The sequence below is a fragment of the Prunus persica genome, chromosome G6 (genome assembly GCF_000346465.2).
Source record: "Prunus persica cultivar Lovell chromosome G6, Prunus_persica_NCBIv2, whole genome shotgun sequence".
NCBI lineage: Eukaryota > Viridiplantae > Streptophyta > Magnoliopsida > Rosales > Rosaceae > Prunus > Prunus persica.
Genome location: NC_034014.1, coordinates 20,960,166 through 21,030,349, shown reverse-complemented (window position 1 = coordinate 21,030,349; position 70,184 = coordinate 20,960,166). Strand labels below are relative to the sequence as shown.

The window sequence follows — 70,184 nt, the reverse complement described above, 5'->3', positions numbered from 1 at the left end:
GAATTTATAATTTCCAGTAAAATGAAAAAATCAAAAGACAAAATAATAAGGTAAAATAAAAACAATTAACAATAAGATAACTTTGTTATAAAATTTAAAAATATAAAAAAAGAAAAAGAAAAAAAAGCAGCCTTGCAGGCCCACCCTTCGTCCACCCACCGAGAAATGTGGATGCTATACATGTTCTATCAGTAACCATATCCACAATCTAAAAAGAGTATTATAAAGCAGAAGTTGATTTGTAAGTGATGATAAGGGGGTCAGAGAGTCAGACTAGTCTTGAAAGAAATAGAAAAAACATATGAAAATTGCCAGCACCCTTACGTACAAAAAATCCTTACCATTTGTTGGCAAATTTGGAGTCAACGAAACAAGTTACCTTTTCAACAAACACAACATGATACCTGTGCTTTTTGTTAAAATTTATCTCTATGATTTTGGAATTTGCATGGAAAAATGAGGAAGAAAAAGAGGAGACCTTTATTCAGTTATATAAAATGGCAACCTCCGGATGAAGATGTGTGGAAATTAAACTTAGATGGTACTGTTAAAAATACTGGTTAAGCAACAACTGGTTTTGTCATACGTGAGTGGCATGTTTCTGTCAAAGTAGCAGGTTCTTTTCCCGTAGGTTTTACTTTAGTTCTCCAAGATGAATCCATGGCTTTAAAATATGGTTTGACTTGGGCAAGACGTTTAGGACTTTCCTCAATCAGTCTGACATTGTTTGAATTCGGAATCCCATGATTCCAATTCGATTCATTCGAAAATTAGGCCTACTTATACACACATTCTATGGCAATCACATGTTGGCTTCTTTACGGTAATACTTAGGTCAGTTTTAGACGTTTTGAGTGTTGCGATACAAAATGCCAGTCCAAAATATGGTCTGATTAGAACATCTTAAAGGGGGTATGTAAAAGAATATCTTTCTATAATAGAGTAGGCATTCATTTTTTATTTTTTTTTGGGTCCAAAGGAATGAAATTTCATTGCCAAAACAAAGATACAACTTATAAGAGCACTTGCACCCATTGTGCCATGGCAAAGGGTAAGGGCAAGTAAGGGCAGATATTTTTCATGTGAATAATGACTGCCCTAACAATTTTTTTGATGCATTCCCACCTATTGCCATGACAACCCAAAGGCAACTACTATTTACATGCAGGGCCGTACTTGAGATTTTGAGGGCCCTGTGCGAAACTTAAATTTGGGCCTCACATAATCTAATACGAAAATATTATAAATAAAAATTTGCCATAACTTAATGTCATAAATAATTTTTTTATAACTAAAAGTCACCATCAATAAACATGTAATGACAATCCGAAAAACACTCTTAGAGCCTTTTCCACCTTGAGGGGGGAAGAAGCCATTGTTCTTCCCCCCTCTCCTCTCTTCTCTTCCTTTCTTCCTCCTTTCACCTCTTCCCCCATTTTCAAAGACAAAGGGTTTTCCCTATTTGTCTTAGTTTTATTATGATTTGCATCCAACCATTATTGGCGGCTGCGGCTCAGCGTCGGATCTTCACCTGCATTTCGGCGTCAGATCTCCACCACCATCTTTTTTGCAATTTCTTTATGTTTGGAATAAGTTGCAGAGACTCTTTGGGTTCTCTGTGTAGTTTTCACCTCTCCTTTTGTGAGAGTTTTTCATCTCTCCTTTGTGAGAGCTTTTCATCTCTCCTTGGTGAGAGTTTTATTTGTATTGTTATGGCTTGGTTTTTTCAAGCTTTATCTCTTTTTTATTATTCTAAGTTTGCAATCTTAATTGGGATGCCTATACCAGAGTTTCTTCGATCTTGCCTGATCGTTGGTGGAGACATACCTGATTTTCTTAATTTTGATATTAGACCGCTCCGTTATTGTAATGGCCCTTTTGTGGCTAGTTTGTATTGGCCCTTTGTGGCTAGTGGCTTTTTTGGCTGAATTATGAATGCAATCATAGAATTTCTCAAAAAAAAAAAAAAAAAATGACAATCCGAAATCAAATTCATAAAAATTTAAATGTTTCCATTTGATAAAGTTAAATATTAGTATGTTTGGTACCAAAAAAAAAAAAAGCTCCTTGTGCCCCTATAAAATCCCTTACTGCCTCCAATAATCAATTTGTGTTTAATAGGAAAAAAAAAATTGGCAATCACAAATTAAAGAGTAGTTGCACACAAATGTCATTAACAATGAAAAATTCCAAAACCCTATAACCTAGAAGAAAACCCTAGCAAGAAATAGATAAATATTTCTAAAAACTATATTCCCATAACCAATCATAAACATGATAATAATTTAATAAAATAAGTCATGTAATATATATATAATAGATTGAAATTTAGATACATACCTGAATTTGAATTGAGATTTGAGACTGACTATTTGATTTTGAGTGGTCTTTATGAATTTACGAATTAGGGTTTTCTTTTGTTGGTGTTGAAATTTGGTGTTGAAATTCCTAAAATTGAAAGAATAACAAACATTGTCAAAGGATTGAAAAAAGAACCAAAGAGAGATTGTTGAATGATGATGATTACTTACTAGAGAATAAGAAGAAACTACGAAGTTTTTTTTGTTTTGTTTTGAATGAAGAGAGTACTTTTCTTGGAGGAGAAAACATTTTTTTTATTTTAAAGAAAAAAAGGGGAGGAGTAGAAAGTGTTTGGGGGATATATATATACTACTTCTGTGGTTAGCTAAGCTTCGATGTTCCTTTTTTTTTAAAAGGCTTTTTGTTTTTATTTATTTATAATTATGTAAAGTTTGTTGTTATAATGCAAAAATAGTATAAAAAAGGGCAAATAGATGGACTCGAAGTCAGGCACTTTTGTTAAGTGAATATGCGTTCGAGCCAACTCCACCAAGCACACTCTTGTGCAAATGTCCAGCACAATATAATATATATATACAATTTCTATAATATTAATATATGTATAATATAAATAAATTTTTTTTTTGGGGGCCCTCAAGAATCTAGGGCCCTGTGCAGTGGGGCCACTTGCAACACCCCAGGACCGCCCCTGTGCGGTGGCTCCACTTGCACCACCCCAGGGCCGCCCCTGTTTACATGAGATATGATGAGAGGAATTTGTATAAATTTTGAAATAGGAAGTGAAGAACATAGCTAGGTATTTATAGGAAAAAAAAAATCTGAATTTTTTCCCTTTTTTTTTTCAATTTTTTTTTGGTATTTAAATTAGTCGCTGACTTTAGCATGACGTCACTTTGCCCAGGCAAGTCTTGCCTTTGAGCTTGCCTAGTTTCATGGGCTCACTTTTTACCATGGCAAAAGGTGATGGGTGGAAGTTGTTTTTGGAGCCTAAGCCCTCTTTTGTCATGGTAAAAAGTGATGGGTGGAAAGTGCTCTAAGGGAGCCCAAATACCCAAAAATAAAAAAATAAAAAAATAAAAGGAAAAAGAAAAATAAGGGCTCAAACATAGCAAAACAAAACCCAACCTAAAATACCAAAATAGGAGGCCCAAAACAACAAAAGCCCACAACATACAAAAACCCCAACATCTAACTCTAAACAAAACAAGCTGTCGTCGCCACCACCAGAAAAGTTGCCGTTGCCATAAGAAGAGCAAGGTCCATGTGAATCAAGAGAGAGGAGATGTGAAGAGTGTGGATTTTGGGGAGCAAGCCACTATGCATCATACTCAAGCAATCTATCAAGTAGTGATAAAAAATGACCATAGATAAACAGAGCCCACAAGTGCAGATCCAAGTCTTAGATATTAGACAAGGTTGATGGAGTAAAACAACTGCACCAATCCAGTGGCAAACCAAGTAAATTTTAGGGATAGAGGGCATTTGGGTTTGAGATTTGGTGGGAGGAGAGACATAGGTAGATGGAGTCGTGGAAGGGTGAGAGGAAAGAGAGATGGGGGAGAAGTGATGGAGCAAAGGGAGAGGAATTTCAGGTGGGGAAGTAAAGGATTTATGGACCAACATGAGAAAATACAAGAGAGGAAGGGCTTTCAAAGGGAAAAACTGAGAGGAAAGGAAAGGAAAGAGCCACATAAAAAGCAGGCAGAGTAGCCATACCAAAGGTGGCGGGGGAGCCGCCCCGAAGGGCGAAAGGTGAGGCACCAGGAGAGGACTTTGGAGATGAGAGAAATTTTAGTGAAAAAGAGATTTAACAGAGTACGCATTCAAGTAGGTAAAATTGACCTATCCCATCCAATAAGGCAAAGTTTTTTTAAAATGTGGATAAGGCAATGTTGGCAACTTAAAAAACAATAGGTATATTGGATCTTGTTATAAAACTAGAGGGAGAAAATGTAGAGAGAAGTGATATGCTAAAGATAAAGTTTCACCATGTATATTCCTTCATTAATCTTTGGTAGAACCACTTATTTATAGGCTTACAAGATAGAAGATTGAATACCATCATTTACAATATACCTATAGGTTACAAGTACTAATTACAAATACTTAGTGCATAGGTTACATAAAATCCAACGGTGGAATATTAAGAGGTATGGTGGTCATCCACCAACTCATGCATTTACAACACTCCCCCTTGGATGTCCACCATACAATAACATTGTTTCCTCATTAAAAACCTTGCTTGGAAAACCCAATGGGACAAAACCAAAGCGAAGGGAAAAAGAGTGAAACTTTCTTCTGAATCATTGATATGGTGTTGGATGAGCTTATATTGCCTCGTTAAAACCTTGCTAGGAAAAACCCAGTGGGACAAAAACCTAGTCGAAGGGAAAAAGAGTACAACGCGCATCTGCCTTGAATGTAGTAGAATTGGGATGCTCCCCCTGATTGATATCTCCCCCTGATTAATATCTCTCCTTCTCTGATTTGAGCAATACAAGCAACATTGTCTTCATACATGATCATCTATCACACTATTCAACCTGCTTTTCACTTTTCAAATGATTGAAATCTTTAGGAGTATCAACAACTAATTTAGTAGTTAGAATATGTTACAACAATATCAAATTTGAATTCAAAATACTCAAACTCTTAATGTTAACTCTTAATTAAGAATATTGTGGTACTTTATATCCTTCAAGAGGTTGCTTCATCCGATATATCTCAAATATTTCATGAGCTTTGAGGATTTCCATGTACCATATAGTCTTAATAAATATGCATTTAACACATACTATAAGTTTTGCGTTAAAGTAACAACCGCACTTATAGAAATGTGGATGCATTTACGATGAGATTGGAGACTAAAACCACATGTCTCTCCCAGGAAACCTTATGTCATATTAGTGATCTTATTTCACTTCACAAACACCAATTCATAACCTTCATACTGAACATTTGTAATTTGGTGTTTGAGTTATAGGTTCAATATCCAACTCTTCTTATTTAGTGATAAATGGAATTGCCTATTTCCATTTTTGGCCAATCACTTAACTTGTCGACATTCATGAAACGTGATTTAATATAATCATAGCCCTTGATGATTGTAGTAGCTACTAATAAACCAAATGTATCATCAATTTGTGATCCCACAATTCTTATGTGCATGCACATGCATAATTTATAATCATCTCATTGCTTTGGGGTACCAATGCCTCTTCAGGGGCTTATGTTGTCACTTATGGGACAAACATCTCTTTTACAATGAATTATTTAGAATATGTGGATCATAACCTCCTATAGAGCGTTATTTTTTATAGGGCTTGAATTTTTCAAATAATCTCCATTTCTGAGGAGTTAAGTCTTTAGAACCTATATTCCTGACATGCTTCAGGCATGCATTATATATATAGTCACCATGTTAATGGATTGTGATACGAGAATATCAATCCATGTTAGCATATGTACAACTTATATATGCATTATCTTGATGAGACAAAAGCGGATTGATTCAACACTATTTCACGACGTTCTGATGAGACAAAAGCGGATTGATTCAACACTATTTCACGACGTTCTTTAGGAATTGTCATTTCTCCCCCTAACGGCGGGAAAATTGTCTCAAAATGTAGGAAAATAAACTCACAGTCGTTATCAAATATGTGACCATTTTAGTAGGTACATTCAGTAAAACTGGTGAAGTGATCCATAATTAGATGTTGTATAGGCTCACAAATATCCCCTTGAATTATTTCAGGAAAGATGACTCAAAGTCAATTTTTTGACTGAGATGATCTTATGACAGCTTTTATTTGTGAGCGTTCTTTGTAATGATATTGTTGGACAAGAAAATAATTTGAGTCTTTAAACGATGTCCTTACAAATTTATAAAAAACTTATGCATCATTGTGGGACATGGATTGCCAAGATAGTCATGTCACAACATAAAACTTATTCGGTCAATGAACTTCTAGTTCATGACATCATAATCTTCAACTATAATAGTTGTGTAATATTGGGGCCTCAAGAACTTTTGGTTCATAACATCATAAACTTCCTACCCACAAAAGAAAGTAGGAAGTTTCTCCAATAGACGCCTCTAGCTATCAATATTGGGAATACAAAACATTACCATTGTAAAACGAAATTAATTAATAACCTAACATAAATAAAATAAAATATAATAAAATAAGTAAAGTGGTCTAAACAAGGAATAAAATAAATCAATTAAAGATTATGAAATTCCAAGATAATCCAATATTAATGTGGATTCAATATGTAGATAAAACTACAAGTTTAAGAATTGGATTTCCAACCAATTCAGGTTCATATAGGCACAAATAAATAATGAACTTCAAGTTCATATATAGTATTAAGATCCATGAAAAACTATGAACTTCAGGTTCATATCAATATATATTCGAAACTTCAGGTACGAATACGTAGATCTAAATAAATTGAATTAATAGTTGTGCTCTGAACTTCATACTCAAATCGATGTATATGCACTCGAAACTTCTGGTTCAAGTTCTTGACATATGTAGGCCTCATGAAATTCTGATTTTGATTAATACAAAATCGAGGAGTTTTATGTCCTTATGTGCTCTTTAAATTCGCGGAACTTCACGCCCTCAATTATTTGGAATCAAAGAACTTCAGATTCTGATTCAATCAAAAGGACTCTATATCCTAATCTAGTTATATGATGAGGATCACGGAACTTCGGGCCCCTGATCTTTTGTATAATTCAAACTCATCATAATAATTAAGATCATACTTAAAATTAAATAAACAAACAAATAAAAACAAAAACATGGCATTATATTCATGTGTAATAAGAATAAGAATTTTTTTCTTAAACAAGCATGATGAAGTCTGATGGTGAGTACAAAGAAACTCTATACCATGTGATGACTCTAGCTCATATAAGAAGAAAGAAAATTCAGAGAAAGAAAACATACCAAGAGCAATGTCGTGCTGATAACGTGTTATAAAACTAGAGGGAGAAAATGTAGAGAGAAGTGATATGCTAAAGATAAAGTTTCACCATGTATATTCCTTCATTAATCTTTGGTAGAACCACCTATTTATAGGCTTACAAGATAGAAGATTGAATACCATCATTTACAATATATCTATAGGTTACAAGTACTAATTACAAATACTTAGTGCATATGTTACATAAAATCCAACGGTGGAATATTAAGAGGTATGGTGGTCATCCACCAACTCATGCATTTACAACAGATCTCTCATTTACATTTTATAATAAAATGGCATCTTCTCTCGCACCTATTTTTTTTTTATAAAAATATTTAAAAAAAAGTCAATGAAAAATATAAAAATAAATAATATAATAATGGTTTCTACGATTGCATGGTCTATTCCATTAAAATGACTTCTTTTTTTTTTTGCAAGACAAATAGATAAGTAAAATGTCATCTTAAAATGACCTTTTTTGGTAGACAAATAGATATGTAAAATGTCACCTTAAAATGACCTTTTTTTGGTCGACAAATAGATGGGTAAAATGTCACCTTAAAATGACTTTTTTTTGGCAGATAAATAGATGGGTAAAATGTCACCTTAAAATGATCCTTTTTTGACAAACACATAGATAGGTAAAATGTCACTTAGATTGTTATAGCATACATTTAATATTTACTCCCCTTGAGATGTTATGTTTGTGTTGTACTGCGTCCACTAGTCCTACCTACTTTAAGATGGTCCCTACACTAATACATATAGAACGATGCACCTACATAGTAGACTAAATAAATAATGATAACCATAAATAGCTAGGAAATTTTTTAGAGTATATATTATTGGAAAAGAAAGTAATTAAAAAAAACCTTATTGATAATTTCAAAAAATAAAAGAAAATAAACCCAAAAATAAAGAAGAAAATAGGATTTATAGAGTTCATATCTAGTTTTGGACACAAAAAAGATCCAACGGTCACAATTAATTATGAAATACAATTTTTTTAATCAAAGAATTATGAAATACAATTTTTTTTAATCAAAGAATTATGAAATACAATTAGTATACTACTATAACCAGAATGTATAATCCCACATATATATATATAAATATAAAGCAACTGTGTATATCCTCCATTGGAAGTCAACTCATCATCAACATTATAGTAAGTGTCATTCTAATTAATCTTTCTTCTTGTTGAACCTCCAGTTTGACATCAAAATTTCAAATGGGTAGCCTCAAGTTCGATCATCCACATGAAAACAACAGTAATTCTTCACTAGGCCACTTCCAGTTGAGCCCTTCAAGATGCTACGCGCAAACGAGGTATGAAGGTATTTTGATTTGAGGTTGAGGGGGCATGTTAGAAATGCAAATCAATCAATGCATGGATTGGTTGGTGAAATTGGACTGTTCTTCACCAATATTCATTAATTTATCAAACTAACATGTTATTTTTTTAATAGGGTAGCTGCTGTCTTTAATTTTCTTCACATAGCTTTAAAAGCTATCGCTATATAGTAAGTAGTAAAGTCCCTCTTAAACAAAGATCTTGTTCCTTCCTTTACTTGTTTGAAAGATTAGTTTGTTCATCCTTCAGTTTCACATCCAATATTCCAAATGGGTAGCCTCAAGCTCGACCATCCACAAGAAGACAACAGCAATTCTTCCCCCATGGAAATGACTAGCGCTCTGGATCCTGTGGAATTCAGGAGGCAAGGCCACATGATGGTAGACTTCATAGCAGATTATTACCAAAACATAGACAAGTACCCAGTCCTGAGCCAAGTTGATCCGGGTTATCTCCGAAAGCGCTTGCCGGAGTCTGCCCCAGATAACCCAGAGCCAATTGAAACCATCCTCCAAGATGTGCAGGAACATATTGTTCCTGGCCTAACACATTGGCAAAGTCCTAGCTTCTTTGCATACTTTGCTTCAAATGTTAGCATAGCAGGGTTTCTTGGTGAAATGCTTAGTACCGGGTTCAATGTGGTGGGCTTCAATTGGGTGTCATCTCCAGCCGCAACTGAGCTAGAAAGCATAGTCATGGATTGGCTTGGAAACCTGCTTAGTCTTCCCAAGTCTTTCCTTTTCTCTGGCAATGGTGGTGGTGTAATACATGGGAGCACTTGTGAGGCCATTGTTTGCACCATGGCAGCTTCCAGGGATCAAATGCTGAGCCGAATTGGTGGAGACAACATAGGGAAGCTAGTTGTGTATGGATCAGACCAAACACATAGTGCACTTCAAAAGGCTTCCCAAATTGTTGGAATCAACCCCAAGAATTTCCGGGCCATCGAGGCTACAAGGTCAACAACATTTGCACTATCACCCGAATCTTTAAAATTGGCAATATCTTCAGACATAGAAGCTGGGCTGGTGCCATTGTTTCTATGTGCCACCGTTGGAACAACCGCGACCACCGCAGTTGATCCATTGGGCCCACTATGCGATGTTGCGAAACACCATGGCATGTGGGTTCACGTGGATGCAGCATATGCAGGGAGTGCATGCATTTGCCCCGAGTTTCGCCATTTCATTGATGGCATTGAGGGTGTGGATTCATTTAGCTTCAATGCACACAAATGGTTCTTTACTGGACTCGATTGTTGCTGTCTCTGGGTTAAGAATCCAGGCGCGTTGATAAGTTCACTCTCAGCCAATCCCGAGTTTTTGAGGAACAAGCCGACAGATTCAAAGCAGGTGGTGGACTACAAGGACTGGCAAATAGCCCTAAGCCGGAGGTTCCGGGCCATGAAACTATGGCTTGTGCTTAGAAGCTATGGCGTGGTTAACCTTAGAAACTTTCTTAGGAGCCATGTCAAAATGGCCAAGCTTTTTGAAGGACTTGTAGCCATGGACCAAAGGTTTGAGATTGTGGTGCCTAGAAATTTCTCCATGGTTTGCTTTAGGGTTTCACCATGGGCTGCAACAAGCAAGGTCCCTCCAACAACTCCAACTTCAAACAGTTTTCATCAAAATGGCATTGAGATTAATGTTGAAAAATGTACAAATGAAGTCAATTGCAAGTTGCTGGAGGCCATCAATGCGTCGGGTCGTGTATTCATGACTCATGCCATGGTTGGAGGTATGTACGTGATACGGTGCGCAGTGGGTGTAACCCAAACAGAGGAAAAACACATAGCCATGGCCTGGAAAGTGGTGCAAGAGCATGCAGATGTCATCCTCAAGAACAATGGTGATGATGGTGATGCAAATTTGAAGCTTCCATTGTTGGACAAGATTGCATGATAATTAGAATATCTCAGTGCAGAGAATGTATGAATAATTAAACCATAGAAATTTGTAATGTCCAATGTCCATGTTTTCCTTTTTAATTTGGTCTGTCTGTATTAATTTCTACGTTAATATTGGTAGTTTTTTTTTTTGGTTACTTCGACAAAATAAAAAAATGTAAACATATTATGTGTTGATTAAATAAAATATATTATGAATTGCATAATTATGTTTTTTTTCTTCAAGAGATTTCGTTTTGAAAGAGGCAATAACATATTAAACTCACACATATTATACAGATGCTAGAAGATTCGAATTTAGGACCTTTCTTGCGAGATTAATTGCTCCAAATCATTACACTAATAAGTTCTTTGCGATTGCATAATTATGTTTCGATTGGTAATGTGTGATCAAATATTTGTTAAAGTTAATACTTCATTGACAATACAAAAAAAAAAAGGTTAATTGATTGTAATGTTTTATGTTTTGAAATATTTTGGATTGCATGGCAACTAGAAGGCCACGTTTGTGGTACGTTGGTTGTTGGCCATCATAAAGCCTACTGCTCTATTGAAGTGGAGATGGTGAGTGTGATTATTTGTACAAACAGTGAGAGAGACGTATGGTATTGTTTTGCGTGAGAAGAACAAGATTTCTTTATAAATAAATAAATTAAAAAAAAAAAAAAGGGTCAGGTGTGATGTATTGAACCACATATCTTATGAGATCAATTATGTGTCTATGTTTCTAAAGTAGCAACTCAAAATTCTAAGCATAATTATGCTAAAATAATTTTGTCACGAGGTTTCCGTTTCTATTAATTAATTAGTTATTTATTACATAACCTTGAACACACATAATAAAAAATTGGGTACATATTGAGATCAATGCCTAACGAAAGCCACCGAGATCCTGTCTTGAATATGAATTATGAATTACTTATGACTAAAATAACAATGAAACAAAAGAAGACTGCATGCAGCTATAATTAAACAACCCCCACCGTCCCTTGTCATTTTGAATTAGACAGATCACCTCCTAGTCGAGTCACAAGTTCACAACACAAGCACAGTCGATGCATTGAGTTTACAATGCAGCCCATGAGGAGGCCCTCCTGTTGAGATTACTGAAATTATCTGTAGGATGATTAAGAATACCTAAAGGGAGGTGAATAGGCTAATTTAAAATTATAATAAATAAATAAAAAATAAATTTCGGTAGCAGGATTGATATGACTTATCAATCCTGAAACGTACTGATTATAAAATAAAGGAACACGCAGAGAATTATTTAAGTGGTAAAACTTCACATTTGGGGAAAATTCATGGGACTCCTCAGTCCAACACAAATCCACTATAGAACGATGATTACAAGAAGTACTCACATACTTATCTTAGACGTACATTCTAGATAATGTTTACTGACTTCTTTGTAATTCAACTTCTGTCATGGGATGATCCTTCGACACTCTTTATGTTGAACGTAATACTGGTCACGAATGGTTCAAACTTGCCAGAGGAAAATACCCACTACGGTCTTGGTGATCTCAATCGTATGAGTCATTGAACATGCAAATGAATGCAATATGAATGATAAATTTTTTTGATAAATCACCAAGTAAACATGGAACATTTGATAATTTATTTCAAAAATATGCGCAACAACTTTTGTTTGAAAATTTAGACGTTCAACCAAAATATCTAAAAGTTGTGTCTCAAACAGAGCTTCACGTCATCTTTGTATATGGACATGTTGTCCTCTTTGCAAGTAAAGAGCATAAAGCCATATGACAAATATATGGTCATTAATCACCTTTAATTCAAATACGTCAGCTTAGCACAATATGAGAAGGTAAGGATGGCTTTCAATACAAGCAATTGCTATAGTTGGAAACAATCTAAAATTTAACAGAGATAACATAAATGATTTTATTCTACTTCATTTGTTGACCTAAAATTGTTTTTATAACTTAAGTAATGTGTATAACTATGATTCTTTTGGTCCTATAAGATGACAAAGGTTTATATTTCCTACTTCACGCGATACATTCCATCGCAATTCCTCTACAAACAACTTGTAGGCTGAACTATACCTGCAGCTGTTCCATCTGCATGGCTACATGAAGCTTCAGATGGTTGGTTCTGGTAAGTCAGCTTCACATCCTCCAATCTAATCCCCGTACAAGGATTCTTGGAACTACAATCGAAATTCACTGCAACTTCAGTTGCTGATGTACCCTGGATGTCTTGGTACGTCACGTCGGTAATTTCGATTCCAGAAACCTGTTCAAACAAAGTGTTATCAAAGATGAACACAAAATAAGCACTTCAAGTAACCAAGTATGTGGTGCAAAATGTAGCAAGTTTGACCAACGGAAAAGATGAAGCCCAATCACTTTTTTTTGGTCGAAAACCCATGAAGCTTTTGATACATTTCCAAATTAGACATTATATTTTGGGGGATGCCAATATTTTGAAAAATTCAACTAGCTATATGTGATTGTCTGGGAAAACAAAAAGCTCGTAATTGAATTTACAAAAGAACTCTTATGATATCTTTACCTGACGAGGGCAGTCTTTGTTGTTAGGGCAGTAGTTTTGATCAATAATGATGGGATTTTTGACATCGACCATTACGGCGTGTTGGAAGAGAATGTGCCTAGCAAATCCAGTGCTAGGCCTACTCCAAGACTTAATCCTGACACCATTCAAGGTATTCTTAAATGTAGCAGTTTTAACTGTTACATTTTGCACACCAGGCTCTTGCATCTCCCACCCTAGACTTCCAACGCTGCAACACCAATCAAATCGATTCAAAATTTAGAAGTAAATCAAAAAACACAAAAGGTTCTTTAAAGTATACTAAAACATGTACTTGTATACTAGTTTGATTAGCTTGATTAAAAATGCATGCCCTTTTTAATTTTGACGTACCTAATTCCATGGCCGGGTCCACAAGTAACCTTTTCGATCCACAAGTTAACGGTGCCAGGGCCAATTGAGACACAATCATCACCGGTTGAAAAATCAGAGTTCAAAATGGTGATGTCTGATGACATTTGAATGTGGATGCCATCGGTGTTGGGGCTTTTTTCAGAGGCAGAAACCCTAATTCCATGCATATTCACATTGTGACAACCTCTGATGATTATGTGGACCAATTGGCTGTTTCGGGATAGCAATCCACTCACCACAATGTTGCTCGAGTTGACGAAACCCAGTGACTGCACATAACCCACGCAAACACACACTTCATATGTACATGCTCTATATATATGTAACTTCCCTAAGCTTAGGTACTTAAAGTAGTTAATAACTTAATCTAAACTCACAAGGTTTCTATATGCATTTTTTATGTTTTAGTTGTGTCGGGTTCATGGGAAAGGAGACTTGGGAATGGAAATTCAATTGTTTTCCCATATTTGGTAAGTCCAAGCATGAGAAATGGTTGCCTGGTACATGGGAAAGTAGGGGGAAAGTGAAGCCCTCCTCTCAACTTGGGTTTTGTTTTCCCTCATCATGTGAAAGTTTGGGAAAATGAGCCAACATTCAATGCCCAATTTTCATGACTATTTTGTCCCTATGAATAATTTAGAATTACAATGTATCATTAAATGCATTCTTTTTTTATTTGATTTAATATGGGTATAATTGAAAAATTATAGAAAATTTGTTTTCCTATGTTTGGTAAGTGCACTATTGGGAATGCAATTCTGGACTCATGGGTATGGACTTCCTATGTAGGGGGAATTTCATACCCTTGGTTGACCTTGGGAAACTATTTCCCCCCACTTAGAAAAGCAATTAATGCAATGTTTTTTCTACTTACTTACCCATGTTATTATTTCTAAATACCACTACTTTTGACCCTTAAAAAACTGTTCATATTAATAACTTTTAATGATAAAATATTTAGGTTATTGTTGAAAAACTGAATAACTTTTCATTCCTAATACTGCACTAACCAAACATGGAAATGAGAGAAAATAGTGTTCCCAAACATAAGAATGAACATCTTCTATTCTCATATCGTGAGATTAGACATGAGAAGTTTATTCCCAATAAGTTCAATATGCAAACTAAACGAGTCCTAAATAGTATTAAATCCGAAAATCAAAATGCTTTAACCTCTAAACGAGAGTGGGTTAATAGGTTAGAAATACAATAAGTCAAAAGGCTGATTCCCTCCCAAGAAAACAAACGAAAATGATATCGTTTGGAACCACTTAAGCACAAAAAGATATAACTAGAGAATATTTCAGTTAAGAGTAAAATGAAGAGTGACCACAAACTGACCAATCAACAATATCCACTAGTAGCTTCCTCCGAACACCAAGTTTGTACGTACTTGATGCATGCCATGGACGGTGCATATTATTTTAATAAAATTCTATATCTTGTATATGAATGGAAGGTAATTTATTAGCCACCGCCCATCAACTAAAAGTCTAAAAGGGTACTTAAATTATGGAAAATAATTTGGTGATCTGAATTAGTAATTAAAGTTACGTACGATTGCTCCGGTAGGGCAATTACTCTTGCCTGGTGAGGCCTTGCAATCCCACAAACCAGTGCCTTGGCCATCAAGAATTCCGTTCGAGCTAGATATGTTGAGGCCGTGCACATCCTGAAACGAAAGCCAGTTACCAGCATTTCCAAGGACCCGGTAATCGGATGGGGCAACGAGGGTGCCTTCGGAGATGCGAAAGGTGGTGGCCTTGTTGTTGCATGGCCCTCTGAAGATGGCATTGCCTAGCAAGAACGTCCCGCGCGGGACGTGAACGACAGCTGGCTTCACGGAGGCACAAGCTTTGTCCCATGCAGAAAGGAAGGCTTTGGTTGAGTCAGTCTTGCCATCTGGTTTGGCTCCTAAGTTGACCACACGGTAATTATTAATACCACTGGACGCTACGGCTGATGAGTTGTTCATGAAGGCAAACACAAGTACACATGAGAGAATAAGAATGAGGCTGCATGATGACTTTGCCATTGATCTGGAAGCTACAACGTAATTGGGGGAGTTTTAATTTGTCTTAGCAAGCGAGAGAGAGAGAGAGAGAGAGAGAGAGAGAGAGAGAGAGAGAGAGAGAGAGATGAGCTGGGGTGGTGAGGAAGTTGAAACTGTTTAAGGTGTGTTTATAGATTTAAACTATTTACTAAGGGTACGTCCGGCACCAAGAACAGTTTTGTGCCAAGAAGGGTTTTGTGCCTTGGTGACATACAAAACCAAACTATTTATGCAAACGATTACTCATTGTCGGCGGAGCCAATTAAGGCCCACAAGGGTCACTTGACCCTTCTCAACATTTTGAAAATATTATATTTATTTATGTTATTCAAGTTGTTTTATAGGTATATTTACCATATTGATCATTCTCACAAATGTAAATTGTCTATAATGAACGTGAATATGATCTATATTTGTTTTCATGTCTTCATATGTCATTTATATGTGTGTCATGGTTTTATTTGATTTTCTCATTCTATCTAAAATCAACTTTTAATACTCTTTCATTATTTTTAGGTTGCTAGAATTTGAGTTATACTTACTAAGATATTAAATTTGTGATATTGAAATTTAATCATTGTAATGAATTCTTATATATGTTTTCCTATAAAAACTAAGTCCCTTGTAATTATAAAGCTATTTAAAGTTGACCATCTTTGATAGAATTTCTGACCCCGCTTGTCGGCAAAACCTTTTCCACCCATTGTGCCTTAAATCATTAAAAAGCAAAAACAAAACATACTAATATTCTAGCTACCCCAAATGGTTGAAGGATGCTAGCTATAGCTATATCTTCCATTGGTATACTTTTGCCCTAGAGGCCTCTTTGATATTTTTTATTTAAAATTTTTAGAATGTTTGTTCCGTCCTTGTTTGGGCTCCATATAACATCTTTTGAGCCCATGAGAGAGATATATATGGATTTTGATGTGAGAAATCATTTTGTACACATAATGATCAAATGGTACAAGGAAAACATAACCAATATAAGGCTAGAGTGGCAAACCTTATCCTGATGGATTCTGGTGTGCGGGAGTTGGGAAAACCGCAGGATTCTAAACCTTATCATCTTGGAGTGATTTATGCTTAACGAAACGAAAATAAAACCAAACCACAGGTACACAAAGGATGCTCTCTATGCCTTACTTAGATTCTGTACCGTACGTACATGTACTTGTGGTCCACATATGACTGAGACGAGAGCCGTTTGTCTATATTTTATTTTAAAAGAAAAGTTGATATAGCCAAAACCAACCCAAACCCAGCAACGCTAGAGGAGGACGTTCATCTTATAGGCAGACCAGACAGACTGTACTATTCACGGAATTAATAATGGAATTGGACGGATCAATCTGAATAAGACATCACTCGATGAGGACAGGTTAATAAGTGTGTGTTTACATGCTATTCACATTTTGTTCATTAGAACAGAAAATGACAGTTTTTTTTCAATATTTAGTTAGGCAATATTGTAATTTGAAAGGTGGAGGGCCAGTTATATATAATTCACATATAAAGGAAGGGGAAGCATACGGTGTGGGGTGTAGGATACTAGGATACGATATGATAGGCCTGAGCACGGTTCGGCTTGGTTCAGTTTCGAGTCTATTGACAAGGTTACTCTATTGACTCATAAAGACAAGAGCCCCAAACAACATTATCTAGTTTTTGAAATGCCCTGGTAGAATGATCAACATGTCAGCTTTCCACTTAAGCAAGCAGAACAAACATGGAAATGCAAATCAGATGAAAAAGAAATATTCGATGCCAAGGAGAAAATCTAACAGCTTGTCCAAGATAAGCAACTGAAGGTAGAGAATGGAGAGAATGCTTCAAGGGTATAAATTTCATTTTACCAATGGTTTGATCATGTGATCGTCAATTTCACCTCTTATTTCAGATTCAGAGTTCGTATGGTATTCTGATTGTGAAACTTTTAAATGGTTGGAATCAAGGGCGGATTAACGTATAGGCTAGAGTGGACTTTGTGCTTTCAGGTTGTATTTATAGTAATTCTTCCACTAATGCAAGAGTCAGTTCCAATAAACTTTTATTTGGAATGAATAACTATTTGATGGATTTACATATTACAAAGAGCTAAATTGTAGCCCTTATAAAACTGTTTTCAGTCATTGTACAATTGGAATCACAATGGTTGCAAACTATTCTCTAACATAACATTTCCAATTCGGTGTAGGAAGCTATTGCTATGTGTCTATATCGTGTGATTATCATTTCTCTTCACTCCAGCTTTACTATATCCACTCTTCAGTGCCCCAAAAATCTACCAAGTGCCTTTGCATTTTCACATTACTATAAAACATCACACCCCTAGATGTTTTTCCCGGCAAAGACATCTGCAAAGTTTTCTTGGCAAGGAATAATCTTCCAGCAAAGATGGATCGGTTGAGATGTCTTCTGGACGTGACCATATATAAACCCCTCGCTCCTGCCGGCTGCCTGGAACACTGTTTTCTAGTACAAATGCTATCAGAAACGTCACCACCATGTTCAAAGACAGTAGTCCATTTATAAAGAAGTCAAGCTGCCAGGCATTGAAACAACAATTTAGCTCATATCTAACTTAAGAGGACCTAAAACAGAACTTGAAACTGTACATGGAAGAGGCTAGGACAGTAAACATGCGTGTCTGTACATGTTAAAACGTGGGCCCTAGACTCCTAGAATGTCATATTTTGATCATATTTATCAGTCCCCAAATATGATTTTAACCATCTTCAGAAACCAGTTCATCAGAAAGACTGTTCTTTTTGTAACTTACAGTATCTGGGCTCACTACCTTGGAGGTTCCTTGATTATCAAGTTAGCAGGAAATTTTCAACGTGATGGTACTTCAAAATAGCATGTTGTCATTTGATTCATCACTATTCCGGTAGAAGTTCCTCTCTTTTTTTTTTTTTTCCCTTTTTTTTTTCTTTCGATAGTTCTTAGGAAGGGGGAAGTGAAGCTCTGATTTTTCACGTATTTGTGCATTTAGAATCCGTAAGGAAAACAAGGATAAAATAGCTTTCTTACTTGTTTAATGCCCGTATGGAGTGGTCCATTAGATGCTGCTCCATAGGGAACAAAATAGCTAGGCAGTATGAGGCTGGATTCGGGTTGATACTGTTGAAAATACGCTGGGATAGATAAACCGAGGAACAATGAAACACCAACGATCATTATGTTTCTAAAACTTGCTGCTTGACTACTATACTGCAAAGTTGAGAGACCCAATGCCACAACAAGGGCCCACGTGAAGCACAGTACTGAAGCAGCCAAGGCCAATGGTATAGAGGCAAGAATGGCACCCACTTTTCCTACAAAACAATGAGTGACAAAATACATTTTTTAAAAAGAAAAATTCCTGAAGTATCCAACAGGGGTCATCAATAAACTAATTATACCTGCCAATGACAACCAAATATGCGTTGCAAACTGCTTATGGTGATTAGGATACATGCAGTATATTGTCAATTATGACAGCATCCAATACAAAGCATAATTTAACACAACAATAAAACATTACTTTGTGCTTTTGACAGCAATTCAAACTTATGGGGTTTTGAAGTACTTTACCTATAAGCGAGAAGAAGATTAAGAAAACTGCTCCAAGTTGCACGGCCCTGCGATTTGCCACCTTCGTTATGTTAATTGTATGTACATTTTCTGTCAAGGTTGTTGACCCAGTACCCGAACCCCAAATTCCAGCCAATATACTGCAGAAACCCTCCAGTGCAATTCCTCTGCTGACGATTCCTGGCGTTGGAGGCTGCAAATTAATACGCACAGATGCAGTGTGGTATGTTCCAACCTGGATAAGTTTTTACACCCTGTGCATCAGTGTCATGCTGGTAATTTCATATTTACATTCATTCACTGCCCTAGAATACAGATATAAGTTTTTAACATTAGTAAGAAGGGGAAAAAAAGGACTTCCAACCAAAAAAATATCATAGGACAGGGATGAGTGCTATTGTGCAATCACAAAGCCTTCACCATAGCCCAAAGTCATAGCACTATTGAAGGGTGTCTAAATAATCCCACTATTCAAAGGTCGAGGCATTAGCAGCTTAGATGCTTCTCTCACCAATGACATGACATAAGCAGCGCTGGTGTGTGCGAGAACACAAGCATGTGACATCATACTTATAACTTATTTTCTGTTGCATTTGAATTATAAGCTACCCACCGAATCAACTGATGCTACGAGCGACACAAAAATCATGATAATGGAAGTCCTGAAATGGAAGATAGGGAGACCCCACTGTAAAGGGTATGGAATTCTGACCCATGCAGCAGTTCTCCATGCATTTGAAACATCGGTCCTGCAATGTGTCATAGTATATGCATGCTTTCTGCAAGCATCTATTAGGATATTTGAACTAGGTATATCAGGGCTGCAGCCTTTGTAATCGTATGCTCCACCGGCTGTCAAAAAGAATGCATAAGTCCATATGATCATAACACTTAAGGGAACCTGCAATAAGAAAAATGTCAGCAAGATCAATTAAGTTACAATATCGACATGTACCATAAAGTATTAGAAAAACAGTTTGAGTGCTACCAACAGAAAATGAGAACATTAATTTTAATGCTAATTTTTTTATTTTATTTTTTTGTAATTTCATTTTAGAATTTGGCACGCCAGACAGTCATTCGCAAGACACTCACGTCTAACCGAGTCCAATAATTTATGATGGCCATGACCCATGAATATATATTACAACAAGATTATCCAGCCAGGATGGTGATTACTGATGTCACTGTGTAAACTAAATGTTTGAACCTGGCAGTTTTATCTTGTCCCAAAATGCCGAATCTTATATAACATTTGGGGCCATCTCTGGAAAGATGTTGGGAACTCAACTTGCCATGAAAGCACAACACGTGGATAGTAGGGGTTCTTTAACCCACCATAAGACTAAGGAAAGTATAGGACAGGGTTCAGTTACACTTAGGAAACATTGAAATCTTCCAGGTCAAAAGACTCCAAACAAAACCAATATCTAATTTAAAAAATAATATAGCTTTCAATGAACCAAGATGTTGAAAGGTATGATACCTACCGCATAAATCTGAAAAAAGCGATGCCCAAAGATGGATACGCCTCGAAGGTACTATAAACATAGCAACAAAAAAGTAAAGTCATTAATATTTGTTAACACTTAGCCAAAGCATTTAAGAATTAAGAAGATTAAATGTGGAAGACTTCTTAAAGACAGCTATATAGAACAGGCTGCATAGGCATATTTAGTACCACGCACTCACTTACCAGAGTGAATATGAGAATCAAAAGTATCTGCGGAACACTAATTTCCACACAACTCCCAGCTTGTGGAAAGCCATAGCTAAAAAACGATAAACCTACTGCAGCAACTGTTGGTGCAACAATAATGGGGTGTATCAATCTGCAATGTGTTATCATATAGATCAGAAAGAGAAATGGCATAGTTTATACAAGTACTAGCAAAAACCAGAATACAAATCATGATAGCTGCTGGCAATGATTATTCAGTTTTAAAATTACTAGCCATATCAAATTCACTAAGACTTTTGATGCAACTAAATGAGCAACCACGATTTGATTTATCAACAACAAACATTAGGCCCCCTATTATGTTTACATGTAGAAAAAATATATATTATTTCCAGTAGTGCCAGCGAAATCCTCTTTGCCCCAGCTCCAAGAGATGGTTATGCAAGCCAAAAATGCAAATATGCTTCCCTAAGTTAGTGTTATATTGCATTGTCATAAATAAACAAAATGAATGACACGATATGTGTGTGTGTATATATACACACACACACACACACATTAGAGAGAGAGAGAGAGAGAGACAGAGACAGAGACAGAGAGAGGATTAGGAGCAGAACCAATGTACCCAAGAAACCCATTTTTATTCCAGAAAATAAATATTATTTTTCTTTTTAATAAACATCAAAATATCGGCATAATGAAAATTTTACAAGAAATCTCTTGAATTACCTCAGCAATAAAGACATTAAACCACTAAATCCCAGAAGGCTCTGAAATATTGAACCAATAATTATAGCTCCTTGCAGTTCTCTCATTATATGCCTAAATTTCTGCAATGAAATTAATAGACAATGAAACTATGAGGTCCGTGATACATTTGACATGAAATTAAAGGAAGTCGCTCCATTTCAAAAGGGTATAATTTCCAAATCCTCAAATATGTGGCAAAACATACTGATTTCAAGTAGGAAATTGTACCTGGATGTTAGAACATTCCAGGTAACAGTGAAAATCTCAAGGATATTACAGTTGATAGAATCTTAGCCCTTAGTTACGGAACTTACATGCTCCGTAAGATTTCGATATTCCTGAGCATTCATGATAACTAGTGCCGGTGCCAAGTATACAAATGAACTTCCTTGAACTAATGGAAGTCGAGTTCCAAAGTAAGAGTGCAGTATTGTTGTCATTCCAGAAACCAGCAGCATTGTTGAAATCACCGTGGAGGTATCCTTCTATGATCATTTATGCAAATTATATAAACAGTGAGTTTTCCCGCTTAAGTTATAAGACAAAAAGAATGCAGGAGAATACATGCTTACATCTGTTCCACCCATGGCAGGTACAATGATCAGGGGGATGAATATAAGGGAACCAGCCAGTGATAAATAGTGCTGCAGACCGTAATACATTAGTGGAACTGCCATGAAAAACAATCAGATGAGAGTAAGGAAAGAAAACTAATTTTTTGTGAAGCCAGATTCAAGAGTGGATATTCACTCTTGCTAAGATATTATTTGTGTAATAGGAATGCCTTTTGGTTACTGATCACTAACCACAGCCAGTCTGAATCAATCAATTTATTTTAAGAGAACACCACAACATTTGTTCTAGTTTTGAAACCTTCGTCTAAACAACATAAGCTGAAGCAAACTTGCACTAACCCATCAAACTTGCACTAAAGTTCAGGGTCAGGAGATATCAATGTTGAAAGGAACGTTTTCAGCTATTCTTCTCTGGAAAAGGAAGAAAAAGAATAGTAGATTGCATTACAAGCTTGTGTTCTTTCTCAATGCTATTTCCCCCTTACAGTGTTCATCTTTGCCTGCCACCTAAGTGCTAGCCCATATCTGTTGCACTGGTAGCGTTTGTTCCAGGGAATGGGATTTCAAGAACACCATACCCATTCCCATTCCAAGGGTTTTTAGAAACCAATGGAATGTAGCATTTGTATTCAAATGGGAAAAGTTGTCATTACCATGTATCATAAAGCTAGAACTAGAACACGGGAATGAGAAACCCACCCTTCCTTTCTCATGTTTGCACCTACCAAACCTAAGAAAGGAATCTCAGACCCATTCCTAACCCCTATTCCAGCAAACAAATGCTATGAGAAATGGGAGGTGTTGCTTAAGGAAATCATGCCTCCCCTATCACAAGATTCAGCCTATTTTTTATTTACCTGGCCTTACCCATATTGAAGAATGAAACATTGAAAGTTTAGCTTCCTCGTACCTACTTTTCTTTTCCGGAGCTTTAAAGTACTGAAAACATAAACTTAACAAATCACCGGCTTTGTTTCATCAGCATCAAATTTTTACTGGCTTTTAAACTTTCTGAAGACAAAATTTTGAATGACTACTTTTTATTAAGATGCTAAATTTCGCTATTTTTGCCAGAAACCCTTTCTTTCCTAAACAATAGTATTTTAACTCATTCTGTCCCATCGTACCATATTGAAAATCTCTTGCCTAGAAATAAAGACTACAAATATCACAAACAAAAAATAGCAATTGCCTAATCAACAAATTAATCCGATTTAAAGATTGATCAACACATTAAAACAAAAGGAATGTAAGTAAACTAACCAAAACCCGGATTTTCTCTCAATCCAATCTTCATTGCAGACGGTCTCCCCCACTCTCCATGAACAGGTTCTTCACCATCTGGATAATTCATCTCTACATCTCTTTCATATTGCTCATCATCAATTATCTTCGGCTCAGCTGCTGAAGCAACTGGTGTGACTCCATGCCCATTCCCATTCCCACTTCCATTCCTATTCTCATTTCCATTGACACCGTCTCTTCTCTCATCATCTTTAGCACCCAAAACAGGCTCATTCTCAGTCCTCCTCCTCTTACTCTCACCCCGCACTGTTTCATCACGCTCATTCCTCACCCCTCCATGTCTAGGACCAGTAGCTGGCTCAATCTCAATCCCTTTGCTGGGTTTAGTCCGGCCCAAAACCGGATCAATCTCTATTTTTGGAGACGACCCGCCACCACCTCTACCATCAAAACCCGTCTCCAAACCAAACCCAGCACTATCATTTCTCACACTGCCACTAGTAGCTGTCTCCCCAGAGAAATTAGAGACAAACCCAGTTCTTTTGGCCCAAGATCTCAGCTCTCTTGGATTGTGATCCCTCCTCGGCACAAAGGCCGAGATCTTGGGTTCAACAGAGCCTATTGCAGCATCACTCCTCGGTCCCCTCTCTCTCTCAGCCTTGTCCAGTGGCTCTGAGCTCGACCCCGGTTCCATTAAAGCTTCCTTTCAAATGGGTACCAGTTTTTGCAACAAAAATAAGCTTCAAAACTAAAGAAAGTAAACAGCTTGCCTCAGTTTCCTACCCAGAGAGCAGCACAAAGAAGAAGCTCAGCAAACTATAAGCACGAGAAGAAAATAAAGTATTAAATTAGAGAAAGAGAGAGGGAGAGTGAAAGCAAAGCAAGAAAGAATGAGTTGGGTTTGTTGGGATGGGGAAAGGTGTGTGAGAGGGTGAACAAGAGAGGTTCATCATTTTTATTAGTGCTAATTTCAACTGTAATGATGCGAGTAATGGTGTGATCGGGCCGACTGTTGCTTGAGATAAGTGTGTGTGAGCTTCATCTTCTTCTTCTTCTTCTTCTTTTATTTATTTTTATTTTTTCCTGATCTGTTTGCCGCTCGCTAGTTGCTTTCAGTTTAAGTTTTGCTTTTTTGCTGAAATTACTGAAATGCCCCCGTTTTCTGGCCGTTGTGAGGAAACGTAATGCATAGTAACGTACTAACGATATTTGGAGAGGAAGAATCTAACACAACACAGGACCTCGAAACGAGTGCAGGATAACTTCTTCTAATTACTTGAGCTACAAATTTTTTGTCTTTAATAATCCCTATTTGGTTCATGGAATGAATTTGAAGGGAAATCATTTTTCATGTCATTCTCCGAGGAATGAGAATGGAAGATTCATTTCCCACATTTGGTAATGCTGGGAAAGTAACCGGGAAATATCACTTTATTTTCTTTCTCATGTTTATTTTGAGTAGGAATGGAAGATAAAGTTTGTATAATTTTCAATTATACTCATATTAAATCAAATAAAAAAAGAATGCATTTAATGATATATTGTAATTCTAAATTTCTAATAGGGATAAAATGGTCATAAAAAAATATGTATTTAATGTTAGCTTATTTTCCCAAACTTTCCCATGAGAAGGGAAAACAAAACCCAAGTTGAGAGGATGACTTCACTTTCCTCCTACTTTCCCATGAGCCATGCAACGATTTCCCATGCCTAAACTTACCAAACAGGGAAAGCAATTGATTTCCTATTCCCAAGTCTCATTTTCCATGAACCAAACGGGTTAAACTTCACAATTTCCCTTTTGTATATTCCTTCACTTCCTCCTTGTTCTTTATGTTACAGATTTTGAATCCCTCCAATTCATCAAAACTAACTTTTATAAAATTGCATTTTTTTTTCCTTTTTTATAAGTGGATAAGAGTTGGATTATCAAAGAAAGGCAATGAAGTATGGATTGAATATGAAAGTTGAGTCAGGGCCATTCTGTCACCTTCGCTTGGACTTTGTAGCCTAAAGACAATTAAAGATGTTTATTTGTGAGTGTATCTTTTTACTTAAATACAATTAAAAGATTACTTAACTTTGTCGACTGTCACAAAAGGGATTATTGGCAGGATCTGTTTCCATGCTTTATTCTAGGATCACACTACCTTCAGTAGGATTTTTCTTTTTCTCGGTTGAGGAAAAGATATAATTGGCAACTCTGTTCTTTTTCTTTTGCTTCCTTTTATTTTTATTTTTGTTTCTTTAAAGTATGTTGCTGAGTTGGTAAGAGTATTTTCAACAAGATGAGCAAGCAACTTCCAACATATCGGAGGTTGCGGTTGTGTCAATACTTTGAAAATCACATAAGGTTTGTCAATTGAGAGAGAGACTTTTATGAAACGGGAATATTTTCGGTCAATAACAATATGACACGTTTGATAACACTATCATGTGGCATAAAATTATTAGCCGAAAATAGCAAAACAGTGTTATCCCCGTCACAACTAAGTTTTCTTGTCAAATGGGATATAACTCCAACTTCAGGAGATATTATTGGGAGAGCAGAGCTGGAGATTAGTGTTCTACCAAAAATAAATAAATAATTTTAAACTTTGAGATCAATGACAATCTTGCCCTCCTTTGATTGTCATCTCTATATCTAAGGTCCTTAGCTTAATCATTATCTCTCCTTCACAAGTTTGATTGTCATCTCTATATCCAAGGTCCTTAGCTTAATCATTATCTCTCCATACTTGTGAAGGTTATCGTGAAGTAGAAGGATCATAAAAACGATTTATAAGATTCCATATCTTTCTTCTGGCCAACCAAAAAGTCATTTCGGCCAACAAAAGCAAAATCAACTGCAAGTCCTGCCAACCTTCAAAAGGAGAAAGTTTAAGACTTTTTGGTTTTTTGAATTCACTCGACTACAAAAGAAAAGAAAAATATGGAGGGAAATGATTCCAAAATCCAGAGTGGATTGTGATGCTTAAACCCCCAGTTTCACGATCATGGAAACCACAAAACGACATGCAGTGTAAATTACAAGTTTGCTAGGTTATAGGAGAATATTGTAGCCTTTGAGCCATAATAGCCCAACAACACTTTTCAACTAAGCAGATTCTGTTTTACCCTGCTGAAATTGCAGCTAACAAGCAGATAGCACTGGACTTTTGGCCAGGCATTCCACTTCATTGTATCAGAATAAAGAACAGAAGACTGAGCCAAAAAGATAGAAATTTTGTTAACAGTAAGGTTGAATATAGATAGTAGATTCCAATTTTGATTGTTAATAGTTTCACGAGATTTTTGAAATATTAAGTTAAGGGTTTATGTTAATCAAAACAGCACGTAAATTAGTCCTTAAAAAATTGTAATTTACTGCTTAGTTCCAGTAAAAAAGTTCTACTTCTAATTCAGTTCCTAACCCACTTAAAATTATAAGAGCACAAGTTATGAGAAAAAAAAATCAAAACTCTCAACAGTTTAAACTAAGAAGCTAAATGCAAAGCTCCTTAGTTTTGTATCCACCATCCAACTGCAACCTATTTATCAATCCAGTTACTGGTGTGAGCCTATTTTAACTGACTTGATCCATCTTCCCTCAAATCAGATTCATTAAAATGTTACAAGTAATAATATATATACAAATAGTCCAACTAAGTGAAAGTAATCAACTGCATATTAAGAAAAGAAAACTCCAAGCAGTCATAACTTGATTATTTTTGTTGAGTTGAGCACCATTTTGCAGATAGCTTAAAGTTTACATATATATATAGCATTCAAACCTTAAATCTCATCCTTGTTGCTCCCTAGTTTGGGGTCTGTTTTCTAATGAGATGACTTCTTGGACCTCAAAAATAAAAAAGCCTTCAATCTCATTGGTAAGTGAGATAATTTTCTCCATTCAACAAAAGCCCATTTCAATCCACAGCCATAACCAGTTCTACTGGTAACAAGTAAGCCTGAGGGCTGGTTAGGAGATGCCTACCAACTTTCTCCCCTTTCTACAAAGTACAAAGACAAATATCCACAAAAAAAAGATTTCCTTTCAATCCATAGCATGTGCTCATAGTTGGGTTAGAAAATGTACCTACATGTTTGATGAAGAGCCCTCCAGCTTTTCTCCTCAATTGAACACAATGGCAACTTAAAAAATTGTTGTGAATCCAAAATCTCAAATCCACACTTTAGTGGAAACAGACAAATGATTCATTAACTAGCTGCTGATCACTAAGCATAAACATATGCTCTCTAAAATATATGAAATTTTGCATTCCAGTCTCTCCAATTTAACAAAGAAGTGAGCCGATGACCATACCCAAACCACCAAAATGAAAATCATGAAATAGAAAATCAATGGCACTAAAATGATTCCAGTATCCAAATTCCAAACAACAGCAAATCTACTAGTTGTTTTACACTAGATAACTATCCAAGTATAAATCTTGTTCATCAATAATCTGCATCACATTGATAATAATGTCATGTAATAATACAAACACAAACAGGACCTGATGATAAACCCAGAACCATTAAAACCAACCTAAAAAACAAAACAAAAAACGAAAAAAGTAAAAAGGGAAAACTATGAACAAGAGGTGTTCGATAAAATGCGCAAAAGAAAAGGAGGCAATTAGTGATGGTTTGGGGCTTTTTATTTACTTGACAGGGGAGAGGGAGAGAAGAGGTCAGATACATATTCTTGCTGCTCGCGGAAGCGACGTTTGAGATAGGTTTCGAGGATCTCCATGACCGAAACGAATCGTTTCATCTCATTGAGGCGGCGGCTGAGCTCTGCTTCCCGAGCCCTGGCTCGCGCCAGCCGTGCTTCCGTCTCAGCCAGGCGGCCGCGCAGATCTGCGACCACAACCGCGTTGTCGTTCGGCAATCGGACGACGCGCGTAGGGGTCAGGTTGTCTCTGGAGAAGGGTCGTTGCTGACCGTAACACATGATTTTTGCGTGGTGATGTTGATTGATGCGCGATGTTAAGAATTTGGAAAGAATTTGGAAAGTATTTGCAGAGAAGGAAGAGAAGAATGAAAGAGTTTCTTTTGTGTTTTTGTATCTGGGGGTTTTATCTGGAATCTGGACCGTTGAGTTGGGGGAACTATTCTGATTAGTTTCACGGTAGACTTTTGTCTTTTTATTTTTTTTATTATATTTATAGCAATAATACTGGGCTCGTTTGTTACATAGAACTGCCTTAGCATGGACTATACTTAGGAACTGTCTAGGCTTGGCTTGGCATGGACTATACTTATGAACTGTCTAGGCTTGACTTGGCTTGGTCTAAGTTGAATAACACTTATCCTGCGTTTGGTGTATACTAGGACTAGATTTTTTTATTTTTTCAAATATATATATATATATTATGTATGTGTATATATGTATTTTATAATATCAGTTTTGATGGGTGACCATAATTTCTTGGACTACAGCTCTTGGACTCCTGTAGTCCAAGAAATTAGGACTGTTTATAATATATATATATATGAGTATGTTATAATAATATACATGTATATATGTGTGTATATATATATTATAATATATATATGTTTTAATAATAATATACATATATATACGGACTTTGGTATACGTTATAGCAAATTATGTCTCATCCTGTGTATCCAAAGTCCTCGGAGTTCAAAGTATCAGTCCATACTAATCTATTTATATGACAAAATTAGAGCACTGTCCAATCAAATATATAAAAAAAATATTTAAAGACACATATTATGGAGCATTTATAGGCTCGTTTGGCACGTTGAATATTGTTTAATTTCTATCCGACAGTATTAATCTGTTATGAAAAATATTAACTATTTGTTCATAATATTATAAGACATTTGGTGTCGTTCTGGATAAACAGTCTGACTAAATTATATTATGTTTGGATCTGAATTTTTTTTAATTCTCTAATAAATTAAATGGAACTTGAAATTTAGATGTCACAAATTTTTTTTGGCAAGATTCATATGACAAGATTTTGTTTTCTTTTGTTTTTGCCAGGATCTATTAGACAAGATTACATGAACCAACTCATTATCATAATTGTAGAACTTAAGATCATACATTTTAGAATTTAATAAGGGGTGAGAAAACATCCAACAAACTAAATGAACATGATGTCTGGCTATCTAATATATTAACAAACGGTAACCTTAAAAACAACAGCACAACAGGGAGCACGGACAGTAGATATAGATGCATAAATTCAGCAAAAGTCTTCCAAGTTGGGTGATTCAAAACCCGCAACATCTGATCAAATTTACTATTAAGCCAAGGGAGCACTCTCTCTCTGCGAGAGTGTTTTGGAGTGAGATCACTGAGATGAGATCTATAAGAAGAGACGACAAGGTGGTTTTGCACTCCAGATCTCCAAATTTGGAGATTGGAGAGAGAGAGAGAGAGAGAGAGAGAGAGAGAGAGAGAGAGAGAGAGAGAGAGTGACATAGATGAGAACATGAGGAAGAAATAAGAGAGAGAGCGTGTTTTCATTCTTATAATTAAACGTGCATTATCTAAACTGGGTGTGTGCGTTGTATTAGTTGGTCAGTTAAGGAGAGTATGAAAAGCACAATCCATTTAATATAGTCGGATAATTAAATAATACAAGTTGACACCAAACAAGTGACATGGATTATTTACTTCTATCCAGAGTCTAATACGGTGTACCAAACATAGTGTAGTACTCAAGCATGATCATGTGATATAACTTGTCTATATGTGATAAAATAAGTGAATATTTATTGATTTATACCCTAAAAGTGAGAAATAATATCAACCATGTAGTCCAAATATTACATTGACAGGATTCTGTACCCTAAAAGTGAAAAATGTCGTCGTCCAGCCATATTAGACCACGCGGTACCATATAATAATTTATCCATTTGAATTTTATATATGCAATGTCAAAAGGGAAAAAAATAAAAGAAAATCAGAACAAGACAACTACTAGCCATACAAAGATTTGATTAGAATTTTGAAGTACCTGGGGATGACCTACAACATCTTTGGAAGTGTTGGTAACTTCAATAGGAATATCAAAAGTGGAACAACCCCGGGAATACACAATCACATCCTCCAGAGGGACAAGGAAACCTCGATTTCTTGTGGACAAAGTTGCACACACAAAATCTAGGACACATATATATGTGCATATCCCTACGACCAATATCTTGGAACACAAGGAAAAGAAAAATAAATGGGAAATGTAGACAACAACAGAAAAATTCAAGCATATGGGCAGTTTTTGGGGTTTAGGAAATGCTTACAACTTTGATCTGATTACTTTGCACCCAATTGATAAAAACAGTAGAGCCATCTTTCGCAACAGAACCAAGGAACCCATCGATGCAATCTTTATGCCTAAGTATCACATTAGCTTCATTCTCCAACCATTGCAGGGCTGCAGATGATTATGTAATTAAAAGAGAGTTACTAGGATATGGACAAATAAGAAGCTAAGAACAAAAGGGCACATGGGACTAGCTTTGCTTCATCAGTTCCAGCAATGTAATGAGGAGGATAAGGAGGCTCAGGAATGTAGGGTGATGAGAATCAAGGAAAGCAAAGACAGGCGACTTTCAGTCACATAAATCTCTTGCAACTGTCACCGACTCGTCCACCATTTCAGAGATTTGGTTATCAGGCTGTGTTGGTGCCTATTTAATATGCATCACAAAATGCACCATTGCAATGTTAAACTATGTCACTGGACAAAAGAAAATTATTAAACTTAGAACCAAATTTTGAAAACTGATGTGGTACATAAATCTATCTATCTTATATACCAAATTTTCAGCACCGACGGTACATAAACCATTAACAATGTCAACAAGGACAAGGCCGGTCTTGACATCCCTGGTGAGTACCAAAGACGTTTGGAACACTGGCAGCTCCTCCTTTAGCAAATCAATAATTTGTTGAACCATTTATTTTTCTTATCTTAAACTTTTGGTGTTGTTAAAGCAAATGACACAATAGTCAAATGAATGAAGGGTGTTTATAGAAGAACTGAAAAATATGCTTATTAGGTGAGTTAGAGTAAAAGGAATAATCCTCATACTTGGTATTAAAGTTTAGGTTAAAGTGTATCCTTTTTACCATGTAGTGTCCCGCAATATAATCCTCATACTTGGTACTGTCATGCTCACATGGAAAAAAATGTTGACCTGAGTTAACCTACTAAATTAAAGAGATTTATTTCTTAAGTTAATTAGGTGATATACTCCCTTATTTTATATAGTTGACACATCCTTGTATAATTAGGAGATATTCTCCCAATTAATTACTGTATCCATTTCCTTCTAAAGCACCCTTGTAAACTCCTACATATACCTCATTATGGAGAAGAATACAATTAACCTAAAATATTCAAACTATATTCATATTGGGTGCATTTTTGCTCACCACTTTAACCCTAGGTGTACCCTCACCACCCCTCCCAAAAGTTGACACATGTCTATGGGTTTAACTATAGTTAATTCTTTATTTGTTATTTATTTGATGACATTATTATGAGAGAGAAACAATACTTCAATAAGATTTTTCCTGATTTACTCTTATTCTAACCTAGCAAATGTAAGATCCCACATCAACCAAACGGAGAGGGGGTGATGTGCCTTATATGTGCACACCCGCATCCATCTAGCATGAGGCCTTTTGGGAGCTCACTGGCTTCGGAGTCGTAGGAACTCTGAAGTTAAGCGAGTTGGGGGCTAGAGCAATCCCAGGATGGGTGACCCACTGGGAAGTTGCTCGTGAGTTCCCAAAAATAAAACCGTGAGGGCAGAGAGGGGGGCCCAAAGCGGACAATATCGTGCTACGGCGGAGTTGATCCCGGGATGTGACAATTTGGTATCAGAGCCACTCTGCCGTGTGGTGCGAGTGTGCCGACGAGGACGTTGGGCCCTTAAGGGGGGTGGATTGTAAGATCCCACATCAACCAAACGGAGAGGGGGTGATGTGCCTTATATGTGCACACCCGCATCCATCTAGCACGAGGCCTTTTGGGAGCTCACTGGCTTCGGAGTCGTAGGAACTCTGAAGTTAAGCGAATTGGGGGCTAGAGCAATCCCAGGATGGGTGACCCACTGGGAAGTTGCTCGTGAGTTCCCAAAAACAAAACCGTGAGGGCAGAGAGGGGGGCCCAAAGCGGACAATATCGTGCTACGGCGGAGCCGATCCCGGGGTGTGACAATTTCACTTTTCTAAATTAATTAACAACAACCAAAATAAATAATTGGCAATTGACAGACTTCAATACTTTGAAGAACACGCCCAAATACTTTGAATCTCAATTGGCTTTATGTTAACTCCATTTTTGCTCACCACTTTGTTTTGTCTCATTTTGTTTACAAGAGACGGTTTTGACTGGCCTTTGTTTGAAACCTTTGTTTTGGTTGGAAGAGAAATCTGCAAAAGATGGTAACTTTTAGCTGCTTTTTTTGAGTGCTCGGCTGATTCACTTTTACATATGATATTGGTTTTAGTTGTAGTTAAACCCTTATTTTTTGTTTCCTTAACGTTTCTACCAACATTGGACTCGAAAAGTGGAAAGTGTCAATTATTTATTTGGGTTGTTGTTAATTAATTTAGAAAAGTGGAAAGTTTGCTAGGTTAGAACAAGGGTAAATCAGGAAATTTATTGAAGTATTGTTTCTCTCTCATAATAATGTCATCAAATAAATAAAAAATAAAGAATTAACTATAGTTAAACCCATGGACATGTGTCAACTTTTTGGAGAGATGGTGAGGGTACACCTAGGGTTAAAGTGGTGAGCAAAAATGCACCCTATTCATATTTTAGCAAGTCAAACAAAGTAGGACAAATATTCAATTATATGCTTATATATGTTCATATCTTTATTCTTCTCCAATATGGAGGTATTTATAAAGAAGTATAACCCTAAATAAAATAGAAAATAAATCCAAATTACAATAGAAAATAAATATAAATTACAATATGAAATAAATCTCAATTATAATAGGACTAGATGAATGGGTAAGTTACCAAAATCCCAACTAAGGACTCGCCAACACTCCCCCTGGGGCAAAGTTATTTCTCATGCCCAACTTGACAAGTGAGTCATAGAACACCATACTCGACATTGACCAATCGAACAATTGCATAGAATGTCTTGTCATAAACTACGAGTGAAATAACTGACTAACCCTAACAAATAGGGGACATAGAAGAACATATAAAAGCAGAACATAGAAACCTTGTGAGCACTATAGTAAGTAAGGCAAAACACAAAAACCTTGTGAACATGACAGTAGATAAGGTAGAACACAGAAACCTTGTTAGCACGGCAGTAGGTAAGGCATAACACAGAAACCATGTGAGCACAATTGTAGGTAAGGCAGAACACAGAAACCCTGTGAGCACGGTAGTAGATAAGGCAGAACATGGAAACCCTGTGAGCACAACAGTAGGTAAGACATAATACAAAATTCCTATGAGCACGATAGTAAGTAAGTATGAAACTTATTCAACAAACTAGGTTCCATAGTGCATATCATCCAACTTTTCAAGGTAGCATAATTAATTTTCCATTTTTTGAAATATAAATCTTTGGAATCTGGGGCATTAGAGTCACGAGTTAAGTAACCCAATTTTCCTTGAGAAGTAGCATAGAGTTCGATCATCGAAGCCCAAATCGCATAGTTGGATCCATTCAATTTGAATCACAATAGTAGGTTGGTGGACGATTCAGTATGAACCATCATAATAAGGGTAGGAGAAGCAATAGGTGAAGTTTAACTAGAAGCAAGTAAAGAAATAAAGGCATCAACATTCAGCATGGTGATGGATGGCGGGGTGGCGACAGTGGCGACAATAGCAAGGTAGGCGACGACGACGGTAGCAAGGTAGACAACGACGGCGGGCTAGGATTATAGGCTAGCTGTATAGTGCATTGAAAATAGGTAGTGTTAGGGTTAGTTTTTTTTTTTTTTTTTTTTATGTTGTAGAGACTAATCAAAACACATTGACATCATTGGCAATGAAAAAGAATAGAAAGCGAAGCAAACAAAGGCAACATCAATGGCAGTAGCAGTGACCACAACAACGACAATGACCACATAAATGATAGTTGAAAATGATAACAAATTCTTCCATATCAACTTTAGCTAATTAATGCAGACACAAATTCTCTTCAATCCTCCTCTCCTCCTGAAGAGATGGGGTTGTCGGAGTCAAGAAATAGGCAATATCTATATGGGAAAGAGAAACATATCTTTTTCACTCCTCCTCCCTTCTTAAAGAGGAGGGGAGGAGAGTAATTCAATTGCAAGGAGAACGCAAGCACATGTCACAAGAAAACCTAGCTCAAATATCAAGTAAAACAAAGTAGGACAAATATTCAGTTATATGCTCATATATTTATTCTTCTCCAATATGGAGGTATTTATAAAGAAATATAACCCTAAATAAAATAGAAAATAAATATAAATAACAATAGAAAATAAATCTCAATTATAATATGACTAGATAAATTGGTAAATAACCAAAATTCTTACATAGTAAGGAATGGAAATCCTAACTAAGTAAGGACTCGCCAACTGAATATTGGCTCTGATACCATGCTAAACCTAATTCCAAAAACCGAGAGAAACACCATTCTTTCTCTCTCACTTCCCTTCTCACCCTATCTCCTTACACGGCTAAGTGCCACCACACATGACTCCAGCCACCCGACTCAACTCGTGAGAGAAAAATTCATTCATTTTAGCTATTGCCATATCTTTTCTCAAAGATCCAATTGAATTAACTTAGGCATCGGAGGGTATTTGGCCAACACCCCAGGTGTGGGCTATTTACTCATATTTACCTCTTCAACCAAATTCGGATTATCTGTGATATACTGTTTTCTCTCTCTATATTATCAATGTATGACTACTCAAAAATTTTTCTTGCTTGCCTATGCTTTTTCCGTTATCTTATACTTGTCCAAATCATGGGGTCTCAATCCTAACCACATTATCTCAGGGGTTGCCAACTCGTTATTGTCATGTGCCATATTACTTGAACCCCATCGGTAGGTAACCAAAATTCACAGTCCATATACATTACAATCCATAAGTGCAAGGACTAGAAGCTCTAATTTGGTTGGAATTGCTTTCAGAAGTAGTCTAGTAAGAATGCTAGGCTGTCCCTCACTCGTATAATTAAGAGATATTCTCCTAATTAATTATTGTATCTATTTCTCTGTAAAGCACCTTTGTAAACTTCTAGATATACCTCCTTATTCAGAAGAATACAATTAACCTAAAGTATTCAAACCATATTCATATTTTAACAAAAAAAACATGTACCATTTTTTTTTCTTTTATCTATTCACTATCACCCATCTATAGATAACAAACCACTTTAGGATACGTTGCCCAAATCTTTTGCATCGAATGCAACTTCGGATACTACCTTTCAATGGCGAATCCAGGAATTTTTATAGAGGTAGGCTAAATAATTTTTTTATAGAGGAGATATATTATAAGCCTTTTTTCTCTTGAAATAAAAATGTAAATAAAATTTTATAAATCAAACAAAGTCATATTAGAAGCAAATATAGCACAAAAAAGTACAAAATATAAATAAATATCAAATCAAACACATTGTCCAACTTTAAAAAAAAATGTTCAATTGCAAAAAAAATTAAAGAGCTTGCCCTTCGAATCTCATAACGTTGATTGATTAGGTGTTCACAAATTGGAATGCATTTCCTAGGATCCCATTCCAAAGAAGCAATATCAAACTCTTTAGGTTCAACTACGTGAGATCCGAGTTCAGAAGGTCCCTTAGGAATTGAAGTATCAACATTAGATGCAGAAGGTGTATCCTTGTTATCGTTACCACTTTTTTTGAAGAATGAATAAATAGTTTTTCCTCTCTTTAACAGTCTATTATCATCATGTGACATGATATCCTAACAAGAAATACTAGACACCAAAAATCATATATGCTAATTAATAATTCAAGTTGCTAAAATAAAACATATATCAACAATCTCCAAAAAATTCCACCCAAACCCTAAATCATAACAACTTAACAACAACAATTAAAATTGAAAATTGAATATATAAAAAAAGAGAAAAACTTACCAAGATTAAAGAACCCACTAAAGATAAGTTGGTACAATGTTTTAGAGGAGGAGAGCCATTTCCTCGAGGCTCTGAAGGTTCAAATATGGCATTTTGGGTGGCTAGAAGAAATCTTTTGATGTTTGCTCTCTGTGGGTGTAGCCCAATAGCTCAAGTTGGTAGAGCCTTAGTGTGAGTTCTGCCCAAATCGATTTTGAAGCCCAATTGGTTTCCACTTGGCCCAATTGGTTTGGATTGATGTTTATTATTTCCTATATGTTTCAGGAGTGGGCTTATTTTAAATAGATGACTGAGCTATTATTTACTTTACTTATATTGGGCTATTATTAGTTTATTATATTTATTTGGTGTAGTGGGCTAATATTTATTGGAGCAGAAATAAACTTATAAAATTTCAACCATATTTAATATTTAGAAATCTTCCCCTAGGCTGGAGCCCACCCCAGCCTAAGCATAAATCCGCCCTTGCTACCTTTGCTCCTCTTCCTTCGGCTATGTAAAGGCCTATATAATGACAAAATTAGAGCACAGTCCAATCAAATGTATAAAAATATAGTTAACGACACATTTTAAGGAGTACTTAATAGTGTAGTACTCGAGCAGGTCATGTGATATAACTTGTCCACATATCATAAAATAAGTGAATATTTATTGATAGTGTATGCTAAAAGTGTGAAATATCAATCATGTCGTCCAATTATATTAGACCACGTGATACCATACAATAATTTCTCGATTTGAATTTTATGTCAAAAGGGAAAAAAAAGAAAAGAAAATCAGAATAAGACAGTTACTATAGCCATACAAAGATTTGATTAGAATTTTGGAGTACTTGGGGATGAGCTACATCTTTGGAAATGTTGGCAACTTCAACAGGAATATCAAAAGTAGCGCAACCATGGAAATACACTATCACATCCTCCATAGGAACAAAGAAACCTCAATTTCTTGAAGACAAAGTCGCACACACAAAATCTAGGACACATATATATATGTGCATATCCCTATGACCAATATCTTGGAACACATGGAAAAGAAAAAAAAAAGGAAAATTTAGACAACAACAACAAAATTCAAGCATATGGGCAGTTTTTGGGGTTTAGGAAATGCTTACAGCTTTGATCTGATTGCTTTTGCACCCAATCGATAAAAACATTAGAGGCATCTTTCTCAACGGAAAAAAGGAACCCATCGATGCAATCTTTACGCCTAAGTGTCACATTAGCTTCATTCTCCAACCATTGCAGGGTTGTAGATGATTGTGTAATTAGAGGAGATCTACTAGGATATGGAAAACACAAAAAGCTAAGAACAAAAGGGCACCTGGGACTAGCTTTGCTTCATTAGTTCAAGCAATGCAATGAGGAGGATAAGGAGGCTGTTTGTGCAAATAATCTCACGGGAGAATATTCGCTTCTAGATCCTTCAACCTTCGATCTTCCTTCTCTCTCTTCCTCGATTTCTGTAAAAAAGACTGGAGTAAATAGACCACACCCGGGGGGTGTTGGCCTTTGGCCCTCCGATGCCTAAGTTAGTTCGAGTGTTTGTAGGAAAACAATAGCTAAGCAAAGGGTACGGAGTTTTATGTAGGGTGTAAACCGGGTGGCCGGAGCCGTGTGTGGTGGCCGGAGCCGTGGGGAGAAAATATGGAGAGTGGAGAGGGAGAGAGAGCTTCGGGTATTTTTCTCGGGTATCAGGAGTAGGTTTAGATGTACCTTGAATGATGAATGAGGTCGTCTATTTATAGGAGCCTCGGGGCTAGGGTTTCGTAGGAATCGAGTTAGGCCTGATAATATCTGAATTAAATATATATTATCTCTTAAGAAGATAATATCTGAATTAAATGATATTATCTCTTAAGAAGATAATATCTGATTTAAATGATATTATCTTCTCTTTATTAGGATAATATCTTAATTAATGATATTATCTCTTTAAATAAAGATAATATCATATTAATTAAGATATTTATCCCAATTAATTAATTAGCCAGATAAACTAATTTAATTAATTAATTAAAGAGATAATCTTCTTTTCCACGTGGCGTGCCCTGATTGGAGACGAAAATATATGCTCTCACAAATGCCCCCAGCTTCTGCATGGCGCTTGTGTGGCATGTAGGAGATGAAATTATTTTTTTCGGGCTCTCCAATTGTGTCTGGGCTTTATTATGTGAGTTGGACTCCTTCGCAGATTGGATTCCCAATTGGTGTAGGCTTCTGACTGTTGTTGGAGTTGGATTCCCAGTAGGAATGAGTTTGTGATTCCTTCTTGACCCGGGTTGTCCAACCTGTATAAATACAGGGCTTCTCTTCACTCTTTCTCATATCGCAAACTTAACTTCTCTACCTTCTGGCTTGAGAAAGATTTTGGAGAATCTGTACTGCTTGTTGAGGAGAGGAGTTGCCGTGCATCCCAAGTAAGTCGAGCCCGTAAAAATATATATGTATGTATATATATATTTTTTTATTTTTTGGCAGCAAGGAGATGGTCCAGCATGAGTTGCAATTCGTGAGCAATAGTTGACAAATAGCTGGGGAGTTCATGCTGGGATCAGATGGAGCATGAGGTGCATGCTGGTCTTGGAGCTACTTGGCCTGGGCTGGAGCATATGCGTGCTGGGCCTGAAGCAAGGGCGTGGAGGAGCCAAGCCCAAGTCAGAAGGAGGCGCATGCTGGGCTTCGGAGATGAGGCAGAAAAGGCGCTGGGCCTTGCACGCGAAGGGCTTTCGCTGGGCGAGATGGGCCTTGCGCGTCGAGCTCGGGCTTGGGCCGAAGGTGCGCTGGCGAGATGGGCGAGGAAGAGATGGGCTGCGCGACTTGGGCCTGCGCCAAGCAGGCGGGCCTTGCGTGTAGGAGCTGGAGGACTGGGCCGCCTGCGTGCTGGGCTGGAGGGATTGGCGGGCTGCTCATGCTGGGCTGCCTTTTTTTTTTTCTCTGCCAGCCCTTTTTTTTTTTTTTTTTGTGGGATTCTAACTTGTAGAATTTTCTTCTCTTCTTGTAGTTGTTCATTGACCAACCATGTCTTCCAGGGACGGTAGCAAGGCTCCAAGCTCTCAGGTGCCTTTGTATTTGTGGGGAGGTTCCGTAGTCCCTAGCAAGAAGTTCGTGGCCAACTTGCACCGAGTCACGACCGACGCTCAGTTCCAAAAATGGCGGGCTACTTTCGCTTCTGCCATTCCAAATGACGTGCAGGTCAAGCTATTGAGGTCTCGGACTGATAACGATTCTTTCGAGGATGCGGATGATCCTGGTGCTAGGATCATTACCTTCCGTCCTTTTTATTTTTCACTGGGCTTCAAATTCCCTTTGTCGAAGCTCTTCAAGGAGGTGTTCTGCACCATGGGGTGTGCTCCAAGCCAGAGTACTCCCATCGTTTACCGGGCGATCATGTGCTTCGAGAATCTGAGCTGTTTCTTTACGCTGGAGTTGACGGTGCGAGAGTTCTTTTATTTCTTTGAAGTGTGGCACTTCGAGTAGTATGCCCAAGTTCGCGTCTACAGGTCCAGGCTGTTCGATGGTCTTAGTCAAGGAGATCATGCTTGGCATGACGACTTGTTGGAAGTCAGCGGACGCTGGGAGGGCGACGTTGGCGACGGCCCCCTTGTTCCTATCACTTATTGCTATGGTGTGTCTTTTTGTGATCTATGATATGTTCTCTTTTTATTTGAGTTTCTTCAAGTGTGGCTGACTAACTTCTATCTTCTGCTTGCAGTGAGTGACATCAGCAAGCAATTGGAGCTTGGGCCTGACATGGCTAAGGTCCGCCGTGCTTTGAACATCCCCCAAAAGTTTCGTGAGTGGCGCTGGCTGTTGAGCGAGTATCGGGAGAAATACGATGGTCTGTCCCCTGCTGATGATGTTGAGAGATGGAAGCAGAATGGTCCGGACCCTGATGATCTATCTGCTGAACTGGATGAGTGCTTTGCTGAACCCCCACCAAAAAGGAAGGCCGATGTCAAGTCTTCGAGAACTCCAGCTACTTCTTTACGGGTGAGGAATGTGTCTCCATTGAGGAAGAAGCCAAGGCTCCCTTCTGCTGAGAAAACCCAAGTAGGAGCTATTCCCGCGTCATCTGCCAGAGTCAAACATCTTGTTGGTGCAGATAGCAAGAAGATTGGTGGTATGCGCAATATTAGGGATGTTCCCCTTAAGCCTCTTGCTGATGAGTTTGGAGATCGTGATCTGCTCCGCGACGTTGTTCGTGCACGGTCCAGGTCACCTGTTGAGAAGCCAAGAGATGCTGATTTTCCTCTCTGAAGTTCGGGTCGTTTGCACCAGTCGAAGAGTGGAGGTCGGTGTGCGAGGTCTGCTCATCCATCCAACCATCATGATCCAACTGTTGAGTCACAAGCAGTCAAGCGTGGAGTTGATTCATCGTCGTCAGTTCCTTTGGAAGTAAGGTTGGCAGAGGCTAAGAAAGCAAGAGAGTTATCTACTCGAGGAAAAGGTTCTTCTGCAACATCAGCGGCTGATCCAAAGTTGGACAAGCCTAGCCCTGCAGGAGATGTGGGCGTGTCTGATCTGCTCAAGACGCACTTTCTATCAAGTCCATCCGCTTGCGCTGAGCTGGTTGATCAAGTCCGTCAGGCTGGTGATCTCGGTACTTTTTCAAGTCTTTCCTTGGAAAAACAAAGAGAAGCAACATTTCATCTGCTTCAAAAAGGAGTGGTTTTTGCTGCGGAGACCATCCGGAACTCGTCGTCTGCTGTTGCCCCCTCTTCTGCTCAGCTTAGTGAGTTGGAGAAGAAGAATGCTGAGCTGGCTAGCAAGCTTTCTGCCGAGCACACTCGTTATGAGAAGAAGACGTCTGATTTGCGGGCGATGATATCTGAGCTGAAGAGTTCCCTTACTGAGAAAGATTCCGAGCTCAGCTCTTCTGCTGTTGACGTGGCAAGTCAAAAAGATGCTTATTTCCGCCTTGAGCGCAAGAATGCCGACATCTCTCATAGTTATGACAAGCTTTTGGCTAGATTTCATGCCTATCATAAGTCTGCTGAAGAATCCAAGTCCAAAGCTGTCATGGATGCGTACAAGTTGGGTTACTTGGACTGCACAATTGGATATGATCCCTTCTATGCCATTGGAGATGAAGACATCGAGATGCTCTATCCTGACTTGCCCCCTGTGCAAGGTGAAGAGGCTGATGCTGTGAACACCGAAGGAGCTGAAGAGCAGGTGGCTGAAGAGGCAGTAGCTGAAGAAGATGGAGCAGAGGATGATGCAGCTGATGAGGCGGTGGTAGACGTCATAGATCATGCATGTGGAGCTACTGAGAGCGTGGCTGATCAGGTGGACGCTGAAGAGGCTGCAGATCAAGGGTCTCATGCTGGCGTTTCGGAGGAGACGAAGACTTCTTTATTTCTTTTCAGCTTTTGTAGTCTGCTTTTTGTTTAGAATAATTGGTCTTGTTTTGACCATCTCCTTTTTGTTTGAACTTGGCCGGTTGGTCGCTTTACTATGGAAATTTCAGTCTTTATTTTTTCAACTTCAATTTGCACATTGTCTTGTGAACTGCTTGAGTAACCGGTTAGTGTCCTGCTGTGTATTTCCCTTGGGATTTCAGCAAAAGCCAGGGTCCCCCTTGAGGGACTCCGGGCGTATTCTGCATTTTTCCAGAAAACGCTTTAAGACACTTCTGGTCGTTGCCCTGCGTCTCCCTTAGGACGCTGCTTATGGACAACTGTCTGACTATCCTGCCCCCCTTAGGAAACGGATAAGAACCTGGATACCTCCCTTAGGAAATTCCTGGCTCACCTGCAACCTCCTTAGGATGCTGCTTTGTGGGCTGCGTCTCCCGAAGGACGCTTTTAGTCGTCGCCCTGCGTCTCCCTTAGGACGCTTTTTATGGACAACTTTTTGACTATCCTGCCTTCCTTAGGAAACGGATAGGAACCTGGATATTTCCCGCAGAGAGCATGGTGACCCCCTTTTAAGAAACTCCTGGCGCACCCTGCGTCTCCCTTAAGACGCTGTTTTGCAGGCTGCGTCTCCCGAAGGATGCTTTTGATCGTCGCCCTGCGTCTCCCTTAGGACGCTTTTTATAGGCAACTGTTTGGCTATCATGTCCCCCTTAGGAAACGGATAGGAACCTGGATACCTCCCTTAGGAAATTCCTGGCGCACCCTGCGTCTCCCTTAGGACGCTTATTTGCGGGCTGCGTCTCCCGAAGGACGCTTCTAGTTGTCGCCCTGCGTCTCCCGAAGGACGCTACTTATGGGCAACTGTCTTTTGTTGTGGCACATTCTGGAATTTGCAGTAGTTGCTTTTCTTTTTCAGAAATGCGCAGTACTCAGTCGTCTGCTGGGGACTGAGCAGGTAGGAGGAAGCGTCATGGATAGTATCTTTGGAGATGGTAGGCGTTCCATTGTCGCGGAATTTCCTTCCCTTCCATGGTGTCAAGCGTATAGCTTCCTCTGCCCCCGGACCGGCTGATTATGTAAGGGCCTTCCCAATTGGGTTTCATCTTTTTAAACCCTTGTCTTTGTGCAGTGGTGAAGGCCTTTCTTAGCACAAGGTCGCCTAGTTGAAACTGTCTGATCTTGGCTCTTTTATCGTAGTAAGACTTCAACCGCTGTTGATAGGAGGCGACCTGGACAATGGCCTTCTCGCGCTCGCCTTCAAGTAAGTCAAGGTTGAGTCTCATCTGCTCGGAGTTCTGCTCAATACTGCCCACTTCGATACCTATTGAGGGGATAGTGATGTGAGGAGGAATGATCGCTTCAGTTCCATAGGCGAGGGAAAACGGGGTTTCACCAGTTGATCTTCGTTTGGTGGTGCGATAAACCCATAGCACGCTAGGGAGCTCATCTACCCATTTTCCTTCGGCGCCTTCTAATCTCTTCTTCAGACAATCCAATATTATTTTATTGGATGCCTCGGCCTGGCCGTTGCCTTGAGGATATCTTGGGGTAGATAGATGCTGCTTGATGCCGTACTTTTTGAAGATGGCAGTGATCTGCTTGCCGATGAATTTCGAGCCATTGTCGGTAACTAGTGATTGTGGGCAGCCAAACCGGCAGATAATATTTCTCTAGATAAATCATTCCACATCATCTTCTTTAGTAGAGGATAGAGCTTCGACCTCGATCCATTTAGTAAAGTAATCAGTGGGGACGATCATCATTTCTTTCTTGGCAGGTGCCATTGGCATGGGGCCTACTAATTCGATGGCCCATTGCATGAAAGGCCACGGACTATTCTGCGGATGGTAGATTTCGGCAGGCAGATTAGGAACTGGTTTGTATCGTTGGCAGCGATCATATCTTTGACATATTCAGTAGAGTCATGGCGCATAGTAGGCCAGAAACAGCCTACGTTTAGAGCCTTCTGGGCGAGTGACCTGCCCCCAGAGTGGTTGCCACACTCGCCGTCATGAATTTCGCAGAGGACCTCAAGTGTTTGAGGGTACTTTATGCAAGTGAGATGAGGGCCAGAGTATGATCTGCGAATGAGCTTGCCGCCTTGCATGTAATATCTCGCGGCTTTCCGTTAGACCTTCCTAGCTTCGGACTTATCCGTTGGCAGATTTCCATTCACCAAGTAGTCGATGATGGGGTCTTGCCAGCTGGGGTCTTCATCGATCTGCATTGAGTCGATTGGATTTATTTCATCGATGCTTGGTCGATCAAGGTGTTCGACTGGGATGGAGCGTCTGAACTGGCTGTCCAGCGCTGATCCTAGGCTTGCCAACGCATCTGCATGAGTGTTCTCTACCCGTGGAACTTGTTGGATGGTGAAAGTAGGAAATTCTTTCAAAAGTCCTTGGACTTTGTCGAGGTACTGAATCATTCTTGGATGCTTTGCCATGTACTCGTCTGAGGCTTGATTCGTGATCAGCTGGGAGTCTGAGTAGATGGCTAATCTCTTGATCATCAGTTCTTTTGCTAGGCGCAGTCTTGCGAGCAATGCCTCATATTCTGCCTCGTTGTTTGAAGCAGAAAAGCGAAGTGTGATGGCTTGTTCCAATAAGGTTCCGTCTGGGGTGATTATGACGACGCCTGCCCCTGATCCTTTATGATTTGATGCTCCGTCTACATGCAATTGCCACATGTCGTTAGGTAGGTTTGAATCGGCAGGGGAGGTGTCGTCTGCTTTTTCCTTGCTTTTCGCGACCATCTTCTCTTCTTCGGCTGTCGGAGTAAACTCTACAACAAAATCTGCTAAAGCTTGGGCTTTTATAGCAGTCCTCGGCCGGTAGAGGAGGTTGTATTGACTGAGTTCGATAGCCCATTTCATGAGTCGCTGAGAAGCGTCGGGGCTGTGGAGGATCGATCTCAAAGGAAATTCTGTCATGACAATTATCCGGTGTGCTTGGTAGTAGGGCCTTAGTTTTCTCGCGGAAACTACAAGCGAAAAAATGAGCTTCTCCATTTTCGGATAGCGAGTCTCTACATCAAAGAGAGCTTATAAAGTGTAGAATACCGGATGTTGTGCCCCCAGCTCTTCTCGGATGAGAGCTGAGCTGACAGCTGAGTCGGACACCGCCAGGTAGATGTACAAGTCTTCGCCTGGTATCGGTTTTGAGAGTAAGGGAGGTGAAGTGAGGTAGGTTTTCAAGTTTTGAAAAGCTATTTCGCACTTGTCATCCCACTTGTCCCTGCGTCCTTTCTTCAAGGCTTTAAAAAATGGCCTGCACTTGTCGGTTGATCTTGAGAGGAATCGATTGAGAGCTGCCGCCCTACCCGTTAGACTTTGTATCTCCTTTGTTGTGGCAGGTGACTTCATGTTGAGTATAGCCTTGATTTGATTTGGATGTGCCTCAATTCCTCTTTGGGTGACTAAGTATCCCAGGAATCGGCCGGACGAGACTCCAAACGTGCATTTGCTCGGGTTCAACTTCATGTTGTATTTACGGAGTAGGCTGGATGCCTCGGCAAGGTTCTTGATGTGGTCTGCTCGCTTGGGAGCTTTGACTAGCATGTCGTCTACGTAGACCTCCATAGTCTTGTCGATTTGCTCATTGAAAATTTTGGTCACCAGCCTTTAGTAGGTTGCCCCGGCGTTCTTCAGCCCAAAGGGCATGACTTTGTAACAGTATGTACCTCTTTCGATGATGAAAGAGGTTTTAGCCTTGTCATCTTCATGCATCATGATTTGGTTGTAGCCGGAGTAGGCGTCCATGAAGCTTAGCAGTTGGTTGCCGGAAGTTGAATCGACAAGCTGATCAATTCTAGGCAGTGGAAAGTTGTCTTTAGGGCATGCCTTGTTGAGGTCGGTGTAGTCGACGCACACTCTCCACAGACTTTTATCTTTCTTTGCCACTAGAACAATGTTCACCAGCCATTTTGCGTAGGAGACTTCTTCAATGAAACCAGCAGCTAGAAGCTTATCGATCTCGGCTTCAATGATGGCAACCCGCTCGGGGGCGAAGTTGCGTCTCTTTTGCGCTACAGGTTTGATAGCTGGGTTGACGTGTAGGCGATGGCAGATGATCTGGGGATCGATGCCAGGCATGTCGGATGGCGACCATGCAAATACGTCTTTGTTGTTTCGGAGGAAGGCTGCAAGCTTTATCTTTTCCTCATGGCTTAGGCGCGAGCCGATCCGCGCTTTTCTCTCTGGCTTGTCAGGATCAAGGGGTACTAGCTCAACGTCCTCTTCGGGCTTCCATCCTTCTTTAGGAGAGACCTCCGGACGGATTCCCTCGACTTGGTCCTGATTCTTTGATTGCTATTGGGGAGTAGCTATTCCCTTTCCTTTCCGGTCTGCTCGGCCGTCAGGAACGAGATCTACTTTCTCTTCTGCTTGTTCTACTCCCTTTAGATATGCCTGATTCACATGGAGGAACTGTGTTTGCTTGCCTTTCTTCAGCCCTTGAGCTGAGCATTTTCTTGCCATTGCCTGATCGCTGTTGATCTGGCCGATACCGCCCCCATGGATTGGGTAGCGAATCTTCTGATGTGTGGCAGAGGTGATGGCGTTGATCTTGCCGATCTATGGTCTGCCTAGAATGCCATTGTAGGGTGAGACTTCATCAATGACCATGAACGTTTGCGAGCTGATTACTGGTAGAGAGTAGACGTCGAGATCTATTGTGCCCACGGTAACTGTCGTTGCGCCATTGAAACCAGTCAGTGACTTGGCTGATTTATTGATCTTTGCCTCTAAGCCCATCTGTTGGATGACTGCCAATTGTAGGATGTTGGCTGCACTGCCCTCATCTGCATGGACTCGGTCGACCATGGCCTGAGCGATTTGAATGCCGATGACAAGGGCGTCGTTGTGCGGTAGATCAAGGCCAATTAAGTCTTTCTTTTGAAAGCCGATCTGTAAGATCCCACATCAACCAACGGAGAGGGGGTGATGTGCCTTATATGTGCACACCCGCGTCCATCTAGCACAAGGCCTTTTGGGAGCTCACTGGCTTCGGAGTCGTAGGAACTCTGAAGTTAAGCGAGTTGGGGGCCAGAGCAATCCCAGGATGGGTGACCTACTGGGAAGTTGCTCGTGAGCTCCCAGAAACAAAACCGTGAGGGCCTGAGAGGGGAGGCCCAAAGCGGACAATATCGTGCTACGGCGGAGCCGATCTCGGGATGTGACAATTTGGTATCAGAGCCACTCTGCCGTGTGGTGCGAGTGTGCCAACGAGGACGTCGGGCCCTTAAGGGGGTGGATTGTAAGATCCCACATCAACCAACGGAGAGGGGGTGATGTGCCTTATATGTGCACACCCGCATCCATCTAGCACGAGGCCTTTTGGGAGCTCACTGGCTTCGGAGTCGTAGGAACTCCGAAGTTAAGCGAGTTGGGGGCCAGAGCAATCCCAGGATGGGTGACCCACTGGGAAGTTGCTTGTGAGCTCCCAGAAACAAAACCGTGAGGGCCAGAGAGGGGGGCCCAAAGCGGATAATATCGTGCTACGGCGGAGCCGATCCCGGGATGTGACAATTTGGTATCAGAGCCACTCTGCCGTGTGGTGCGAGTGTGCCGACGAGGACGTCGGGCCCTTAAGAGGGGTGGATTGTAAGATCCCACATCAACCAACGGAGATGGGTGATGTGCCTTATATGTGCACACCCGCATCCATCTAGCACGAGGCCTTTTGGGAGCTCATTGGCTTCGGAGTCGTATGAACTCCGAAGTTAAGCGAGTTGGGGGCCAGAGCAATCCCAGGATAGGTGACCCACTGGGAAGTTGCTCGTGAGCTCCCAGAAATAAAACCGTGAGGGCCATAGAGGGGGGGCCCAAAGCGGACAATATCGTGCTATGGCGGAGCCGATCCCGAGATGTGACACGATCACGGGATCGTCTTCTGCCAGTGAGAAGCTAGTTGAGACTTGGGAGACCATAATAGCCTGTTTGATCTTCCTCTTCTTTTCTTTGTTGGTCAGTCCGGACTCCTCGGAGTCGGCTAGGATTGTGTTAATCCTTATGACCTTCTGGGGTGGCTCCTTAGCGGTATCGCGGTCTTCTATCTGCTGGATGGCCTGCTTCACGATGAACTCCGTGCAATGACCTTCTCTCACGAGTTGCATGGAAGGCACAATATTTTCTGGTATCTCTCTTATCTGGATCTCCTTTCAAGGGTGGCGGTCTTTTTACCCAAGGTTTGTTCTTCACTTGGGCTAAAATTTGATGTATGGGGATAGAGAACTTGGTGTAATTCTCTTTCGTCGTGGGCTCTATTTGTGGGCGTGACCTGCCTTTGTCTTTGTCCCTGCTGCCAAGCCTGTCGCCTCTTTGTTCTGCCCGTTTAGCCGGTCGATCATCCTGCTCAATGGACTTCTTCGCGGCGATTCGATCGTCATCCCAGAGTGCGTAGAGTTCTGCTGTCGCGAAGACCTCTGCCAGAGTCTGGCTGGGAGCGATAGTCAACTCGCGGCATAAGTCATGTTCTGCTGGAAGACCTTTCTTGAATGCAGAGGATGCGATTTGGTCATCGCACCCTACGATGTTGGCCTTTTCTGCTTTGAACCTCTTGATGTAATCTCGAAGGGATTCCTCTGGGCTTCTTGCGCAGGTTAAACAGATGGTCAGGGTTCTTCTTGATCGTCCGATAAGAAGTGTATTCTTTAGTGAAGACGTAAGTAAGCTCCTTGAAGCTGTTGATCGACCCGGATGGCAGGGTATGGAACCAATCCTGAGCTGCTCCTCGCAAAGTCATTGCAAACACCTTGCACACTAGCGCGTCTTTGGCTTTGTAGAGGATCATAAGGCTCTTGAAATGCTTCAGATGACTTTTAGGGTCGGAATCGCCTTTGAAACATGTGAAAGAGGGCGTTGAGAATCTTTTCGGGGGAGCAGCCTGCTCGATTTTGGCGGTGAAAGGTGAGGAGTTTGCTTGGTCTACCTCAATGCGTAGCGCGTCTTCGAAATTTCCGCCAATCTTTAAGTCTCGAAGTCGGTTATTCACAAGCTTCTCAACGTCTTCTGCCCGTATGGCTAGTCGGTCACGTTGATGGCCTTCGCGATTTAGATGATGTTGATTGACTTCCTCATTGGCTTACGAGGGTCGACCTTCTCGGTTGCGCTGTCTAGGAGGCGTGTTGGTGGACTGCGCTTGTGAGGGATTTCCAGTAGTTTGGCGACGAGAATTGGTTCTTCAAGAGCGAGTAGCGGAGCGCCTTTCTTCACGGCCCTCATTGTGATGATTGTCGGGTTGACCTCCCTAGGGGCCTATCCTTTCGTGAATATTTCTCTGTGAGCAGGCAGCGGAGCGCCTTTCTTCTCGATCCTCGTCTCGATGGCCGTCAAGTTGACCTCCCTGGAGCCTAGCCTTTCATGAACGTCTTCATGCTGGCCCAGGCGATCGTGGATGTTAGGTCTTGGGCCCAGCCTATCGCGCACGTTGGTCCTTAAATTCAATCTGGATGGGAAACTTCATCTGCTCTGAGTGTGGCTTGCGGATGCTTGCGATATGTCCGCGAGCTGATCTCGTTGTTGCGCATTTCCTTGTCTGCTTACTCCTACTCGACCTGCTTGGTTCCCGTCGAACTGCCTATCGGCGCGTTCGTTTATCCTTCTCTCTTCGCCCTGTTGTCCAAGGCCAAGGTTTTGAGCCAAGTTTATTTGGTTGAGGAGCTGCCTCATCAAATTGTTTTGGTCGTCCATTCTCTGAGTTAGCTGGTCAACTCTCAGATTAAGGTCTACTTGACTTCGTGGATCGGGAGGAGAGAAATGTGTGGAGCCCAATTGCACACGGGCTAGGGTTTCATTGGATGTGTACGTGGGAGCATGCGTCGAGCGCGAAGGCAATGGAGGGAATGGTTGAAGTTGCTCCAAGATTGGGCCAAAGTCGGCAGTGGTAGTGAGCCCAACTAGATGTGAGGTTCCACCATGCTCAACGGTGGTGCTATGAAGGTGGCTAGGTCTGGCCATGGGGCCTTGAGATGGTACGATGGCGGCGGAGGCTGGTGCGGTGATTCCAGTCACACGGGGTGGCTGCTGAGGGTTTATGACGGCGAGAGGTGGTGGAGCCGCCATGTCGATCGTGGGATCGTGGGAGGAGTAGCTTTGGGCCATCACGGATTGAGCCATAGCGGCGGTTTTGCTCCTCGTGCGCTTACTTCCAACCATGGTTGTTTGGAAGGCTTCGATGAATTGGAAAATAGGATGAACGGATTCCTTGAGCACGCGTTGAGTATAACTCGTGCTCTCAATGAAAGCACCAAATGTTTGTGCAAATAATCTCACGGGAGAATATTCGCTTCTAGATCCTTCAACCTTCGATCTTCCTTCTCTCTCTTCCTCGATTCCTGTAAAAAAGACTGGAGTAAATAGACCACACCCGGGGGGTGTTGGCCAAAGGCCCTCCGATGCCTAAGTTAGTTCGAGTGTTTGTAGAAAAACAATAGCTAAGCAAAGGGTACGGAGTTTTATGTAGGGTGTAAACCGGGTGGCCGGAGCCGTGTGTGGTGGCCGGAGTAATGGGGAGAAAATATGGAGAGTGGAGAGGGAGAGAGAGCTTCGGGTATTTTTCTCGGGTATCAGGAGTAGGTTTAGATGTACCTTGAATGATGAATGAGGTCGTCTATTTATAGGAGCCTCGGGGCTAGGATTTCGTAGGAATCGAGTTGGGCCTGATAATATCTGAATTAAATATATATTATCTCTTAAGAAGATAATATCTTAATTAATGATATTATCTCTTTAAATAAAGATAATATCATATTAATTAAGATATTTATCCCAATTAATTAATTAGCCAAATAAACTGGTTTAATTAATTAATTAAAGAGATAATCTTCTTTTCCACGTGGCGTGCCCTGATTGGAGACGAAAATATATGCTCCCACAGAGGCTCATGAATGTTAGGATGATGAGAATCAAGGAAAGCAAAGACAGGCCATTTTCTATCACAGAAAGCTCTTGCAACTCTCATCGACTCTCGTCCACCATTTCAGAGATTTGCTTATCAAGCTGTGTTGGTGCCTATTTAATATGCATCACAAAATGCACAATTGCAATGTTAATCTATGTCACTGGACAAAAGAAAAATTTTAAACTTAGAACCAAAATTTTTAAAACTGATGTGGTACATAAATGCATCAATCTTACATACCAAATTTCCAGCACTGACGGTACAGAAGCCATTAACAATGTCAACGAGGGCAAGGCAGGTCTTGACATCCCCGGTGAGTACCAGAGACGTTTGGAACACTGACAGCTCCTCCTCTAACAAATCAATAATCTGTTGAACCATTTGTTTTTCTTGTCGTAAACTTTTGGTGCTGTTAAAGAAAATATGACACAAAAGTCAAATGAATGAAGGGTATTTATAGAAGTACTGGAAAATATGTTTATTAGGTGAGTTAGTGTAAAAGGAATAATCCTCAAACTTGGTATCAAATTTAGGTTAAAGTTTATCCTTGTTACCATGTACTGTCCCGCAATGTAGGAGAGTATGAAAGAGTTAATTTATTGTGTCTTGCATGCGGTGTTGGCGATAAAGAGACAAATAATGACTGGCCCTCCTAGGTCTGGTGGTTAGAGATTCTTATTCTACAGCAACAAAAGTAGGTCTAGTGCTCGTTCTCATTGCTCCATGCAAACAACCAACCTAATGGCCCAAAGAGAACAAGAGAGAAACAGAGAGAGGGACAAGTCAAAACTTTGGTTTGGCCTTTTCGGTCTAATTATCTTTGTCTTTGTATTTGGTACCATTATATTTTAAGTAAAGGAAATGATAAACATGAGTTTGATTCTTCCACCCATCAATGAGAAAGGAACACGATTCTTGGAAGATAAATTTTTTTGTTGTGTGACAGAACCCCAACTTGTAAGAAAAAAAAAAAAAACTATTCATCCGATTAGGCATTTACTACTTTAAACAAATAAAATATTTGTTTCAGTACACAAAGAAACAACGCATTTTACAGCATCCTATGCTCACCGGGAAAGAAAAACATGTACAATTTTCTCATTTTTTTTCTTTTATCTATTCACTATCACCATCTGTAGATGACAAACCACTTTGGGATACGTCGCCCGAATCTTTTGCATCGAATGACACTTGGGACATTACCTTTGCTCCTCTTCCTTCGGCTACATGAAGGCCTATATGATGCATCAACTCCTGTGACTCACGACAAACAAAATATGAAACATGAGGAGTTATATCATTTAAGAAAAAAACAAATACATATTTTTTTTTATTTGATAGCAATTGGTTATATGTTCTAGCAAATTCTGTCTCATCCTGTGTATCCAATGTCCTTGGAGATGTATATACTATATAGGGACAAAATTAGAGCACAAAAACACATTTTAAGGAGTACTTAATAGTGTAATACTCGAGCATGATCATGTAGTATAACTTGATCACATGTCATAAAATAAGTGAATATTTATTGATGATGTATGTAAAAGTGAGAAATATCAACTATGTCGTCATTAGACCACGTGATACCATACAATAATTTCTCCATTTACCGAAAGCAAAAAAAGAAAAGAAAATCAGAACAAGACAACTACTAGCCATACAAAGATTTCATTAGAATTTTGAAGTACCTGGGGATGAGCTACAACATCTTTGTAAGTGTTGGCAGGAATATCAAAAGTGGCGCAACCATGAGAATATACAATCACATCCTCTAGAGGGACAAGAAAACCTCGATTTCTTGCAGACAAAGTGGTACACACAAAATCTAGGACACATATATCTATGCATATCCCTACGAACAATATCTTGGAACACAAGGAAAATAAAAATAAATGGGAAAATTAGACAACAACAACAGAATTAATTTCAAGCAATGGGCAGTATTTGGGGTTTAGGTTGCTTACAGCTTTGATCTGATTACTTTGCACCCAATTGATAAAAACATTAGAGCCATTTTTCTCAACGGAACCAAACATTAGAGCCATCTTTCTCAACGGAACCAAGGAACCCGTCGATGCAATCTTTACGCCTAAGTGTCACATTAGCTTCATTCTCCAACCATTGTAGGGCTGCAGATGATTGTGTAATTAGAGGAGAGCTACTAGGGCATGGAAAGCACAAGAAAGCTAAGAACAAAGTGTACCTGGGACTAGCTTTGCTTCATCAGTTCCAGCAATGCAATGAGGAGGATAAGGAGGCTCATGAATGTCTAGGTGATGAGAATCAAGACTAGCAAAGACAGGCCATTTTGTGCACAGAAAGCTCTTGCAAGTCTCACTGACTCGTCCACCATTTCAGAGATTTGCTTATCAGGCTGTCTTGGTGCCTATTTAATATGCATCACAAAATGTGCAATTGAAGAATTAATCCATGTCACTGGCCAAAAGAAAAGAATTACTCTTAACCAAAATTTAAAAACTGGTGTTGTGCATGAATCCATCAATCTTTTATACAAATTTCCAGCACCTACGGTACAGAAGCCATTAACAATGTCAACAAGGACAAGGCCGGCCTTCACATCCCCTGTGAGTACCAGAGACATTTGGAGCACTGGCAGCTCCTCCTCTATCAACTCAATAATCTGTTGAACCATTTTTTTTCTCGTCTTAAACTTTTGGTGCTGCTAAAGAAAATAGGACACAAGGGAAAGATAAGGTTGCGTTCAGGTCTATTTGAAAGGGATGAATATGAGTTCGGTCTATTTGATAAGGAAGGAAAGCTTAAGAAAATTACACGAGGATATTTGTAAGTTTGTAACCCTTACCTCCTGCTAGAAAAAGAGACGAAGTGACTCAAAACTTTGTCTTCGCCTTTTGGTCCATTATACGTTTGTCTTTGTATTTGGTGCCATTATCGTATAAGTAAAGGAAAAGATAAATATGAGTTCTGTTCTCCCAAGGCATACGATTCTTGAAGAGATGAAGTAACCAAATAAGCCCATTACAATAAATTTATTGTTTGAGTCTAAAAGAGGAAAAATTATTCACAGAAACCCAACTCGCAGGAAATATTATTATTCAACCCTTTCTATTGATTCAACAAACTAAAGTTATTTTCAGTACACAAAGAAACAAAGCATTTACAGTATCCTTCTGCTCGCCGGGCAAAAACATGTACAATTTTCTCATTCTTTTTCTTTTATAAAAAAAGGTACAATGCTGATTACTGTATTCTCTATCACCATCTGTAGAAAACAAAAATAAAATCTACATAATCAACACGATGTGGAAGTCAGATCAGAAGGAGGTAAGGGTTACAAATATCCAACATACGAACTCGAGTTGATAGGGATGGCAATTTTCCCTCATTGAACCTTATCCCACCCCAGTTGCCATCCCTCTATATTTGGAGAAGAAACACAAAACTGGGGTTAGAAGACTAAATGAGGCCTCATTTGTTCTTGTTATTGTCATCATCTTTTGGGAGTTGTAAACCCATTAGCCCAAGCAAATTGGAAGCAGGACCAGGAAGGCCTTGTTGGCTAGAAAATGAATCGAGGAAGTTCTTGACAAGATTCACATCCACATCCACAGGAGTGAAATCCTCCTCCATGTCTTCTGTTGCATTCGATGTTCCCTGCAAGCACACAGTCAATTCATTTATCAGCTGAAGAACAAAACAATATGCAGAAGTGCCATGATTTCATGCAAACATGAAAACAATACGCATTATCAATTTATAACTTCAGTGTGACCACATGCATAGCAACAAAGAAGAGTCTTGCTTAAAAATTTCAGTGAGACCAATATGTATAGCGACAAACTTTAGAAAGTTAAATTTACTGGTTAATAAGCAACCATGAGATGGAACATATATAATATTCGTAAAAAAATTGAATCATATGTCAATCACCAGACACAAAATCATTGTTCCTTCCCGTGTCCCTCTATTCCACCTCACCTGATGGTTACAGAGCATAGCACGTAATTTGAATGGTATGATGTGTGCATACCATTAAAAACAAAACTCAGTTTCCTATCCCCATTTGCAAAAGAAGATAAATAATACCTCATCCTTCTTTGGGGCTTGTTCATCAGCACGAACAAAACTTTTTTTGAGAGTTGTAGCCTTCAATTCCTCATTTAGAGCATCAGAATAAGAATGCATGAAAGTATCCTCTCCCTCCTCACTTTCATCTTCAGACTCATCTGTGAATATCACCAATTTAATTATAAAGTTTTCCAAATAAAATGAAACCAAGATGTTATTTAACAACTTGCTCTCCTTTTGGAGGGATAGATGTTGTTGACTATCAGTTTCATTGAAAATGAAAAGTATTTTAGTTGACAAGCTCAGAACACAAGTATGGTGTCATTTGGCACACATCATACGCATGATGAACCTCAAGTAAGAACAAATGTGATTTTCTCTAAAGGAAGAAAAATACAAAAAACCCAGCAGCTTAAAAACATTATGATCATGAACTTCAACTTATAACATCAGTACATCACAAACAAGTATGAGATAACAAAGTTGGATCATCCTTCAGATCAGGAAAAAAAGTGCAACATATCACTATTATCTCACATTGTCTGCATGAATGGTTTCCACACAAGTTACGAAAGGAGAGTCTTGATTGTTTTTTTCGAATTGCCATGTGCATGGACAACAAAACTTGGTTTTTCTTTGTTCAGGGTTTCGAGGGTCATGCGAAAGGTCTTTCTTCTACTAGTTTAGGATTTAGGGAAGAGAGTGGGCAGATAAAGGCATGCAAGGCGTTAGGCAGCTAGACATGCCTCTTTCCTTTAAGTGGTACGTTTCAATAACCAGAACAAACTAGCTTTACAAGGAGGGAATGGAAATTGCACCTAGAAATGACACCTCCATGTCTTTTTCTACAAGTTCTTGATTGTTGAAGATTTTATTAGATACTTGTTTATATTTAATGGAATAAGGGATTTGGATGAAACCTGTGTACTTAGGTTCTGGTGTCTGGTTTTCTTTTTAATACTTTTTGTCCTTTTGGTGCACAAAGAGAGAGAGAGAGAGAGAGAGAGAGAGTTTTTTTTTTTTTTTAAATAAATAAAAAAACCAAAGTTTTAAATTTAGAAACAATAACAAAAATTGAAAATATAAAGGAAATGATAAAATATGTACAACTTACCAAAGTCCAAGTCGGATGAGGACCCTTCCTCAATATCATCATCACTAGTGGCATTCTCATCACCATGGCACTTCATCATTGATTCTACATCTTTAAAGAAACGGTCCGCATCAAAATCTACTTCTTTTAGGTTCCTTCAAAAGAAGATTACAAAATATAATAAGATCAACTGAGTGCTAGTCTAATAAACACACAGACACCTAAAAATGATTTCCTGCAGAGTCCAAAGGTAGTGACTGGGAAACTTAATCAGGGAAAAACTAGAACTTAGTGCACCAAGTGCCTCATCTTGATATTAACCAATTCACACAATCAAAACTTGTGACTTGCATTAGCTTGGTTCATCAAAGGCAAGTAACTACACCTACTCGTTCAAGATCACAACAGCATCAGGACTGAGCCAAGAAAGAGTTACATGGGCTCAAAATTCACACCAAGATTTAAGTAAATTTGCGAGCAATTTTAGTCACACAATCTAATCCTACAATTAGTTAACATACACAACATTCGGCATCCAGACTTAAGGCATTGATCACTGCAAGCATAAGATGTGCAAGTTACTTAATTCTTATGACAGAAAGGAGATGTATTCTAAAGTCGCTGGCACTATATTATGACAGATGGGAGCAACTTAAAATCTAGCCCCCAGCAATAAAAAATGTATGCTCGCGAGTCACATCCATGTCAAAGTACTCCTATTTCTGTGTTTGGGACAAAAATGGTGAGACGAACAATAGATACGTAAACAAAAGAACACTAACCTGTTCTCAGGAACCTCAGCTCCCTCGTAGCTTGACATCTTCTGGACAAATGCCTGCATGGTTTTTGCTATATCACCAGGATTGAATCCATCAATGTTAGAGCTGGATGATGGACCAGCATCGTCCTGCTCTTTTGACTTTTGATTCTTTTTCTTTTTTGAATTATAATGTTCGATCTCCTTTTGTCTCTCCAAAAGTTCTGAGTTTAATTCCTCCTCTCCATTGTAAAGCCAAGAATCATCATCAGAAGGTGGAACCTCTTGACCCCTAAAATCATCCGCTGTATAAGGTAAAGCAAGGATCTCATCTATGCGTCTCACAGGAGCACTCATCATCTCACTGCAACAATAGTAACACCTTCGTTAATTCCCAACTAACAGAACAAGAAAATTCCAATTAAGTGGCGCATCTAAACAGAAATCACTTTCAATTCAATGTAAGTCTTTACATCTAACGGAAACAAAAGCATAATAAGACCACAGTAACCATATACATATCAATGTATCATCACTTTCAAGTACCTTGTCCTCGAAAAGGAAGCACTACTCCGATAGTACTCCTCGGCATTCTGCAACAACCTCTGGTACTCTTTCGACCCGGGAATCAACCCTTCAAAGTATCCACTCCTCTCCAAACTCTCCCTAAACGCTATCCAACTACTCCCTTTCCCTTCCAACCCCTCCTTTCTCCTTTGCTGATACATCATCTCCAAACCACATGCAATCTTCATCCCCAATTCGGCCTCCAAATAGGCCACTCTATCCTCGCTCCTATTCAGCATGGGATAACACTTTGGTGCCTGAAACGCCTGTTGCACCAGCTGCGCATACATTGCCCTCGACATCTTCACCGCTACACACACCAACTCCTCTTCTCTCCCTCTGCTCAGAAATCTCTCCATCTTGGCCGCATACTTCATAGTATCAATGTCACGGTCGTAGAAACCCTCAACGGCCAAAGCAATCAAGCACGGTTCTTGACTCAAGACCTGCGCAACCGACGCCGGAACCCTAACCCTAACCACATGCATATTCCTCCTCGCCTTCTCCGGATACTCCGATATCCGATTCTTCACCGCAAGCTGAACCGGTTCAGGGGCAACTGACTCCTGGCCGAAATTCACTATGAAATTCAACGATTCGGTGATGGTTGGGTTTGGGAGCCGAGATTTGGGGACGATATGGAGGTCGCCATGGCGAATAAACACGCGGTTGAGACTGTTTTGGGGGTTGAGCCAGCGAGGAAGGTGATAGGCCGCTTCGATAAGTAAGAACTCGCCGTCCGAGTCCCATACCCGGATGGAGACGTCAGGGAAGGCTGTGGAGATGTGGAAGAGGAGGAAGACGGTGAACCACTCGTCTTCGAAGTTGTCGGCGACACGAAGCTTGCCGTGTAGGTGAGGGAGGTGGTGGTCGAGGGAGCAGACGCATGGTGGTTTGGGGAGAGTGGAGGGGAAAAGAGTGAAGGGTTCGTGCTGCCATATGTAGTCGGCGGTGAAGGGAGTGAGGGTTTTGAGGATTTGGAGATGAAGCGATTGGAGTGAGGCGGTGGTGGAGGAGGAGGTTAGGGAAGAGTCAGGGAAGATGGCGTAGAAAACGGTGTCGTCTGGGAGTCTGGAATTTTGTTGGGAGAAGATGGAGGAAGATGATGGGTCGAGGTCTGGTGCTGCCATTGTTTGGCGCTCTCGGTTGGTCCCTCTGTGCTGCTTATCACTTGTGCAGTTTCTGCTGCTTTCTTGAATGTTCGGGTTTTTTTTATGAGGAAGACGTTTTATTTTGGATCTAAATACTTATCTGAATTTAGCATTGGTATTTGGTATATTTACATGCATTTAAAAGAATATTAATTATTAAATTGATCAAATGATGGGCATTTGTATGATCTTTCAATAGTATGTGCATGTACACAGGGGCGGACCTATTAAGGCGCAAGAAGGTACAGCTGCACCTCTTTTCACCAGAAAAATTATTGTAGGTGTACTTTTATTTATTTTTATATTACTCCATTTACTTAAATTTATAATGTAAATAAGGAAGTACCCCCCATTTGGATTCAAATAAAAATACTAGAAAATCAAATTCCCACCAAATCAAAATATCAAAATTCGGTTTTAGTGCAAAATACGATTTAGGCTAAAAATGATGGCTCATTAAGTCAATATATACTTCATACTAAAATTCTATAAAATCAAGTTTTCTTATTTGATGTATAAGGAATAAAAGCCGCCAAAAATTATCTTGAGAAAATGATTATTCCGAAAAACCATTTTTCATACTTAGTCAATATTGCACCTCTGCTAAAAAATTTCTGGGTCCGCTATGTACATGTATGTTTTTCAAGGAAGGCAGAAGATGTGATTTTGTTCTTTAAAGAGCCCTTGGATGATTTTCATTTCTGAATGGTTAGTTTAAAGTTATAGTTATAAATGGAGTAGATAAACGAATCATAACATAAAAATAGTTTTTTAAAACCGAAGTGTATAAAGTTGGAGCCTTTCTCCTTCTCCTCCTACCATTCTTTTGTAGAATTGAATATGAGGAGGAGGGGTGGGAAGAAGGGGAAAGGCTCCAACTCTATGCATTTTGGTTAAACAATTATTTTTGTGTTCTGAGCGGTTTATCTATCCTATTTATAACTCTAACTTTAATATAAACATTTACAAGTGAAAAAAATCCAAAGGCTCTTAAAAAACAAGACGCATTATCACGGCTTCTACCTTCCTTCAAAAACATACATGTATCATTAACTTATCATGCACACACTATTGAAAATACAAGTTAAAATTAAATAAATAATATTGAAAGATCATATAAAGGTCCAAATTTCATTAGATCAATCTAATGGTTAACATTCTTTTACATGTGTGTAAATGCACTAATGCTAAATGTATAGGCTCGAGATCCTCTCAACATGCCCGCCATTCTCTATATTCACACTTGCTACTTTGTTTTGTTTTTCGATTAAATGCCTTTTTTTTATATTGAATCCAATTTTTTATAACTCAAAAACAGTTTTTGAGTTCAAAATCCATGATTCACATTTGGTAAGGCCCAATTTTCAAAAATCTAACTAAAAAACAACTCAAAAAGGCCCATTTTTAAAAACACTAAAAGTGATGTTTCACAATTTTTTCTCTCTCTCTCTCTCTCTCTCTCCCCTGCCCAGGTCTGGAGGTAGATGAATGAGTTTTTGAAAACTTTTTTTAGATTTTAAAAATAGTTTTGAAGTTTAATACCAAACAACTTTTTAGTTCTTAGAAAATGTATGTTTTTAAAAAGAATCATGATTTTTGAGTTCACTTTTGAGTAGGATACCAACAATTGACTAAAATTGAAATGGTTATCAAAAGCCCAAAGAGCATCCATAATGGGCTCTCTAAACCACATATTTAGACAAATTTTAGGGAGGAATTCGAAAAATACAATTTTAACCATACTTCCTATCCACCTCCTAAAATAGAGAGACATCTAGGAGTTCCTAAATCTAAGGAGAGAGAAATGGCTCCTAGTGACTCCCTATAATTTAATGCTGCTTTGTTTTATGCAAAGTTTAAACTTTTAATTAATGCTAACAATTATTTTATGGAGATGGACCAATCATATTGAATTAAAAAATAATTATAGTATTTATGACTCCTTAAACTAAGGAGAATAATTGGAATTCAAATTTTATAGAGAGTTCCTAAAATAACTTTTATATGTTTTTAGCCAAAATTTAACCAAATTTCAATCTATAATAACATTTAGGTGTTTAGGGGCCGTTTGTTACACAAGTTTGACTTGGTCTGGCCTGGACTAAATTTAGTACCATGTTTGTTTCATCTAATCCTAGTATTAGATGGGATTGCTAATACCGGGCCCACCAAAAACACCTCATTCCTTAGGAGGGGACTATTAAACCCATGTGAAAATGATGATTAACTAATCTCATGCTCACCAATGAATAAGATGTATATATTATATTGTAATAATAATAGCATATATTACTGTTATTATTATTATTAGGGAGATTCACTATTATACCCAATATGGGGGCCCAAATTATAAAAATATCCTATATAAAATGGACTTTAGAAACACACCCAAAACCCATTTACAACATAACAAAAAAGCTTTTAACTTCTTATAAATTACAAAACTGCCATCAATTTCTTAAAACAAGCCCAACCCCAAAATCTCATAAAAATACCCAAAACACTCAATAGGGCATCAAAGTAATTTAATAATCAATATTAAATTCAATAAGGCCAGCTATCATTTTTTGGGTTTTTTTTGGATTTGTTTATAGGAATTCAATTATGTAGGGTTTATTTATAATATTAGTGCTAGAAATGGGTATATCACTAAATATCTCTTATTATTATTATATACCCATATTCATATATTATATTATATTATACTTACATACAATATACTATAATGTACATACACATATATATATATACACACACTTATATTATTATTATAATATATCCATTTACGCATATACATATTAATATTATAATAATAGTATATGTGTATATATATAATATATATTATAATACATATATATACATATATGTGTATATATATTATACCCATGTATGTATTATAATATACATATATGCTCTTATATACACATATACAGTATGTATAATATTTTTTTCTTAAATGATATAACTCCTCTTTTCTTTTTCGTTTTTTTCTTTTTTTTGTCGTGACAGGAGCTGATGCATCATATAGGCCTTTACATAGCCAAAGAAAGAGGAGCAAAGGTAGCGTCCAAAGTGTCATTCGATGCAAAAGATTTGGGCGACGTATCTCAAAGTGGTGTGTTTGGAAATGCATAATGACTATTTCTAGAAATATTAGAAAACACATTTCTAATCAAAATAAGACGTGTTTTATAATAAGAAACACTTCTCGGCTTACACTATATCAAAAGTTTCATAGTTCTTTACATATAGCCTACTCTTTTGTTCATAAACTTGCAACACATACATAAGTTAACCCATTAAAAAAAATATCAAATTCAACTTTTTTACGTAAGTTAACACATACATACAAGATTCAGAAAATTTGTATAAAATGGAATAGCATTGTTTTACTATTTCGATTAATTAAAAATTATCATGTAAAAAAGTTAACATAAATGATATGCCGTAATTAATCGAGAATAACAAAATAACGCTATTCTTATTTTATGTAAATGTTTCACCCTAAGATCCCGTGACTCAGGGGATTTGGGTGATACTATTGGAAGTTGGGCCCAGAGCACCTTCAGCCTTTGACATGCGGTAGCCTCATAGTCCCACAACTACAACGTAATAGGAGATGGATTATCATATTTGATTCTACTTTAAACTAGGGCTGGCAATGGGTCGTGTCGTGTCGGGATAATAAACGTGTCAAGAATGCTCAACCCGAACCCAACTCATTTAATAAACGTGTCGTGTCGGGTTCGGGTCGTCTTTTATCGTGCGGGTTTCGAATCGTGTATCGGGTCGTATCCGAAATTGCCACCCCTACTTTAAACTGATTGGCAGGAAGAATCCCACTGTTTTTTGTTCCTATCCTTTTTCTAATAAGAAGGGGAGGGGTTAAGGTACTTTCCAAGGCATCAAATACATACATACATAATAAACCCAAAAGCCAAAAGCCAAGGTAGTTGTTTGTATCTATCTGTCTCTCTTTCTTTTGGGTCCTTGAGGTTTTTGTCTCTGATACAAAATACAAATAAAATAACTGTTGTTGCATTTTCTCATTTGGTATTTTGCCATACTCGTGTAAGAAACGTTGTAGGCTAAACATCCGACGGTGCAAAACCATTCTATTTTTGTTGCTGGTTCCTTCCTTCCCCTGTTACCGTTGACTGGGTACGTATATCATAAGTTTCTCAAACACAAGTCTGGAACAGCTTTCGTTTTCCTCTGTAATTTAATACAAAAAGCTGTCAATTTTCAAAGTCTTCGTGTTCACTTGATTCTTTGTTTCTTATTTATCTTTATCAGAAAGAAAGAAGAAAAAGGAAAAGAAAAGAATGAGTGTGCAGACGATTGATTTGTTGAAGGAGGGGCTTCCGGTGCACCAAGAATCTCTGCATCTCACCGGTGACACCAAGACCGGCCTTGTCCTCGTCGACGTCGTTAATGGCTTCTGCACCGTCGGTGCTGGCAATTTGGTAATTTCCCTCTTCCCCTTCTGTGCTGTTTTTCTCATTATCCAGTTTATGAAAAATAATAAGATTTTAGATTTATTTCCATCTATAAGTTCTTGGTTCATAGAAAGCTTTGAACTTTCTTTTTTGGGGTTTATTATTTATATATGTGGGCATGTTATGCATATACAATAGGCACCAAGACAGCCTGATAAGCAAATCTCTGAAATGGTGGATGAATCAGTGAGACTTGCCAGAGTTTTCTGTGACAGAAAATGGCCTGTCTTCGCTTTCCTTGATTCCCATCACCCTGACATTCCTGAGCATCCTTACCCTCCTCATTGTATTGTTGGTACTGAAGAATCAGAGCTAGTCCCGGGTACCCTTTTTTTCCTTTTTTCCTCTTTTCATTCATTTCCCCCCCCAATTATTGCAGCAGCTACTATATATTTCTTGGATTAGCTTAATATACTTCAGGCATTTCGTTGTGTTTGTAGTTCTCTCTTAATTATATAATTATCTTCACAGCTCTGAAATGGTTGGAGAATGAAGGAAATGTGACCCTTCGGCGTAAAGATTGCATTGATGGATTTCTTGGTTCAGTTGAGGAAGATGGCTCTAATGTGTTTATCAATTGGGTTCAGAGTAATCAGATCAAAGCTGTATGCATTTCCTAAACCCCGAAATGTGGTCATCCACATGTGATCGTGCTATTTCTATTTGATGTTGATTCTTTTAGTTGGTGCCTACGGAATTCTGTTATTTCTGTCTAATTTTGTTATTGCTGTTCTTGTTTTTTGAAGATCTTGGTCGTAGGAATATGCACGGATATATGTGTGCTAGATTTTGTATGTACCACTTTGTCTGCTAGAAATCGTCGTCTCCTTGTCCCTCTAGAGGATGTGATTGTGTATTCCCGTGGTTGTGCCACTTTTGATCTTCCAGTTGATGTTGCCAAAACTGCCAAAGATGTTGTAGCTCATCCCCAGGTACCTCAAATCAAATCTTTTTATCGTTAGTAGTTGTCTTGTTCTGATTCTTTTCCTTTTCTTTTTCCCCTTTTGATATTGCATACCTTAGCATTTGTCCTTAAAAGTATCTAGCCACAATTATAACTAGTACTTTCAAAACAGAAGACTAAGACAGGCTTGAGCTTGAGATTGAATGTTTATAAAGTGTAAATTTGTAATCCTGAACAGTAGGAAGGTACAAACGAGGGGAATAGAGAAGATTGACTTCTTCAGATTTCCACTTGCTTTTTTTTTTTTTCTCCCTTGGTTTGCTTTGTCAATGAGAACTCTTCAAGTTTGATCGTTTGGTTGTTCTTCCAGGAGCTAATGCATCACATAGGCCTTTACATAGCCAAAGGAAGAGGAGCAAAGGTAGTGTCGGAAGTGTCATTGGATACAAAAAATCCATGAGGTTTTCTCTTTGCGAGGGGTGCCTTTTCTAAATAGTGAACTTATGCTCTCTATATGACGAGCTGTCTTCATCAGGCAGTTCACATGTTGGGAGGAAACAAAAAGGGTAACTAAAAATGGAGTGTTTAGAAGTGATGACCCATGATGGCAGCTGGAAGGGTCACAGCATAAAGATATATTATAATTTGCTCTGTTACTAATAAAATGGTGTGTTTAGAAGTGAAACAAGAAGGGTAACTGAAAATGGTGTGTTTTAGAAGTGATGACCCATGATGGCAGCTGGAAGGGTCACAGCATAAAGATGTATTGTAATTTGCTCTGTTACTAATAAAATGTACAGAGAAGCTTTACACTTTGCACTCTATTTCACTGAATTATAAGGCTACGACTGTGTCTTTGTTATGTGCATTGGCAGCCTGCGATTTCGTGTTTGATGTTTCAACTGTAAATGAGCTGGAGTGATTAATTGCATGCTCACTGAAGGCAGGCAAGGAAAATTAACTCATCAACTGTGATTAATAGGGTATTATCTGATTCTAATATGGAGAAAGAAATCATGTGATGGTGGCATCAACTTTGAACTGAGATGTATTTGGAACTAAATAAACATATGCAGAATTGGAGTTAAATGACCATGCCAATATGGTAACAAATGGCTTAAATGCTCATATTGTTTTGATACTTACAAACTACAAAACATGTATGGTAATCAAATAACATATTCCTCCCAGATCAAAAACAAAAACAGAGAGGGAGACCTAAAAGAAAAGGAAGAACCGCACGGAAATCTGTCAAAAATATTGTTTAAAAGTCGAAACGAAAGAAAAGAAAACAAACAGCACGGAATGGAAAAAAATTACTGCTGGGATGATCTAGCTTTCGAATCTTGGTATCTCTTATGCATTGCAGGGGCCACAACGGCGAAGATTGATCGCTTTTGCTTCTTTGGTGTAACACCAAATATAAATGACCGCAAGGGAACTCGGGACCGACTCTCAGAGTGAGCTAGATGTGCAGGAGGTTGCTTCTTTGATCCAGAGAGTCTGTACTCCTCATTCAACTTTGCCATAGTTTTTTCTACTTCAAGTTGGAGTGCGTTCACATGGTCCAATCCTGCTTGCAATTCATCTGCAACCTTGTTATTCTCTTGTTTCATATTTAAAATCTCGCCTTGGAACTTTGCAGCTTGGTAGCTTGTAAACTTGAAGTCGCCATCCTCAGCACCTGTCTTCAAAGCTTTCGTTATTTCTTCTTGAATGTCGCATAAAGATGTGAATCTGCACTGCAGCTCATCTTTCAGTATTGCACCCTTTTCCAACCAAACATTTAGTTCAGTCTGTATCTCCATTAGGTGCTTGTATAGTGGTCGTGCATCTGATTTCATAGAATATTTTGCATGACTACTTCCATCTTGCTTCTTTCTTCTCTCCTCAAGCTTGGATATCTCAGACTGCAAATCTTCCACCGTAGTTTCAAATTGTTGTACCTGTGTAAATGAAGCGCTAAATTTTAACCAGAAATCCAAGTTCTCTTCCAACAGTTCATCAATATTGCCCCTGAATTTTTCTTCGATAGGTGATATAGTTGAAGTTCCCTCAAGTTCATCATTGTCTTTCTTGTCTGCTGGTGTACTCGTTGGGGTCTGCTGGTGATCTAAAGCTTTAAATTCTTCTGAGTCTTTATTTTTACCTATACTCTGTAGCAGAAGATCCAGTTTCTTATGCAATGATTTAATCTCTTCATCCTTCATGGCACCGGAACTCCTCAGTTCTTTTATGTGGACTGATGTTTCAAAGAGGTCGTTCTCAGCTTCACTGAACTTCTTCTTGAGATCCTTGTAGTTCCGAAGAGTTGTAGTGTACTCTGCCAATAGAATCTTCTCTCTGTCCTCCATCCCATTCAAAAACAATTTCTGCCAGTCTGGTTCTTCTTCCTCTGGTTCCATATTGAGAAGATTATCCACAGTCTGCGCTGAAGTTTGCTTGTCATCTTCTTTCTCTGTTGCTTGTTCCTTTGGTTCCATATTGAGAAGATTATCCACAGTCTGAACAGAAGTTTGCTTGTCATCTTCTTTCATTGTTGCTTGTTCCTTTGGTTCCATGTGGAGAAGATTATCCACAGTCTGAGCAGAAGTTTGCTTGTCAACTTCTTTCCCTGTTGACTGTTCCTTTGGTTCCTTATTGAGAAGATTATCTACAGTCTGCGCTGAAGTTTGCTCGTCATCTTCTTTCCTTGTTGCTTGTTCCTTTGGTTCCATATTGAGAAGATTATCCACAGGCTGCACTGAAGTTTGCTTGTCATCTTTGTCCAGATGTTTCTTATCTTCGTTATTAATTTCCAGAGATTGACAAACATCTTCTCCTTGATCGCCAGCAGTACGGAGAACATCTGTAGCTTTTACAGAACCATCAGCGGGATTTAGTGTTTCTTTATGTTCTGTGGACTTTTTTGACAGTCTCACTTCAGCCCGAGGTTCTTCATCTTTTTGCGGTGAAACTGTAGCCTTCAGTTCCTCTCCTGACTTTGCTTCCTGCAGTCCCTTGAAGCCATCATCAGGATTAACTGTTTTTTCTTCTCTTTCAAACTGCTTTTGGAGCTTGGCTTCCCCCAGAGATCCCTCTTTCGTTTCTGATGAGCCTGTGACCTTGACCTCCTCATCTGGCTTCACGGTTCGCAGTTTATGAGAAATGTGACCAAGATTACAATGTGCTTCAGTAAAATGTGTCTGGAGATTGTCATTCTGGTTTTCAACACTTTGGTTTAGATCCTGGACTTGATGCAACTTTTCCTCCAGTTCCTTCAGCTTTTTGCTCAAGTCCTTCTTTCCATCAATGAGACTTACCTTATCATCTTCCAGAATTCGAATTTGTTCATGAATCTCGTCATTTTCACTTCTTAAACTCTGGACTAGAGCAGTCTGTGATGAAACTGCACTCTCTAAGCTGATCACTTTATTCACAAGCTCATCAATCTTATCTGCCATTTCCGTAATAGTGAGAGATGTTTCAGGCCCAGCCTCGTAGTGTTCCTTAATTTTATCTCGTAACAACTCCAATTTCTGTTTCTGTTGTGTCACACTGTCCACTTCCTGGTCCAATTTTTTCTCATTTACTACATTCACAGATTCATCCTGTGCATTTGGCTTTTCCTGATTGATTTGACCATGTTGAAACTCATTCTTAAGAGACTCTAAGTTCTTCGCGGCATCCTTAACCCGTTGTGACTCAATTCTTGCTTCCTCAGCAGTACTTTCCTGTTTCATCTGCAATTGAGCCAATGTCTCTTGGCATGAATTTAAAGCAGATGCTGCCATCAAATTCCGAGCCTCATTATCGTCAATGACAATTCCCTCACCAAATTCATCTTGCAAATTGGATACTTTCTCTTGCATTCCCTTGATTTGGTTCTCTATTTCCCAGTACTTTGCAAGTCCATTTTCATATGAGCTCTTTACAAACTCTTTCTCAGTTTGTAGGGACAGAATTTGTTTTTGAGCCTTGTCAATCTCTTCAAGTGCCTGAGGTTTGCTCAAGCCAGATTTAGGAACTGCTTTAGCAGTTACTGTTTTCATTGACCTCTGAGGCTGCAGTTTATTTTTAGCTGTTGCTTTTGTAAGAAGACTCTTTAGATCTTTAGTAGGACCCTTTGGAACCTTCGGGATATTCCCCTTTGAGATATCTGGAGGCCTTTTTGGCATTCTGGGTGAGGAATAATCATCTTCTTCATCCATGGCAAACTGAACTTGTTCTGGGAAAACAGAAGCAATCGTGTTGTTGGCGTTCTGTAGCTCTGTTGAAATGTGATCATACCGTTCAGCCAAGGACCGGTACGCTCTGTAGGTTTCTTCAACAAAGTGTATCAGCTCTGGTCTCTTTTTGTAGTACATTTCTGCTCTCTTGGCAAAAGAGTCCCCATCCTCTTCAATGAGTTTAAGCACATATTGCACCTTTTCCTCCATATCTGCAATTCCCATATACTATGTTCAAGTGCCAGAAGACATATACAACTTCTCTTCGGGTAAGCGAAAAACAAAATAAAGTATTAAAGGGGACACCACAACTCAAATGTATGATCAGAACTATTTGATTCACAGAAGACTTTTGTTTTCAACTTTGATTTTGATGTTTCCAGGGTTTACAATGCAAACAAAATTTCAATCATATTGAAACTTCCCGTTCTTACACAACAAAATGAAACAACATTTAAGGTTTTCTCCAATCACAACTTCAAATACATTGCAGATATAAATTGAGCAAATGGCCTTGGAGAAAGAAAACCACAACTCTCTTTTTAAAGGATAATTCCTCCAAGCACAGGGGAGAAAGAAACTGTGACATAACATCCAATTTTTATCATTATTTTTTTTATCAGATGAAATATTCGGAAGATTTGAAGTTTGACACCTTTTTAGAAGAGAGATGTGACTGCCAGAAAGAATGATTTAGAATACAATTTACATTACATTTCCAAGATAAGAAGGTTCATACAAGATAGAACATAGTCAGATAGCAGATATGAAGATCAAGAGTAATTCTTAATTAGAACAAATAAAAAATAAAAACAAACTAAGATCCTGAAAACTAGATGATTAGGTACCTTGGAGGTTTTGCTCCAGCCATTTTGACTGCTTGGTTCTGATGTGGCTGGCCCACCACCATGAATATGCATTGCTTGCAGCTCTCTGCAACATCTTTCTTGATCTCTCTTATTCTCCAGAGACCAAAACCATGCAACCCTTTTCTCTTCTCTGTCTCTCTACACCAAAAACGACATGTAACACAAATCACTTACTTTCTAGAGGAGTTTTTCAGGAAGAAAAAGCAAGAGGGTTTGAAGAATCAAAGAGGAAAAATGAAAAGAAAACACAGAGTTTGAGAAAGAACGTGCGCAACAGAGGAATGTGCCACCAACTTTCTAATTTTAGGATCATGGAGGGGAGCAAACTTCGGTCCGAATATTTTGTCAAAGCCTTCCTTTTGAAGAAAAAAGACACAAAAAAGAGTTCCTCGTGAAAAAGAAGAAGACATTAGCCAATAGTCATAAAGACGTACAATTTTTTATTTCTTTTAAATCTTAGGAAGCCAATCAAATAATATGAAACCAGGTGGCATCTTTGCTTTTCCAGGGTGGGAAGAGCACCCTCTTTTTTGCTTGGACACCCTGGACAAGTGACTTTTTTCTTCCTTTGCTTTGTGTAGGTTTTTTTTTTTTAGTATAAGCGATAATTTAAAACTTAAACACACAATTAATAAAAATCTGGTATACAAGTTAATGTCCTAGACCCCTTTTGTTTTCTTTTTTTTAAAGAAAAATAATAATCTTAATTTTCCTATGAATTTTGGTGTCTGCCAACCGACATTAGATTAGATTTTCCTTTTAAAAATAGTCTTTAGGAAGAAGCAACCTAAATTTGACCAAGGCACCCCATTCATAAAGGGGGGGACCTTTGGGTGCCCAAATCAGTTTGGTAGTGGCAGGGAAGGGACAGGTATTTCTGTTATTTTTGGAGGGATGCTGTGCTTTACTTTATCTTTGGCATGATGAAATGAGCGAGAACCGGACATGGGAAAAGAAAACTGTTGATAGGAAAAGCAAAACAAATTGGGATAAAGTCTAAGCATTTATATTACAAATAAAATCTTAGTCTTTCATGTTAAACTAAAAATTAATCAACAATAAATAGAGAAATCGCTTATATTTCTATATGTTCTATGTAAAATTTTAAATCTATCATGTATAATTGTGTATTCTCAACACGCTTAAAAGTTAATCGACAATGAATAGAGAAATTGCTCAAATTTCTATACATTCTAATACAAAATTTAGAGTCTACCATGTGTAATTGTGCATTCTCAACACACTTCTTCATGTATGTTAAGAAAGACCAAATAGATGGATGTCATGTTAATTATTTTAGCCTCCACTAAGAAAAGCTGACTACAGAAATCTTGTTGAATTTTCAACACCAA

At 38.7% G+C, this 70,184-nt stretch overlaps 7 protein-coding genes and 3 pseudogenes across 8 annotated transcripts; 2 read left to right on the top strand and 8 right to left on the bottom strand.

Annotated features, from left to right (window-relative positions):
* Positions 8,856–10,721, top strand: LOC18774593 (tyrosine/DOPA decarboxylase 1). Its single transcript, XM_007206357.2, has one exon. It carries the CDS (start codon positions 8,926–8,928, stop codon positions 10,555–10,557), a length of 1,632 nt encoding a protein of 543 aa, XP_007206419.2. The 5' UTR covers positions 8,856–8,925; the 3' UTR covers positions 10,558–10,721.
* LOC18774950 (polygalacturonase-like) lies at positions 12,341–15,847 on the bottom strand. The gene is made up of 4 exons (XM_007207642.2): positions 15,055–15,847; positions 13,476–13,765; positions 13,104–13,332; positions 12,341–12,824 (listed from the first exon to the last, which is right to left on the bottom strand). Exons 1-4 carry the CDS (start codon positions 15,529–15,531, stop codon positions 12,606–12,608), a joined length of 1,215 nt encoding a protein of 404 aa, XP_007207704.2. The 5' UTR covers positions 15,532–15,847; the 3' UTR covers positions 12,341–12,605.
* LOC18774403 (nucleobase-ascorbate transporter 11) lies at positions 17,572–24,679 on the bottom strand. Its single transcript, XM_007208002.2, is given in 11 exon segments — positions 17,572–17,910; positions 17,912–18,094; positions 18,586–18,869; positions 19,129–19,363; positions 19,742–20,029; positions 20,619–20,669; positions 20,825–20,960; positions 21,539–21,639; positions 21,874–22,044; positions 22,132–22,229; positions 23,398–24,679. Coding segments are annotated over 11 exon segments (2,253 nt in total). The 5' UTR covers positions 24,074–24,679; the 3' UTR covers positions 17,572–17,880.
* On the bottom strand, positions 27,738–28,714 carry LOC18773181 (protein SKIP34). The gene has a single exon (XM_007207452.2). It carries the CDS (start codon positions 28,316–28,318, stop codon positions 28,022–28,024), a length of 297 nt encoding a protein of 98 aa, XP_007207514.1. The 5' UTR covers positions 28,319–28,714; the 3' UTR covers positions 27,738–28,021.
* On the bottom strand, positions 30,107–31,302 carry LOC18774827 (annotated as a pseudogene).
* Positions 35,745–51,115, bottom strand: LOC109949723 (annotated as a pseudogene).
* Positions 51,518–53,637, bottom strand: LOC18774115 (annotated as a pseudogene).
* Positions 53,774–58,488, bottom strand: LOC18772740 (protein ecdysoneless homolog). Its single transcript, XM_007207141.2, has 5 exons — positions 57,181–58,488; positions 56,660–56,998; positions 55,899–56,032; positions 54,803–54,942; positions 53,774–54,370 (listed from the first exon to the last, which is right to left on the bottom strand). The coding sequence occupies exons 1-5, from the start codon at positions 58,329–58,331 to the stop codon at positions 54,185–54,187; spliced, it is 1,950 nt and encodes a 649-aa protein (XP_007207203.1). The 5' UTR covers positions 58,332–58,488; the 3' UTR covers positions 53,774–54,184.
* LOC18773702 (nicotinamidase 1) lies at positions 62,362–64,622 on the top strand. Of its 2 annotated transcripts, XM_020566813.1 has the most exons (6): positions 62,362–62,513; positions 62,649–62,818; positions 62,990–63,173; positions 63,323–63,456; positions 63,598–63,783; positions 64,126–64,622. In XM_020566813.1, the coding sequence occupies exons 2-6, from the start codon at positions 62,678–62,680 to the stop codon at positions 64,213–64,215; spliced, it is 735 nt and encodes a 244-aa protein (XP_020422402.1). In that variant the 5' UTR covers positions 62,362–62,513; positions 62,649–62,677; the 3' UTR covers positions 64,216–64,622. The 2 variants fall into 2 exon arrangements, with proteins under 2 accessions (XP_020422402.1, XP_007205792.1); XM_007205730.2 differs by lacking the exon at positions 62,362–62,513 and having other exon boundaries at positions 62,548–62,818.
* On the bottom strand, positions 64,781–69,105 carry LOC18773064 (protein NETWORKED 2D). The gene is made up of 2 exons (XM_007206725.2): positions 68,812–69,105; positions 64,781–68,175 (listed from the first exon to the last, which is right to left on the bottom strand). Exons 1-2 carry the CDS (start codon positions 68,903–68,905, stop codon positions 65,072–65,074), a joined length of 3,198 nt encoding a protein of 1,065 aa, XP_007206787.1. The 5' UTR covers positions 68,906–69,105; the 3' UTR covers positions 64,781–65,071.

Bases quoted from the DNA above. Each gene is read 5' to 3' on its own strand.
- LOC18774593 (XM_007206357.2), top strand. From the start codon at position 8,926: ATGGGTAGCCTCAAGCTCGACCATCCACAAGAAGACAACAGCAATTCT.
- LOC18774950 (XM_007207642.2), bottom strand. From the start codon at position 15,531: ATGGCAAAGTCATCATGCAGCCTCATTCTTATTCTCTCATGTGTACTT. The intron at 13,766-15,054 runs GTACGTAACTTT...GGTTATGTGCAG, and splicing joins ATTGCCCTACCGGAGCAATC to TCACTGGGTTTCGTCAACTC. The intron at 13,333-13,475 runs GTACGTCAAAAT...TTGGTGTTGCAG, and splicing joins GGACCCGGCCATGGAATTAG to CGTTGGAAGTCTAGGGTGGG.
- LOC18773181 (XM_007207452.2), bottom strand. From the start codon at position 28,318: ATGTGTTACGGTCAGCAACGACCCTTCTCCAGAGACAACCTGACCCCT.
- LOC18772740 (XM_007207141.2), bottom strand. From the start codon at position 58,331: ATGGCAGCACCAGACCTCGACCCATCATCTTCCTCCATCTTCTCCCAA. The intron at 56,999-57,180 runs GTACTTGAAAGT...CTATTGTTGCAG, and splicing joins GCTTCCTTTTCGAGGACAAG to TGAGATGATGAGTGCTCCTG. The intron at 56,033-56,659 runs GTTAGTGTTCTT...CTTCTTTTGAAG, and splicing joins GCTGAGGTTCCTGAGAACAG to GAACCTAAAAGAAGTAGATT.
- LOC18773702 (XM_020566813.1), top strand. From the start codon at position 62,678: ATGAGTGTGCAGACGATTGATTTGTTGAAGGAGGGGCTTCCGGTGCAC. The intron at 63,457-63,597 runs GTATGCATTTCC...TGTTTTTTGAAG, and splicing joins AGAGTAATCAGATCAAAGCT to ATCTTGGTCGTAGGAATATG. The intron at 63,784-64,125 runs GTACCTCAAATC...TTGTTCTTCCAG, and splicing joins ATGTTGTAGCTCATCCCCAG to GAGCTAATGCATCACATAGG.
- LOC18773064 (XM_007206725.2), bottom strand. From the start codon at position 68,905: ATGTTGCAGAGAGCTGCAAGCAATGCATATTCATGGTGGTGGGCCAGC. The intron at 68,176-68,811 runs GTACCTAATCAT...TGGGAATTGCAG, and splicing joins GCTGGAGCAAAACCTCCAAG to ATATGGAGGAAAAGGTGCAA.